The 72089-nt window shown below is 40.5% G+C and overlaps 3 protein-coding genes across 3 annotated transcripts; 2 read left to right on the top strand and 1 right to left on the bottom strand.

Annotated features, from left to right (window-relative positions):
• Nucleotides 1–17324: 17324 nt before the first annotated feature.
• LOC308374006 (calpain-1 catalytic subunit-like) lies at nucleotides 17325–23153 on the top strand (the record flags this gene model as incomplete). The annotated part of the gene is made up of 18 exons (XM_080849695.1): nucleotides 17325–17561; nucleotides 17711–17780; nucleotides 17987–18105; nucleotides 18303–18436; nucleotides 18531–18705; nucleotides 18945–19019; nucleotides 19186–19271; nucleotides 20181–20255; nucleotides 20375–20535; nucleotides 20631–20797; nucleotides 20901–20912; nucleotides 21399–21604; nucleotides 21788–21821; nucleotides 21952–22020; nucleotides 22120–22177; nucleotides 22441–22496; nucleotides 22876–22954; nucleotides 23029–23153. The coding sequence occupies 18 exons, from the start codon at nucleotides 17325–17327 to the stop codon at nucleotides 23151–23153; spliced, it is 1938 nt and encodes a 645-aa protein (XP_080705821.1).
• Nucleotides 23154–25499: 2346 nt separating this feature from the next.
• On the top strand, nucleotides 25500–33357 carry LOC308374005 (calpain-1 catalytic subunit-like; the record flags this gene model as incomplete). Its single annotated transcript, XM_080849694.1, has 20 exons — nucleotides 25500–25736; nucleotides 26020–26089; nucleotides 26256–26374; nucleotides 26503–26636; nucleotides 26717–26891; nucleotides 26998–27072; nucleotides 27216–27301; nucleotides 27589–27663; nucleotides 27751–27911; nucleotides 27998–28164; nucleotides 28273–28284; nucleotides 28707–28915; nucleotides 29040–29073; nucleotides 31080–31148; nucleotides 31240–31297; nucleotides 32080–32135; nucleotides 32296–32364; nucleotides 32456–32534; nucleotides 32617–32733; nucleotides 33215–33357. The coding sequence occupies 20 exons, from the start codon at nucleotides 25500–25502 to the stop codon at nucleotides 33355–33357; spliced, it is 2145 nt and encodes a 714-aa protein (XP_080705820.1).
• Nucleotides 33358–59505: 26148 nt separating this feature from the next.
• Nucleotides 59506–62842, bottom strand: tmem151bb (transmembrane protein 151Bb; the record flags this gene model as incomplete). Its single annotated transcript, XM_080849784.1, has 2 exons — nucleotides 59506–60918; nucleotides 62756–62842. The coding sequence occupies 2 exons, from the start codon at nucleotides 62840–62842 to the stop codon at nucleotides 59506–59508; spliced, it is 1500 nt and encodes a 499-aa protein (XP_080705910.1).
• Between the last annotated feature and the right edge of the window lie 9247 nt (nucleotides 62843–72089).

The raw sequence follows: 72089 nt of genomic DNA, 5'->3' as shown, positions 1-72089 counted from the left end.
ACTGCAGACAGATGTGGCTGATGCTGGTGGTTACGTGCTGTGTGAATCATGTTTGATGAGGGGGAAGAGAAAAATGAAGCTCATCTCCCTCCATCTCCAGAACTGTATCTAAATCTACAAACCTAATTCCATCATCCAATTCATCTACTACTGACTCCTCAGTTGATTCAAATTCACGGAAACTGAATTCAATGAAAACTATATTCAATTTCTACTCTATTTTACACGTAGTAAGTTTCAATAACGTCTCATCTTTTCTCCTTTAACTTCCATATGTAATGGTATGAAGACATGAAACGTAGGCTACTACAGCCTTTCTCAAACTTTTTTGTCCTGGGGCCCAGTCATGTCAGACGTTAGGGTTACTAGGCCCAATGCCGCCGCCGCCGCCTCCCCCCCCCCCCATATCATACATTATGTAACTTTTTTACACCAAGGGTTAGGGTTAGCGATTTTACCTTACAAAAACAGCTTTAAAAAATGTGCCGCTACACTTGGCGTTTAATATGGAGAATGAGCTTGGCGCCACTGCCGAACCAAGGTCTATAGGCAAAATACTGAACTATGCAGGTTTCTGGAAGCAGCCCTGGACTACTCTTTGCCTGCCTAGCAAGTACTTGCTTGATGTTTGACTGTGATAGGAAAGTTTTTTTTTATGTATTTTTTTTTATTTTTTATTTTTTTAATCATTAGATTTCTTTATAATTTTATTTTGGCTGAACATGAACCACTTTTTTATCATGAGATGTCTTTATTATTTTATTTTGGTTGAACATGAACCACTGTGAACAATAACAATAGCCTACCCCAATAACCTATTAACAATTTGGGTTGCAGAAAATAACGCGATGGCAAAGATTAATGACGCCAACCTAATGCGACGGGTGCGCCTGCTTTCTCGCAACTAACCGATCAAAACGAGGAAGACACGATGACAAGGCCACTCTAAGCGTGTTTTCTGAGACAAGCCTGTTTCTGTATTATGTCTTTGTTGCTGTGAGGTGAGAAAAGGCTGTCTCGCACAGATAGGTAGAATGGAAAGGCATCATTGTTTTCACTGCCATCTCACTAAGATGGGGATATTCCTCAAAGCATGACAGCCAGAATTCCGTTAGTGAAAGTCGCCCGAATCGCGAGTGTAGGCCTGCATCGCACGAGAGCTCCAAAAGTTTATCCTGCGTCACAGGTGGCAGATCACTCATCTCTGGATTGGCAAACGGATCTCGTACCCAGTTCATTCCTGAGAGATGGGATTTTGAGGGGAAGTACAATTCGAAATGACGCAGTGTTTCGCTAAGGTGTTGAACTATAACATCAGACACTGGTCCCAGATGCACACCCTCATCAGCAAGAGAAGACACACACTGGAACATATCGTACACACCCCTACCAACTCTGCCGGCCCAGACAGAGAGCTTCTTTTTAAAGGCCATAATTTTGTCGTTTGCCTGAAAAATGTCACACGCTCTCCCCTGGATCGACAGGTTTAGTTGATTGAAATGGTCCAGTATGTCAGACAGATAAGCGAGCTTTATAGCCCAGGCCTGATCTTGCAGATGTGCGGCAAGACTGGACTGTTTACGAGTCAAGAACGCCTCGATTTCGTGTCTCAACTCATAGACTCTGCTCACCACCTTACCCCGTGACAGCCAACGAATGTCGGAGTGTAAGAGCAGGTGAACATGCTCAGCACCCATCTCGTCACACAAGGCAGCAAATAAACGAGAGTTCGTTGGGTTGGCCTTTATGAAGTTCACTATACGGACTACTTGGTTGAGAACTTCATGCAGTTCGGTGGACAAACGTTTGGAGGCAAGTACCTCTCGATGGATTACGCAGTGTGTTGCCTGAACTGACGGAGATATGGCTTTTACCCTAGCTACAACCCCGTTGTGCCTACCGGTCATCGCTGCTGCCCCATCCGTGCAGACCCCAACACAACGCTCCCACAGCAACCCATGCCCTGTTATGTACTCGTCCAGCACACGAAATATTTCCCCAGCAGTTGTGGTTAGAGGCAGCTCTTTGCAACACAACAAATCCTCGTAGAAATGACCCTCGAAAGCATATCTGATGTACACCAGAAGCATAGCTGCATTGGAAATGTCTGTGCTCTCGTCTAATTGAATGGCAAACCAGTTTGACGTTTTTGACCGATCTAAGATTTGCGTTTCAATGTCGGCTGCCATGTCCGCAATTCTACGACAGACTGTGTCATTAGACAGAGGGATTTCCCTCACCTTTGCAGCAGCAACTGGACCGAACACCTCAGAGCAAGCACTCACTAGCGAGGGCATAACAAGTTTCTCCCCCATCGTGAATGGAGCCTGGCATTTTGATATGTGGTGAGAAATTAAGTATGACGCTTTAGCGAGTTTTTCGTTTTCTGTAAAATTGTTTTTAAGTACTGTTGTTTGCTTAGCCAATTCATCCCTTTTCCTTTTAAAGAAATCCTCTGATTTATCTTTTAGATGCGCATGTTTAGTCTCTAAATGCCGGCGCAATTTTGAAGGCTTCATAGCCTCGTTGCTTAGCACAGTTTGGCAAATCACACAGACTGGCTTTGGGGGGAAGCTATCATTGGAAATAAAACCTAATTTAATGTATGTGGAGTCGTAATTTCGGGTAAATGGGCGATGTTTTTTTGCCTCTGGTTCATTGTTTACCTGATCGGTAGATGATGGTTTCCTAAAAAAGGAATCTAGCTTCACTTGCTTGGACATTGCCATGACTAGCAGCTCAAGTAGGTAAGACTGAGTGTGAGTGAGTTCTGAAATGACTGAGAACGTTTTCGCTGGCGGGAAAACTTAACATTCTAGAATCTTGAATACAACGTTACTATTTTCGAAGCTAGAAACTCAGTCAATGGGGGAGGGGGTCTGACGAGTGACAGAACAACCGAGCATAATTTGACTGGCGCAGCGGCAGGGCTTTGCGGACCACTAGCTTTCTCGTCGCGGACCGGCACCGGTCCGCGGCCCATAGTTTGAGAAACGCTGGGCTACTACATGTAAAACAGACTAGAAATTCAATGTTTATTTAAAGCCTAAAAATGGTACTGGGTGCCTTTAACATTGTAACATCGCTAATAAAATGGTAGGCCTCCGCAAAAGCCAAAACCTTTCCAAACCACTGTCTTGCCGTCTCGTGCAGTCCTCCTTACTTCAACTTCAGTTTGTTGAAGGGTGAAAACATATCAGCCACATAACACAAATTGAGAAACCAATCATCAGTTAAAAAGTCGCCAAGAGCAGACATTTTCCTGCTAAACAACACATAACCTACATTTCATATCTAAGTTCATAGCAATCATCAAAACTCTGTGTTTTCCCAAACAAAAAATGTTGTTGTCTAAAGCGAAATACGCTTGAAACCAAAGTGATTGTACTTTGACAGCTATTTATTAAAGTAAAGCAGAATTATTATTTTGGACTTGCAAAACTCCTTACCACATTATGTTACTGTAAAAGCCGCTAAAATAAGTTAGAATTAAATCCCGTAAAAATCTATTTTCGCCAATGTGTCATTCATTCCATTACATTTAAACTGATAAAACACACCCACCCTACACCAAAACAAATAAATAAAAGCAAACAACACTTCAAAACAATTAACCATTTATTATCATCACAAAAACCCTTATTAACTAAACTAGCCTACTCAATCACTATAACACACATAACAACAACAAAAAAATTCCTTCACTCCTCCTCCTCCCCAGCAGACGACTCGTGCTCATCGGAAGTCGCCTCCACCTGCAAATTCGGTGCTTCCTGCTGCTGCTCCGGGCTGCCAGCAACAAGCACATCTAAATCACAACAAAGACCCCACAAATTAAAAACATTTCCATATGAATCAAACCATTTCACAATTCAACAAAACATATAATTACCAGGTAAGCCCATGTCCTCCTCATACGCGGCCAAACTCTCCTGTAATGCAGATATCAGCCTTCCCTTCCCTGCCACCTCACTTGATAAATATGTCGTTTTGGCTTCAAGCTGCCTGATTTTCATTCGAGCCACTTCAAGGCACCTCTCAGCTTCAACAATTTTCGTCAGGCACAGTCCTCCCACCGTTACAATTTCCTGACCAATCTCCGTCCTAGGTACGTTGTTATCGTTACACCTATACTGTAAACAAATTATAATACTTAATATAATTATTAATTAAACTACAGTAGGCCTACAAATAAAATCATTTAATTAATTGAGAATGCATAAAAACACACGCCACAGACAAATCCATCTACACATAATTAACCAGATCTACACAATAATAGAACACAATTAATAACCCTGTGAATCTTGAAAACATCTAACAAATACGCAACAGCATCGTACACATACTGAAATTCTAAATACACGATAGATTCCTTACACTCAACAGTTGCAAACGCTGCCTCAGACTCTCATTTTCAACACCATCAACTATTGGCATTGTCGACGGAGAAGCCATGTTTCCTAAACTGCTGTTCACTTTCGTCAAAAAAAAAAACAATGACCCACAACTCAAACAGTACGCCTATTACTGCAATGGACTGATAATTTCCCCTAAATCACGTGCAGAGCCATGTACACAAGCATAACCTTAGCGCATGGCCAAGTCATGACTGCTCGTGCATCCAATCAGAGTGGTACCCCAGTGGCGGGAATAACACACAACTGGACTGGAAATGCAGTTGGTGTTACAAATAAGTTTAAAGATAAGCATTGATATTGTGTCCATTCAAATACCTACACACACACACAAACACACCCTAAAAATATAATAATTCTTATTCGACTATTGTTGTTTTTATTGTCCCCTCCATTAAAATACACCTATAGCCTAGGCCTACTGCAAGTTTATACTTAATGTCTAAAAAAAACGCTAAATATCTTTGTAGCCTATATATCGTCTTGTTTTAAACTGTGTTATAGCCTACTTAATTTCACTAACCATACCATCCTTTATTTAAACTTAACAACTTTTGAACCTGATGGGAAATAGACACTTGTGAACACTATACTTCAATGCTTTTGAAACTTTTTAGAGTAATTATTTATGTACCTTCCGCCAAAGATTATACACCCTTGGCAATCATAACTCCATGAAACCTCAAACAAATACATCCAATCAATTTAAGTACTTCCGCAGTGGCATTTCTCCATTATAGGCAGGTATGACAGAATCCCACTAAATGTTACATTACATTCAGAGTAAAACAAATAACATTGTACGAAACTGTCCGGATAAAAAAGAAGGAATTACAGTTGGCCACAACTTGTCCATGGACCTTGAACCTCTAAGCGCAAAACGATTCCAGTGCACAGTATCACTAAACAAGTTACATTAATATTTGTAAACTTTGTATTGGTTGGCTTTACGTCTTATAACACAGGCATAAACGTGTACTCAGCAACACACTCTCTATACTCAAGAATAGATTATTTTTTTATGCAATAAGAAGACAGACATAAAGTCAAAGTATGTCAAATAGGCGTGACTGATGTATCATATCACAGCACCATATATTTAACTGTTTTCCTAAAGGGCAGAAAGAGAAATACACTGTGGAGGCTAAATGTAGGTCTGTTAAACAATGAATCAGTAACAGACCAAATCAAAACACCAGGTATACAAAACTACCTGGAAGAAAATGATAATGGTGAAACAGCTCCAATCTTTTTGTGGGATGCCTTAAAGGCTGTCATCCGTGGCAAACTGATAGCAATTACCAGTGGCCTCAAAAAGACAAATATCGCATGATATCAGTCTCTTCAAACTGAACTTAAGAGGGCAGAACATATACATAAAGAAAGTCCAGACGATAACACAAAACAACAATTAAAAGAGATACGTCATAAAATAAATGAACTGCTGCAGCAAGAAGTTAAATTAAAACAAGATACCTCAAACAAACATACTATGAAGTAGGCCCACAAGCTTCAAAACTGTTGGCACAGAAACTGCGTAAACAGCAAGCAGAAAGAGCTGTCTATAAAATACAAAAACACACAAAGAACATGAGAAATCCAATCACACCTAAACACACTGGTTCCAAATGCTGAGAACACCTTGGTAATGTCAATTCCCGTGCCCTGTTGCTAGTCCCTGTAAAACATACAAAATGCATGGCACATTAAAAATGAACAGCCAAAGCAGTACCATCAAAAATAGGAAGCCTTACAAGTAAAACATAACATGCTACAATCTACCTGCCATCACCATATTTAACACCAAACATGCTACACAAGGCACACAACATCCCAAACCACACAATACCACAAACACCAATCACGCCCACACACATCAGCTATTCTCTTTGTTGCCAACTGTTTCTAACAGCAGAAATAAAAAACACTTATCAAGCCTGTCAAACACAAGTATGTACAGCTGCACTTACACATGACAAAAACCAAATCTTAAAAAAACAATGCATTACAGTTAGCTGTATTTGAAGCATCAAACCTTCATTTGTTTACACAAGGACAATGAATGCCATGCTCACCACCTCTTTGTTGACAACCAACCTTTAACCAATGATCCTCTGACAAAATATCTAATAACTGACAACAACCATCAACTCATTCCTGAAAACATCTGAATAACAAGAAAAGTCATGAAAAAGTGTTGAGATTGAGCGCACACACACCACAATGCACATCGCACACCTCATCAAACTCCCCCTACAACTCCTGACATCATTGTCCAAACCTGAAATAAGTTCATAGGGTGCACAATGGACCCAACCTGAACACACACATATGCCCACAATGTCACTCGCTTATAGCGCCACCTGTTGGTGTTTGGAAACATTGCACATTGTCCAATCCTCACCAAACTGCACAAGGTGGACGCCGGACCCAGCCTGACACTTACGTATGCCCATAATGCCACTCGCCTAAAGCGCCACCTGTTGGTGGATGGAAACATTGCACATTGTCCGATCCTGACCCAACTTCATAGGGTGGACGCTGGACCCGTTCTGAACTCGGATATATGCGCAAAATGTCACTCGCCTATAGCGCCACCTGTTGGTGGTTGGAAACGTCGCTTTCTTTATGCTTTGCGCTGTGTTGTTGTGATGTGTCGATGTACGTGGCATTCTCACGACTCGCTCTACGCTTGACGGACGGCTGTGCACGTCTGCCATCGACCGGCGCCTTCCCCGACGCGCGCGCGCTCGGGCCTGCTCATCGCTGCTTGCAGCTTGAATTCTTTGTTGTTTTTACTTAATTTTTCTAAGGCAATCGGTTTCCTTAATTCGTTTAAGTAAACAGCACTTTTTAGTGAAGTCACATTAACTTGGGTTGTATGAGTAGCTAACACTTAGAAATTAAAAGTTACAATTACGTATATTTCTATGTAGGATAAACTCAAATCAATTGAGTTAATACAACTCATTTTTAAGTAAACATTACTAGTAGACATTAAGTAAACCTAACTTGGAAATTCAAGTTAAATTAACTTAACTTGTTCAAGGCAACCGGTTTCCTTGATTCCTTTAAGTAAGGTCAACTTATCAAATTTTACAGTGTGCTTAATATTGTTCATTATTGTCAAATGCCTGTTATTGGTTTTCTTCATTAACAGGGTAATAAAACAGTGATAAATAATATGTTGTGAAATTTTTCCATGATTTTAAGAGCTATTGGTCTGATTTGAAGTAACTTAAAGCTTTAGAAGTACTCCAGGTTTGAGTGATGACAGACTTCTTTGGAAGTTACTATATGACTTGAAATCAGTGTTGTCAGTCTAAATTTTACTCTTATTTTAAGATTTTGTGGTCTTATGTAGAAGCCTGAATTGTTTCTTATTTCAAGTACTAATGCCTCAGAAGATCACTAGATTTGAGTGACATTAGGCTTATTTTGAGGTAACTGCATGGTCTGAAATAGGTAGAATTAGTCTTATTTCAGGACATTCTGTGCTTGAATTGTCTCTTATTTCAAGTACTAATGCCTCAGAAGTTCACGAGATTTGAGTGACATCAGGCTTATTTTGAGGTAACTACATGTCTTAAAATTAGTGGAATTAGTCTTATTTCAGGACATTCTGTGCTTGAATTGTCTCTTATTTCAAGTACTAATGCCTCAGAAGTTCACTAGATTTGAGTGAAATCAGGCTTATTTTGAGGTAACTACATGTCTTGAAATGAGTGGAATTAGTCTTATTTCAGGACATTCTGTGCTTTTGGAGTAATGGTCTTATTTTAAGAAATCTTAACAAGCCAAATTTGCTCAACGCACTGGCAGCCAAATTTGCTTGTTTTAAGCAAAATCCTGCTTAAATATGTAATTATTTGTCTTAAATCTAGAGGGGCATTTTTTGCAGTGTAGTGTCTATGTGTGCACGCCACTGGGTTGAGGGGTTGTCAAGTGCAGGTGACAGGGACATTGAACAAGATCTGGAGGATGAGTAAATTAATTCTCTCTCTCTCTCTCTCTCTCTCACACACACACACACACACACATGCTTGCTCTCTCTCTCTCACACACACACACACACAAATACATGCATGCTCTCTTGCTCTCTCTCTCTCTCTCACACACACACACACAATCTTAAGGGGCACATGTCACACTCAAGGGGCACACTCAACATGCACACACAACACTCAGACACTCTCACACAAAAAATAAAGCAGGCTTGTTACCATAGTCAAGCCTCGTTAATGTAAACGTTCTGTTTTTAAGTGTACCTTATCATACCTCAGTTTGAATAACTTAAAACAGGTTTGTCATCTAAAATAATTGTCATGTTAATGTTTTGTTAATACATTGTTGTCTCGTACCTCAACTTCATTTTCATGATGAACTTACTTATATCCATCTAAGCTCTTTGCACTGCTGTATTATTATTATTTTTCTCGTTATTTATTACAGTGCATGAAATGCCCTGTATTGTTATTCCTAGGCTTCTTCTTCTTCTTCTTCTTCTTCTTATTCTTATTCTTGTTACCTTTTTCTGCGATTAATTCAGCCCGAACCGCTTAACGTAGAAACTTCATTCAAACTTTGTTGCGTAGGTCTTGTAAAGGACACTTATGCTATGTATTTTTCACTTTTCTAAACTTTATACTTTTTAAGATATTAAATAAAAACGAATCGAAATTTTCCCATTGACTTACATTGGGCCATTATGACATCATAATAGGGTATTTAAACTGGCTTGCACCTGTGCTTCACTAACAGCTGTGCCAAATCAAAGGAACCTCTTCTCTGCCCCTCTCAATTTAACTGTAACTAGGAACATTAAGACACCTTCCATTCTCTACTTTTTTTCTCTCCATCTCTCCATCTTTCTCTCTATCCCTCTCAGTCTACTTTCTCTCACACTCAATCTCTCTTCTTCACTCCATTCTTATCTCCTTTTTTCAATATTTTCACTCTCTTTTTCTCTTGTTCACTCTTCTTTCCTTCTTCCACTCTTCTTTCACTTTTCTTTCCTTTCTTTACTCTCCTTTCTTCTTTCCTTCTTTCACTCTTCTTTCCTTTCTTCTTTACTTCTTCAACTATTATTTCCTTCTTTCACTCTTCTTTCCTTTCTTCACTCTTCTTTCTTTTCTTCTTCCACTCTTCTTTCCTTTCTTTTCTTCTTTCCTTCATCCTCTCTTCTCTCCTTTCTTCACTCTTCTTTCCTTTCTTCTTTCCTTCTTCCACTCTTCTTTCCTTTCTTCTTTCCTTCTTTCACCCTTCTTTCTTTTCTTCTTCCTTTCCTAACTTTTGCATTTCATGCACTGGTATTTCCTTCAGGAAATGCATTTTCTAGTTGGATTTAGTACTTTTTATCATTTGCTTGGAAAGCATAAAGTCTGCAGATGTGAAGAAAATAAACCTATTGGTGTTGTTTAAACAGTGTGGATTTCTAATTTCTTAAATGTTGACATGACCGGCTTCTTCCTTCATTTATGAAGATGAGTGATGGTATTTCTTTGGGTATTGCTTATCCCTTTAACTTAACCCATTATAAACTTGTTGTTACTAGAGTGGCAATGACCAAGTCGTAGTTCATTACTAAATGCCCTGTGTTGTCTCATAGTGGTGCAGTACTACGTTGGTAACCTTTCAGTGACTATAACAGCGGGTCACCGGCAGGGGCTATAAATATTGCGCAATTGTCTGATGATCATGGGTCCATTAAATTAGATATGAATGTGCCAACCACAACACCAGCACTATTATAACCACCCCATATACAGTGTGGCATAATACTTTTCAATGTTTCCAGTTGTATCTTTGGTGGTTTTGTAACACTTACCCATGTCTGTATGGAAAAAAATGGATTTCGGGGGTTTTGCACACAAAGCACTAATGGATTTAGCTGGTTTTGACGCCAAAGAAAGAAAATATTTGTTAAAAACAGTAATTTGGCTGAAGTAACATTTGTGAAATTTACACAGTGTTTTCCCTAATAATATCCTTGTGATTTCAAATAAATGTAGGTTTCTATACTTAAATACAAAGGCCTGATAAAAAATGGCCTTTTTCTCAAAAAGTGGTCAAGTGGAGTTAGGGGGTTTTGCATCTGAACTCTTCAAATATTGGTGGGGACTTTTTTGTCTTTCCCAAACTTTGGTCGTGACTAGTCCCTATCGACCCTATGCAAACCTACGCCCTTGCTTTATTTATCCAGAGGGAAATTGAATACATCTTTTACAGAGTAACAATTCGGGACGGTTGGCAACCCTACTTGCACCTAAGTTATAACATATTTGAGTGTGCTAACATTAGCAATACCGTCAGCATGTTCGAGGTGTATGCATAGGCTAACCATTAAATTAGCAGCACATTTCCCGTATTTAACAATGATTAAACATGGACTTGCCTGCAAGTGATGCACGGTCATCATCTCGGGGTGTCTTTCTCTCTTTTTTTCTGTTGTCTTTTTGAGGCCATTTTTTGACCTAGCCTACTGTCAAACTTCGTCAGGCCACTGAGATAGGACAGGGCACCCACAGCGAGCTTTGGAAGTTGAGTTTGTTTTTTGGGGCAATTATGAGCAATTCAATATTTTTCTTGTTTTGCCTGCATTGGATGTACATGCCTAAAAGGTGGCTAATATTTCTGTACTAAAATAAAATTATTTTAACTATGATGATTTTTTCAGTTGCCTATTTTTTGGTGCCCCCCCAGGACTTGGTCCCCTACGCTCAGCGCGTAGTGCGCATTATGGGAGTGGCAGCACTGGGCGTGAAGTTAGGGACGTAATGCATTGACATTTGCAAAGCACAGGCTACCATAGACTCGATAGGTACAGTGCACCTACATTCTATCAGCGTGAATCTCCTTTAGACATTTTTTTCTTATTTAAGATATTTTTTTTACTATATTCAAGAGTAATCTGAAAATGTGTTAAAATATCATAGCGAATTTATAAAAATTAAAAAATCAATGGTGAACTGCGAATCGCGGTGCATCGTTACATGCCTAGAATACTCTGCCATTTGCTTCACCGAGACCTGGCTGGATGAGGGCATCCCTGATGCAGCGGTCACACCCCCCAGCTTTACATCACACCGGGCTGACAGGTCAGCTAATCTATCTCTCAAGTCTAAAGGTGGTGGCGTATGCTTTCTAATCAATGATCGTTGGTTCATCAATTCCCCCACTGTAACACAGTTCTGCTCCCCTGTTCTTGAGTTAGGCTACTAAATGTCACATGTAGACCTTTACTTACCAAGGGAGTTTGCATCTGTCGTCCTAATTGGTGTATAGGGGAGACCAGGGTTGGTTGTCAGAACTTGTCACAATTTTTACTCATGCATGAATTGCTCATCTTCAAAAAATCTTTCAGCAGTAATTCCTACATAAAATGAAAGCATGGGGTCTTGGCTTTAAATGTGTATACGTTTTACTTTTAGAGTGTATTGTAGCAGGAAGTAATTAACCATCAAAGACACTCTGACATGATGTAACGGGGTTGGTTGTCACAGGGTATGGGGTTAGTTGTCCCTATAGAGGTTCAATAGGATTTCAATGATAAATTGTGCACGCGACCAGCACCCGAGCCTGCACGTAATTGCCTAGTGAGAGACTGTCATGGTTGTCTGTGAGCTGCCCCTCAAACTTACTGTGCATGTCCCTGGTTGTCATCAATGCCCTTTATGTTTAAACAATGGGATTAAAGTAGGTGATCAGTTACTAAAATTGTCTACTGTGTTGAGTGCTAAAAACCTCTTTATTATGATTTCATTATGTAAGTAGCTTAACCGCAAACAAATACAAATAGACCAACAGTCTTAAAAAGTTCTACATGTCCAATATTTTTAACAATCTACTAAACTATACTGAAGCCTACTGAAAACAATCTATTTCCTATAGGAAACCCTGTGCTTCACTCAGAGTCACAAGAATCACAGTTTTGACAGATGTATGCCCCTGGAATGCCAGGAGTACAATCTTTGTGGGCCAACATTTGGCAGCGGACACATCTGAGCCATACTTCCCTGGATTTGCTGTTGCTGTATGGCTCAATGCAGACCACACAGAAACATTCCTCCTCATCAGACTCTTGTTCTACCCTAGGCTTCTTGGCTACCTTCTTTTTAAGTGGAGCTTTTTTTGGGGGCAGCTGAGGAGCAGCTTTGGTCGCACAGAAAATGTTCTTCCTCGCATTACTAGCTTTTTTTTCATTTTCAATTTGGGCTTTCACAGGAGTGTCAGTTAATATAGAACTTGTGCGTTTTCTCCTGTGCTGGACCATTTTCCTCTGGCCCGCTTTTGGAAAAGGACGGATATCCTCTGGGCTTTGCAGCATCCACGCGTGACAGGCAGAGCTGACGTACTTTTTAAAAGGCCCATACACTGACCTGTCAAGGGGCTGCAGCTTGTGAGAGCAGTGTGGGTGGAAGGACAGGAGGACCACACCATTTCCTTTAGCATAGTCAAGGCCATCCACCGAGAGATGTGACCCATGGTTGTCCAAGAGCAGCAAAGAGGGCTTCTCTGGAGAACATTTCATGTGGCTAACAAAATGCCTCAGAAAATCAACAAAATGCTCCTCCTTCATCCATCCAGATGTGTTGGCTGCACCTTTACTTCCAACAGGCCCATTTTTAAGGAAGTAATCTCTGTAATACACTCTGGGGAAAACAAAGTAGGGGGGGATGCTGTTCCCAGTGGCAGAAACAGCAGCGGCGATGGTGACGAGTGTTCCCCTTTCTGCGGACGTGAGGCTGCCCACTTGTTTGTGGCCCTTCCGAGCCACCACTCTGTTTGGCCTATGCACAGTAGTTACACCAGTCTCATCCATGTTCCATATATCATTTGGCCCAAATTTGTATCTCTGCATGACACTCTCCAAGTTGTTGAAGAACTTTGCCACATTCTCCCGGTTGAAGCTTGAGGCCCGTGCCAAGCTTGTGGCCTCAAGTGATCGGATAGATAGAGAAGTATGACGCTTGATAAAGGCACTGAACCAGTCAGCACTGGCCTGACTAGTGTCACTCTAGGACTGTGGGATTTTAATTGTCTGTGACACTGAAAACTGGTAGGCCAGACTGCGCACTTCCTTGGGAGAGAGACCATAATAGATCTCAGAGGCCTTTAATATGTAATCTCTCAGCTGCTGTTCTTGGTGACTGTTGAAAATCAGGCGATTTTTTTATATAGCCAACTGGCACTTAGGGAGTGGTAGCTCCACCATAGATGTCATTACTTGACATTGTCTGACAGTAACGTGTCAATGTCCTGTAGTTAATGTTGAATTCTTTAGCTGTTCTACGTCTGCTTTTCCCTTCTAGTTTCACCTGCCTCACAGCCAAAAGCATAATGCTCGCTGGTGTGCTGCCCCTGTCTGTCTTTCACTTGAAGATCCTGACCATTCTACCAACAAAGACACAAAAGATATCCCTCTCTGCACATCCTCAGTTGAAAAAAAATCTAATAAAAAAAATTCTAATACTTGCAGGGTTGCGGGGTTGGTTGTCACCAGGAATACTGATAACTGAATACTGACCAGTGAATGGACCTTCCAGACACAGGTGTCGTTATACTACAATCACTTGAGACACATTCACTGCACACTGATCCCCATTTCACTAATTGTGAGACTTCTAGCACCAATTGGCTGGACCTCTGTTAAATTAGGTCAGTCTGTATAAAGGGGGTGAATACTTATGCAATCACTTATTTTTATTACATATTATTATTTAATTTACATAACTGTGTAGAAATCTGTTTTCACTTTGACATTAAAGAGGGCTTTCTTTGTGTTTTTTTTTGTCCAAAAAGCCAACTTATATTGACCCTGACTGATTTATAAAAGCAATAAAAGGGTAAAACATCCAAGGGGGTGAATACTTATGCAAGGTACTGTATGTGTAACATTACTTGTTATAACATCTTTTGGCCAGCAGATAGCAATATAGAAGCCTATTTAAAAAGAAATAGGTTTTTAAAACCAGAATACAGAACCTAATGACTATCTGAGTCACACCCAGATCAAAATGGTATTGCTGATTGTTGTTTTGTCATCAGAAAGTTATCACATGGGGTCATTTTTATCCAGAGGTTTTAAGAACCTATTTATTTTGTAAAAATTTACCATCATGTCCCTTTGCAAACATTCGCAGTTGGTCACAAGTTGTAACAGGACACAAAACAATGGACACAATCCAGAATGGAAAATTGGAAATCTTGCAAATCAAATCCTACTTAATAATAATAGTTAGTAGTATGTGCAGGTGAAGGGAGTAGTGTTTATCTTGACAGAGATCACTCTCAAAATACAAGTGAACTTTCAACCCAAGACCCTGTTTCCTGTCCAAAAGAAAGGACAAATTACTAAAGCAAAAACTCCTTTTGTGTTAATCACCTTAAATGCCCTTGGTAGTCACTGGTGTGTTGAAGGAGCTATCCTACTGCTTACATAGCTGGATAGCCTGTCATGACTTGAATGAGACCTCAAATGAGACTCAGATGTCCCAGTGGCATTTAAGGTAGTAGCATCCTTAAATGTACTATTGTGTATGCAATAAAAAGGTAGACTGACCATTTTATTTGGAGATGAATAGGAATTGAAAAAGGATGTGTAGATGCTGTGGACGGCCGTCTCCTGTCCTTGCATTTTGCTCTAAAGAGGAGATCTCACATCTCTACATAAAGCTCAGTGCATTGTTTTAGAACATGACAAATGTGGTATCATGAATGTGCTCCCACCAAAACTGTCTTTGAAGCTGAAGAATTCAGAAATATATACTTTTCTGAATTGCTTTTCACATTCCTTATGTTCATATTTTCAGGGTCATATTTTATATTTTACTAATCAGTCTTGACTGCAGACAAAAATATTGATGCAGCTGTTTTTATCTTAAATTCCAAATATTCCGAATATGTTGCCACTCTGCACTAAAGTCTTGTAGAGTAATGTTTGGAATAAAACACATATGAAATAAGGGTGAAAGTAAAGGTCTGGTATTAAGCAGATGCTTAATTGCGGGGTGATGGGAAGATGCTTAATTGCAACTGGGAAGATGCTTAATTGCAATAACAAAATATTGTTAACATTACTGTGCTGGTGAGTTATTATAGCCAGGGTTGGGAAGTAGCACCTATATGTAGAATTTGCATAAAATCACCCTGGGAGGTTCCTGCAAGTTATGACACGGTTGACATTTGAGGTGGAATGCATGTCAGGATGTTCCATGAGCCAGTAACAACTACAGAGACATGTAGCATTACTGCTGCATAGTTATACTGAAAGAACATTATTTTGAAGTGGGTTGTGTATTTGCAAGCACATGATTTATTGAATTATTCCTTTGGAATGCATAAGCTGCCAAAAACTCAAGCAATGCAAAGCAACTCAGAGAATGACACTATGGTATATTTTAAATATTTCCTCGGATCTAGCTGTAAGATTTGTTGTGAGTTTTGAAAAAAGAACTTAAGAATGTTTTTTTATTATTATAACTGGTAAAAGTCTGCAGTAGAATGACGGAGATGAAGAAGAACAACGAGTTTGCCTCTCCCTGTTTCTAACAATTGGGTTTTTGTTCAGGGTGTGGTCTTTGTACCCTGGCAAATTATCGGTTGAGCAAGAATAATTAGTGTGCACTAATATCAAAAGCTCAATTACGTGTTATGGCTACCCCAGTGCTAGTATTACCACAGGAATGAATATTTATATTTATATTTACATTATGTTTGTGTTGTTGTTTTTAACAGACATATGCTTATTTTTTTTATATATGTGTAAATCTATCCATTACACATTTCAAAGGTTTCATAGTCCAGAGGCTGTCAGCCAGAATCTGTGTAGTGTAAAGGAGCTATAATCACAGCTCACTCACCCACTAAAGTTGGCTGTTGTAACTGCTCAATCTCTTTCTGTTTAAGAAGACAAAGGTTAAGTTGATAGGCCTGGTATGAGATGGCCTTTGTTTTGGTGGTTTAAACTCTGATGACTGATGCATTTGACATTAACACTTGAAACCTAAACTAAACATCAGGATTAAGACATCAAACTCATGGATTATGTAATATGTTTCAGTATCACAGTGTAACCTTTTAAATGTTATTGAAGACAAATTCAGTCGTTTTTCAATAATAATAACACCAGGCTAAAGCACAAAGTGTGACCAATGCAACATTTCAAAGCTTAACCTATTGGTTGCTCAAATGGACTGAATAAACTTATCTGGGGTAATGAATGCAAGGGCAAAATTAATGAAGTGCTTTGCAACAAATCATGGGTTTTGGGGTAGTTCTGCAAGATATAAGTGACATGCTTTTGTCCAAGGTGTCTTAGAAAACAGATTAATAAGAGTAAAAACATCTATGAGAAAACTAGGTAAAAAGCATAATGTGTTTAAAAACTATTTAAAGTATCATATGAAAGTAAAACCATACATATAGATCCTTGGCTGTGGTAAAAAGGTGGTATTCCACAACAAGTTCTTAAAAGTGCTTTGGGGCAATTTAGTGGGCGTGAGCATGTTCACACAGAGGCCACACAATGAACATGTGCAACATGAACCACCCTGCCTGAACATGCACCAGACCGAAGCAATATTTAAGGATCAATCACTGTCCTCTGGCAGTCTCCCGTCTGGCACCTCTCTTCCTCAGTCGACACCAACTCCTTTGGGACAGGTAACTTAAACGTACTTGTCATAGAGAAAATATTTGAACTGCGTGTTACTTGTGCATCAGCTTCTCGTCTGTTCATATGCTTGTAACAGGTCTTTATAAGTAGATAATACAAGGCAAGGAATTAATTATCACCTGCAAAGTTATTGCAGATATGGCTTTCATTCTTCTAGCTATCATTCTTGCCTGTTCTACTGCTTTGACTTAATCGTTTGTTTTTTGTTAGTTTCACTTAAGGGTGCCAGAATGCCTCCTCCTGGTGTGTGTCTGAATATTATGAATGAACGGAATAAGAAAAATGGCAAAGGATCTCCCACCAACCCTGACAAGTTCCTGGATCAGGACTTCGAACAGCTGCAGAAATTCTGCACCATTAATCGCACGAGGTACATCGATGACATGTTTCCACCAGATCGTAGGTCCATTGGCAACGGAGTACTGGAGCCTGATGAGCTGGCCAGAGTTGTGTGGCGAAGACCAGGGGTATGTCAATTCCTTGTAAATGGTCGGTGCTGGGACTGCTGAGGTTACCAAATAAGCTTGTAAATGAATGCAGACCAGCAATGAATATATAGGCCTCCTTATAATAAGGAAGTTTGACATGACATGATATGAATACATTTCTTTTGTAGAAACTGGTGGAAAACCCTTGTTTCATTTTGGACGGTTTATCAAGGTTTGACTTTGGACAAGGAGCTATTGGTAAGATTATGCTTGAAAAACACTTACAAATTACAGTCAACCTACTTTTTACGTGTTATGTGTAATGTGTTATTTATGTTTTATTTATGCTTACTGTCAAATAATTTTGGTTCTTTAATAATGTGGATTATTAGACAAATAAAGACATAGTAAAGCAAACATATTATAGTTACCTCTACTTACTCTTATTACTTATTTTGTTTCAGGAAACTGTTGGTTCCTGGCTTCTATTGGAGCACTGACCTTTCAGAAGCACATTAGGGAACAGATCATCCCTGTGGATCAGTCTTTTCGGGAGGGCTATGTAGGCTTATTTCACTTCAGGGTAAGGAAGGAAAAACACATCATTTCCATTCAAATGGCCATTTTCGTAAAGCATTCACAACAGTAAATTCCTGATAGCAATCATAAAAGGGATTGACTTCAACAAAAGACATTTATGTTGTTACATTCATTTATTAAAGAGCCTCATCACACGTTTTTAGTTTGACAGCATTTTAAGTCGTTGTTCTCTTCTTTCAGTTCTGGCGATTTGGGAAGTGGGTAGATGTAGTGATCGACGACAAGCTTCCAACAATTGATGGGAGGCTGATATTTGTGCGCTCGAAAACCCCCAATGAGTTTTGGGCTGCACTGATGGAGAAGGCCTATGCCAAGTATGTGGTCTAGCTGCCTTTATGATGCTCCTTGGTGTTTTTAACAGGTCAGTTAAAGCCATTTGTCCTCTGCCCTGCCCCCCTTCCCCCATAGGGTATGTGGCTCCTATGCTGACATGAATGCTGGCACTGTGTCTGAGGCCCTGAAGGACTTCACAGGGGGGATCCACATGACATTCAAACTGGATGAAGCCCCCCCTGACCTGTGGGACATCATGTTCAGGGCTGCCCAGTCCAAATCCCTCATGGGCTGTGGCACTCCTCAAGGAGTGAGTAGTTTTCCTGAATCTGTCCTATCATTCTCCACAAAGTGAGTTGAGTTGAGTTGTGGTGTATGATCTCACTGTTCATGTCTATTATGGAAATCCTTAGATTAAAAAAAGCAGCCCTTTCTAAGAAAACTTCTTTTAAAGAACAGCATAGATTTCAACAAAGGTTTGTCAATTGCTAAATTCACACAACAACTGTTGCCTCTCGGTTGTAATGCTTTTTTGTGTGTCACTTTAAGGCAACATCTGCCAATACTGTGTTACCAAACGGGATTGTGCAGGGCCATGCCTACACCATCACAGGAGTAACTAAGGTAATATTCTAATGGAATGGGAGTGGTTGGTTGCTTATATTATCATGTGGTGGTGTGTCATAACCCATGTGACCTACTAGTATGTGCGATTTTATAGCAACAGAAGCAAAGTCAGACCAGCGCAAAGAGACAATTTAATAGTGTGATACTGTGTTGCTCCCAACAGGTCATGACCAACAATCAGTCTGTGAGACTGGTGAGATTGTTCAACCCTTGGGGGCAGGGAGAGTGGAATGGTAATTGGAGTGATAAGTAAGTTCCGCTTAAATCAGAAGTTGTAGGATTTTGATTATAAAAATTGCATCAATATTTATACATGAATGGACAAGATGTGCTAATTACAGTGGAGATCATTCAACATTTTAAATAAGCACCAACAGTGCCACGAAAACCCCTTTGACATGATGGACACGTATAAGGACTTTTTTCTGCTTTAGATATCTTATTGATATTACCTGATGAATAGTTAGCATAAACCAGATGAGCTTATTGATTTGAACTGTAACTCAATACAGGGGAAATGAAGTGTAGTGCAACTGATGATGAGTGAGTAGACATCACTACTACTGCTCAAACCTGCATTCTACAACACTGCAGGCTGAGGAGATGAAACACACAGCATTTTAGCCCTGCAGCAAGTCTTTTGCCAGAACATGTACAAGCCTGCAACAGTGACCTTAGTGTGGAGTTTGCTTAAGAAAACCCTAGCCTTTGTTTACATTGTGAGGAGTCAATATGGTGTTTAGGGTTTGTCAATCAAGCTGGTTTGCCTGCTATAATTACTTTTTTCTATTCGGTGTCTTTGGCAAACTTTCCTGTTCTTGTATAACAAGAGCTGTATCATGCCCAGGGGGGGAGCTTTAGAGCATTGTGATGAAACTTTGCAGAAGGGTGAAATGTGAGAATCAAGTCCTGCATTATGTAACATAACGTGACTCAACTTGATAATATCTCATTCCCACAGCTTTTGCCAACTATAATTTGACGTTTCAATTCAATGATAACAAAAGCAAAAATCCTGCATCTCAATTTCACAGCATTATTTAATACATGGGTGTGTACTGTATGTAGTGTTTTTATGAAAGGTCAACGTTTCTTCTGATCTCTGAGTTTTTCGATCAGCAGAAAGTGCGTACTGAGATGTGTTTATTTTGATTGTAGATCAAACAGTTGGCAGTCTGTGAGCCCAGAGGACAGAACAAATTGCCTCTCGATTGGTGATGATGGCGAGTTCTGGTATGAAAATCAATCCAATAAATATAAAAGTACCTTGTAGTTTTTATTTATTTGAATCCAATGGTTATGTTACCATCCACAATCCTTAATTGAGTATGTCCATTATTCTTCACCTTAAGGATGGCAATGGAAGATTTCTGTAGCAGCTATTCTGATATGGATATCTGCTGTTTGTGCCCTGATTTCCTTGATGGGTCATCTGAGTGCCACTGGACCTCCAAATTCCACGACGGCCGATGGGTCGCTGGAACCACTGCTGGCGGCTGCATGAATTACAGAGGTGTGTTCAATAACACAACAGAGATGTAATACATTAATAACTTTTTACTAGATGGATGTTTCAACATCAGTGCATGTGTGTTTATTGCATGGCAGAGAGTTTCTGGACAAATCCTCAGTATCACATAAAGCTGGATGCCGTGGACGATGAGTGTGCTTCGGAGCAGGGACCAAACAACATGCTGGTGTCTCTCATGCAGAAGCCTGACAAGAGGAACAGGCGGCTGGTTTCCAACCTTCACATTGGCTTCTCAGTTTTCAGCGTGCGTTAAAGTCTCTCAAGATACATTTTATGTGTCTTAAGGCCCATGGTGTTTCCCTCTGAAGCTCATTTAATTGTTGTTTTTTTTCTTCATCTCTAAACAGGTGCCTCCTGAGGTATGTACTCAGCACTTTTGCGTTGTTAACATGAAGGTTGAACAGACTTGCCAAAGAGGCATGTGAACACTTGTGAAACTATCTGGTTTAGCGGTGTGCAGGTTTTATGAGTCTCATAAAGGGAGAATTCTGGTCTTGTAGTTAAAAAGCCAGTGTCATAAATATGACATGATTGTTTAAACGGTCCCCTTGGGCTGACTCACAGCTTTGGGCACTGTATGTGTGAAATAACTGATACGTTAGTAAGATAACCGTGACCTTGTTTTATTGACAGGATCAAAGTTCTAAATAGTAATATGATTGAATCACACACTTGTGGTGTAGTGGTATGCCTTAAAGGCTTATGTGTCAGCTGAAGAGACTTGCACTGGAGGTAATTTTAAACACAAGGGGAGCCAAATGGCTTTAGATAGTTCCTTCAAGTCTGTCATGCTGTGGTTTTCAAATTAATAAATATGAGATGAAGGAGGTGTCATTCTATTTAAGTACAAAGGGAAACGAGGGAAGTTACCTGCCGAGTTCTTCATGAGGAACCCAGTGGCTTCATCCAAAAACTACATGAATGCTCGAGAAGTCATGGAGTTCTTCAGACTGGTCCCGGGCGAGTACATCATTGTCCCCTCTACCTTCAAGCCCAATGAGACGGCCTCCTTCATCCTGGCCATACTCTCCAAGACAGACAGCCACCTTGAGTAAGAGCTCTTTTCTGAAACTGGTCATCAGTTTGCCTTCTGTGAATATGCTAAATAATAGCGACTGAGAGAAATCTGTAATACTGTTTCACTCAGGTGGACTTGTTCTGTCTATGTGTATACACAGTGTTGCTGACTGAATTTGAGGGCTTTTATTTATTTTGTAATATATTGATTTTTCAGGGAAAGTTCCTCTCATCATGTTGAGATTACTAAGGTGAGTATTCTTTTTTATTGTGTAAGGTTTGCTCTTTATTGATGAAACTCAAACTCTGTGTAAACATTGAACAATGAGAAGAGACTGATTTAGGTGCCTTCTAAAAGTAACTTCTGAAAAACACTTATAGCCCACTCCAGCTGAAAACGGCGGTGACACTGACTCCAAAGCAACCTTGTTCCGACAGTACTCTGATCAGGTATTATTCATTTATTTATTATGTGCCCTACAGCTTTTTTTAGTGTTCATTTTGAAACTGTTAGTAAAACTGATACACTGTTGTTTTTCATTGGTGAAGTACGAGGAGGTGGATGCTGAGCAACTCCAGAAACTTCTGAATGAGAACCTTCTCCAAGGCGAGATTCACACACACAACCACCCCCTTCCCACTTAAAATAACTCAAACCCACTAGGGTTTAGTCCCCTAAGACCATATTTACACATGGCATGTCCAATCATTGTTCCTGCATCATAAAAACAGGTTTCTGAATACACAATGTCTGTTTCTTTTTGTGTTTTCAAAACAATACGAGCAGTTATGTAAGCCTGCTGTGCTCTAAAGGTACTCTGTTTTGTGTGAGTTAGAATCCAATTCTTGCTTCTTTCTCTGCTCTTGCAGGCAAATCACCAGGCTTTGGCCTCGATACCTGCCGCAGTATGGTTGCCTTGATGGATGTATCCTGTCACTTCCATATTTTATTCTGAACCTTAGTCTTATAATAGCACAATATATTATATTCAACACAATAGAATGTATGTCTGTTAATTATGCTTCCTGCTGTACTGAACTTTGCATTCAAATGACAAGAGTGTCATGTGTACACATGAGTAACTGTGGACATTACATAGCTTCACATACTTTCTTAACACACAAACCCTTTAGCTCACGGTCACAGGCCGTCTGGATGCCCGTGAGTTCAATCGACTGTGGGAGCGAGTTGTCTCATACAAAGTAAGTGAGCTGGTCTTCTCACTGGAGTTTAAAAGTATTAAAAGTTTTGAGCCATGTTTTTTTAATGATAACAATGCCTTGCCAATAACTGTGTCTTGACAGGATCTTTTTAATCGTGCTGATATGACAAACAATGGTGTCCTCTCCCTGGGTGAACTGCAGAATGCTATGATTGCCACAGGTATGTTTAGAAACACTGCTCAGGATATCAGGGTCTGCTGAGTGAGTTGTCACAGTGTGTGTCTCTGTCTGCAGGTATACAGATGAGTGATGGCATGCTAAACCTCATGGCTCTCCGCTACGGTGGCTCAACAGGAAGCCTGACGCTGGAGACCTTTGTGTCACTCATCCTGCGAATGGACTGCATGTCCAGTAAGTAGCAGCCTGTCATCCGTCAACTTCCTCTGTGATGTGTGTGTGTGTGTGTGTGTGTGTGTGTGTGTGTGTGTGTGTGTTTGTGTGTGTGTCACTCATCCTGCGCTTGGAGTGCATGTCCAGTAAGTAGCAGCCTGTCATCTGTCAACTTCCTCCAAGTTATACTTCGAGGCAAACTCGTTTCATTGCATATGTACATTTGTATGGTGGTAGTTATATGATATAGAAATAGCTCACATGATAAGATGGCTATACATTCCATAGATGTACGTTCCCAAAGGCTGTACTGTCTTCACTGCATAACTGAATTCTGAACAAGTATTTCGGTTTAGTTTAATATGACTTCACTTCATTTAAGCAAGATGTTGAGAGTTTGATAAAAAAAACGCTGTACTATGAAGTGATTATGTCATTATGCCATGAATATTGGTCAAAAACGAGCTGATATTTAGTCTAATGAAATGTACTCCCTGCTGTATTTCTGTAGTGTACTCCTACACTGTGTTTCCTATTCAGGCAGTACAGTTTGTGCAGATTATGATGAATGTAACACCCGTTTTTTTTAACTAAATGCTCATATCTTATCTTGTGCTCATCAGAGATATTCAAAAAAATGTCCGATGGGGTCGGCATGTACCTTCAAGAGAGTGAGGTAATGGAAAGTCTTGAAAATGACAAACAAAAAAGATGTATATGAGTGATATGATATTATGTCAACTAAAACTGGAATATCAACTAAACAGTCACATAATCTGTTATGCTCTCAACCTTGATGAGACACAGACAGACAGACAGACAGACACGCACACACACACACACACACACACACACTGTATATGTACGTTTTTCATAACATTTTGATGGGACCATTTCTATAGTTACTGCAGTCATCTAATGATGTTCTTTTAATTTCAGTGGCTGTATCTCACTATGTATTCCTGATTGAACTTCAGTTGGGAAGCCAATGACATGGACAACTGGTGGGATAAAGCATTTTGAATAGCAATGCATATAAATTGAAATTAACTTTTTTATTTTGTGCTAAAATGCTACTGGTCTGTCTAAATATACAACATGTATTAACACACTCTCTGGGTTAGTATGTGTTTATATCTGTGTGTGCTTTTAGTTAGTATGGCCAACTGTATAGGATCAGTGCATAGACTGGGTTAGACTGAGGCAAAGTCTAGATGCAGCACTGAGGCAAAGTCAAGATGCATTACATCAACACATACATGTTTTTGCTCTTTTCTGCATTCTTTTCAACAATCTTTTTATAGTTACTTTGAACACGTATCTCCATTTGTTATGTTACTCTTTGACATTAACATTTATTTTTATTGTGTAGAAATCATGTATTCTTTGAACATTCTTTCTTTCTTTCTCTGGCACAAGTCTTAAGTGTAACTGTAGTTTGGCCTTAATTGTATTTCCTTTAAAGGAGTGGGCATTACCATAGGTCATGCATAGGATTTCTGAAAATACTTTACAGAGGCATATTGTGGAGAGTGAAAGTTCACGATTTTATCATGATTAATATTAATAATTAAAAAATACTTGATCGTTTTTGAATTATTTGTTGTATCACTTTGCCTCAGATAGTTCTTGTTATAGTATTGTCATGTTGTATTTCTTCTGTGAACAGCTTTCTGGTATACTCTTGTAGGACTTCTAGCGGTCACTAGTTGTCCTACTTTGTATGGCTTTGAGCACGCAAAATGATGAATGACTTCAACTGCTGTACACCTGTGTAAAAAAAAACACATTTAGTTACCCTTTGGACTCATAAAGTATGTTTTGTGTAATGTTGATTATGGAGTCACTTGTTTATGGAAATGTTCCCACGCTTGCATGGAATTTGATATAAATCGACTAAATGAATAAATACATTTACTCAATCCAACACACTCCTAAGTGGCTTTATTTGCATTCATATTTGCACACTGTTGCACTGCTGCTCCCTATTGGACAAAGACCAGGTGTGTTTGAGGAAACAGAAAGTGCTTCTGTGAAGGCTTGACCCTTGCACCTTGGCCCACCCACTAAAGCGTCAGGGAATATGTTTACACATAACATTACACATCAGTGTGTACTTAAAGCACTTACCGCTGGGACTGCCATCAGAGTTTATGACAAGAAGGTCTGCATGTCTCGCATCTTAAGGATTTGCAGTTTACTTCCACAACTGTGTGACAGGTAACAAGTAGATCTTTTTAAAGATTATACACTGCATTATACACTGCAAAATCACAGTCTTAAATAAACTTAACTTAGCTTTACAATTGCAGTTTCATGACTGTGCATTTTTGCTCTTCATATCTACTCAGAGAAACACTTCCTCATCTGCCAGAATGCCTCCTCCTGGTGTGTGTCTGAGTATTAGGAATGAACGCAATAGGCGAAGTGGCAGGGGATCTGCCACGAACCCCGACAAGTTCCTGGACCAGGACTTCGATCAATTGCATCAAGGCTTCTTCAGGGATGGTTTTAGGTTCATAGATAAGATGTTTCCTCCCGAATGGAGGTCCATTGGTAATGGAATTCTCCATCCAAATGACTTGGAAAGAATTAAGTGGCGAAGACCAGGGGTATGTTAACCAGATTTCAGACTGTGATAACCATTGGTTTGCCGCACTGATTGTAGATGGTCCTTAGAGGAAATAACGGATAGCTGATAGATATTCAGGTACTCGTTGAGCAGTAAGAAATGTAAAAAAAAAAATGCACACAAAGGTCTAATTATGATGTCTAATTCAGAACACAAGCAATGGTAGTCTTTGTGACGACATAACTTCAAATTTGACTCACTCGTGTTTTTTATCTCGCAAGATCCTTGTGTTGAGATAACAGCCGCAGTGTGTTGTTTCACAGACAATGGTGAAAGATCCATATTTTATTGCTGATGGGGTCTCACGGTTTGACATAAGGCAAGGTAGTCTTGGTAAGTTAATGCATATAATAGATACAAGATTGTTAATTGACCATCCCCCAGGTATCCATAATAATGAAATATATTATAAAGGTATACAAAATGCTATAGAAATACTGTCAACCTTACTACCTTCATGCAGAAGAAATGCTTCCCTCTCCCCTGCTAATGTTTGCAGGAAACTGTTGGTTTCTTGCGTCTATTGGAGCACTGACATTTAAAGAGGACATCAAGAAACAAATTATACCAGAAGGACAATCTTTCAAAAAAGACTATGCTGGAATCTTTCACTTTAGGGTAAGAAGGATTCAAATACATTTATTTGAATATCATAGTGCATACTTTAAAACAAAATCAATACTTGATGACAAATGGACTTTTATCAGAATGTCAGATACTTAACTAAACTGCAACTTCTTTTTCAGTTCTGGAGATTTGGGAAGTGGGTAGATGTGGTGATTGACGACAAGCTTCCAACAATTGATGGGAGGCTGATATTTGTGTACTCAAAAAACCCCAATGAGTTTTGGGCTGCACTGATGGAGAAGGCCTATGCCAAGTATGTGGTCTAGCTGCCTTTATGATGCTCCTTGGTGTTTTTAACAGGTCAGTTAAAGCCATTTGTCCTCTGCCCTGTAGAGTATGTGGCTCCTATGCTGACATGAATGCTGGCACTGTGTCTGAGGCCATGATGGACTTCACAGGGGGGATCCACATGACATTCAAACTGGATGAAGCCCCCCCAGACCTGTGGGACATCATGTACAGGGCTGCCATGTCCGAGTCCCTCCTGGCATGTGGCACTCCACCAGGGGTCAGTACTGAATAAGATTTTATATTTAAGATTTTTTATATTATCATACATTTTATGTCAACAGTCTAAAAGTAAATGCTTTGCATGTGTCATTTTCATGTTTTAGCAATCAGCAGCCAACACTGTTCTGCCTAATGGGATTGTTCAAGGCCATGCCTACACAATTACAAGATTAATGCAGGTGATAATGCATGTGTGCGTGTGTGTGTGTGTGCTTGCGTGCGTGCTTGCATCGTTTATGTGTGTGACTACAGTTGTGCATTTCACTGTGAATGTGTAGAACATGAAGCAATCTTGTCCCATCCTTTTGTTTCCTGGTCAAAGGTCATGAGCAATGGTGGCCTTGTTAGACTAGTGAGGTTGTTAAATCCTTGGGGGCATGGAGAATGGAAGGGAGACTGGAGTGATAAGTAAGTCATCTTGTCCAAAGAGAAGAAACCATGCTTACACTGTCAAATTAAAGAGCAGTGCTGATTATGTGCTTTTATGATTGCCTGTTGTTCATATGCATTGGCCATCATTTTGGCAGAACTTTACTATTCATTCACATCTGCAGTCATTGTGCAGAATCATGGTTCATTATTTAGTTCCATTACACCACTCTAGTTCCACTCAATTTCCAGGCTGAATATAGAAGTCAATGCATTACAAAGGGCATGTGATTTACTGTCTTTTACTGTCTTTGTTTTATCTGCAGATCATCCAAATGGCAAACTGTCAGTCTAGAGGACCGAACAAATTGCCTCTCCATTGCTGATGATGGGGAATTTTGGTATTAAGATCAAGTTCCTCCATGTACTCTGCGTGTTACACTGCGTGTTACACTGTTATGCAAGGTGCTTTTCACTTTCCTCTTCAGGATGTCCATGGAGGATTTCTGCAAGAACTATTCTGACATGGATATCTGCTCTTTAAGCCATGACTTCCTTGATGGATCCACAGATTGTCACTGGCCATACCAGTTCCATGAAGGAAGATGGGTCACTGGTGCTACTGCTGGTGGTTGCAGTAATTATAAAGGTTCAATTTATTCCTAACAAACATTGAGAAACGAGAGTACAGCAATTATACATTCTAAGTTGGAAGTGTTTCTAATTGTCTCTCAGAGAGTTTTTGGACAAACCCTCAGTATCACATCGAGGTGGAAACCATAAAGGGTGAATGTGCTAAGGACAAGGGGCTAAAGAACCTTCTGGTGTCCCTAATGCAGAAGTCTGACAAGAGGAACAGGCGCTTGGCCTCCAACTTCTACATTGGCTTCTCAGTTTTCAGTGTGCGTTGATGTTTCTCATCGTCACAACTCTTCTACATGACTTTCATTTCACAACGTCCATGTGGTCCTCTTTGCTTTTTCTAATTGTTCGTTTTGGTGTTTTAACAGGTGCCACCTGAGGTAGGTGTTCTACCTCACTTTAGGTACAAGTTTGGTTGTAGTTCAGTAAACCCATTCAGTGCCATTGTTCTCGAGTGGAGTAGAGTTCACGAGTGCCAAGGGCCACTGTAGTCGACAGAAAAGCATCAAATGGAGCAGTAATGAATGATGTACTTTTATCCAAGAAAGCAATGACTATTTATACCTCGATTGAAAAAAATCCTAACACTACTGAAATGGCAATGTTACTCTGTCAAGTGGTTTCAATCTTTAATGCTTGTCATATCAACAATCTTGAGGTTAAGAAGAAGTTGTAGTCTGCCCACCTAAAGCAGAATTCTCATTATTCATCATACTGCCTTCGTACACTGACACAAAGTCATGTATGACCACTCTGACTCTGATCAATATATTTCTCTCTGATCAATACCATTTTGCATCAGTACAAAGAAAGAGAGGGGAAATTCCCTGCAGAGTTCTTCATGAGGGAACCTGTGGCTTCAACCAAAAAGTACCTCAATGCTCGAGAAGTCATGGAGTTCTTCAGTCTGGCCCCGGGCGAGTACATCATTGTCCCCTCTACCTTCAAGCCCAATGAGACGGCCTCCTTCATCCTGGCCATACTCTCCAAGACAGACAGCCACCTCCTTGAGTATGAGCTCTGCTGCACAGAGGCATCTGTGAGGCTGTTTCACTTAATCTGATTTTTGTCAACTGTCGCACTTGTGTTTGATCTACTTTGAAATGTCTTCTTTTTTTTTTTTTTTTACTTGCAGTGAAAATTCCATTGACAGTTTGAAGATCACAAAGGTAAACTAATCTATACTAATCTTTGGGGTAACACTTTACTTTGGGGAACAAAGACATAACTAATTGGTGTCTGTATTAGTGCCCAATAAGGTCTGCATCAAGCACCATTAATCATTTATTAGGCCAGTGTTCACCAATTTCTTCCTGTTATTTAATTTTTGGTACTTCCTTAATAACCAACTAGTTGGCCTTAACCTTGGTTAAGGTTACTGATATAAAACCAGGATCAAAAAAGAAGGTTCATAGCCTTTTAATATACTCTCTGAATATGCCACTTATAGTGGCAGAATATGTATTCCTACCTGCAAACTTTACCTCACCAACAAACTCATTTTACCAGCAAGTCCATCTTATAGTAGACATCTGACAGCCTGATGGAGGTTGTAACGCACCCTCAAAGGGAGGTTGAGGCTCGGACGAAAGATCAGAGTGCCTGCAAGGGAAACCACAACACTGTTCTTAATAATAAAAGATTTATTTGGAATTAACAAGAGGTATAAAACATTAAAATGCACGTCTTAAAAGTAGTGCCAGCACTCAAGTTCAAAGGTCTGTCTGGGGTGTCCAGATAGGTCCATATTGTTTCAGCGCCGTGCACTTCAGTCCCGTTCACTCAGGACACGGCCAGGCAAGCCACTCTTGCTAGTTCTCTGGTTCTCAGGTCACCCACGGCACAGCCTGGACAGGGTCAATGGCCTGCAGTCACCAGCCACCATCTCATCTCTCTGGACCAACCTTAATTCACGGACACAGCGTCAGATAGTTCTCTTATTTAAATCAAACACAGAAAGTATAGAGGGCTCACACCAAGAATATCGTGATCCTACCACCAACCTAATTCACGGACACAGTGTCAGACAGTTCTGCCGTCAGCTTGTGGACACGGGTATAAATAGAAACATTGTGATGGGAAACACCTAGGGAGGGGAGTGGCATAATACTACGCACCTGTGATTAATTTGTGATCATGCTATACACGTGCGGTAGAAAAGGTTTGTGTTAAGTGCTCATTTAAAGTGTGCCAATCACCACTGCACTCATGTGAAACACTACACTACACACCACTCAAAACACCCTCAGGCCCAGAACACCATGTTACAGCTTCATCCTTTGGAAAAGGTTTCTTTCTTGTGGTTTCTTGGTTACTTTGGAGACATGTGGTAGGGTACTTTGGGTGCATGTCATGTTCTGGGGGATCGTCTAGCAATTTATTTTACTAAATAAAATGTCAGACTCACACAAGGATTTCATCCGTTTATGTTGTCATTAGAAAACTATCAGCCTTCACTTTAGAACAAGGAGCCTGTTTTAAAGGAATATTGAGATATTTATAATTTATTAAGGATGAATGTGTCTGTAGTCGTAGAGGACCATTTTCATCATTTCAGTCTGATTATACCGAAAGTACTCCTTCTCTTGAGAAAAGGTAGCTTATGTTGAATCGGTGATGATATACTATGTAGGTTTCACTGATTAAAGTGCACTCATTGCTCTTGAGCAAGTATCCACTTTAAAACAGGGGCCCTGCCTCCCAGTCACCCCTAGCAGCCTGGGTGAGTACCATTACTGCCTCCCAGCCACCCCTAGCAGCCTGGGTTATTGCATTGAGCAAGGAAACTTTGTCAGTAGGAAAACTTATTCTCCAATTAATCTGTCCCTAGAAGTAACATATTCAGACAGTGTATTATAAGGCTACAAACTGTCTTTTTTAATTTGTATTGTACATCAGTAAGCTTAGGTTCAGATCAATAAATTAGTTATTAAGGATTTACCAAGAATAAATGACATATTCAGTGAGAATAAGAACTTGGTGAATACAGGCCTAAAAATGTATCAATAATGGAGACCTTAATTGGCATTTATACAGACACATATTAGTTAGGTGTCAATGGTTAACATATATTCCCTTAACTTAAGTGTAATCATCATTGGATAAACAAGTTGGATAACGGATACTGCTCACTGTTCTCTGCCAACCTGTTCCATGTGCTTCATGTGTACTTTAGCCCATCACTACTGAAAACATGAATGACAATGACTCCAGAGTTACCATATTTCAGAAGTACACTGACCAGGTAATTTATCTGAAATCATAAATACATGCAAACTTTAATGAATGTAGCAATATATTCAATATTAAATGTTTTTATTTACTGTCATCAAAAGTATGAAGAGTTGGATGCGGAGCAGCTACAGAGGCTTCTGAATGAGAACCTTCTCCAAGGTCTGTATGATACTTTTAATATCTCACTTCACTTCACACACACACACACACACACACACACACACACACACACACACACACACACACACACACACACACACACACACACACACACACACAACTCACACGCACACACACAGACAGACAGACACACACACACACACACACACACACACACAAACTCACACGCACATGCACACGCACACACACACACACACACACACACACACACACACACACACACACACAAACTCACACACACACACACACACACACACACACACACGCACACACACACACACACACAAACTCACACGCACACACACAGACAAACACACACACACACACACACACACACACACACACACAAACTCACACGCACACGCACATGCACACACACACACACACACAAACTCACACGCACACACCCACACACCCACACACACACACACACACACACACACACACACACACAAACTCACACGCACACACACAGACAGACAGACACACACACACACACAAACACACAAATACAAACACACACACAAACACACACCGGACACAGACACAGACAAAGACACAGACACAGGCACAGGCACAGGCATAAACACACACACACACACACACACACAAACACTTCAAATTAAAGGCCATTTCTGTCTGTGCTATTTATACAGTGCAACAGGTGAGTTATGGCAGTGATATTGCTTGTATTACCTCTAGTGTTGGTTTTATTTTGTCGACGATATGTTCTCTGTCTTTCTCTTTCTCTGCTCTTGCAGGAAAGTCACCGGGCTTTGGCCTAGATACCTGTCGCAGTATGGTAACCTTGATGGATGTATCCTTTGGCCTGCATTACCTTTCCAAGACAAATGCTATGAATGACTTATAATAGAGCAATAATGATATGTACATGCTCAATAGTTTACTTAACCACGTAATGAGGTAATGATATGATATCAAATATTTTTTTAAATATTTTCTTAATGCACATAAAGCTCTCTGTCACGGGCCATCTCAATCACAATGAATTTCTTCGACTTTGGGACCGAGTTGTCAGATGCAGGGTAAATTATCCTCTCTGCTTTCTGTAGTCCCAAAATAGCAAGCCTTTGAGGCATACACTGTATTTTATAGGAAACTTTTTTTTATTGATAGGAAATCTTTTACCGCACTGACACCTCTAGGACTGGCGAGCTGTCCCTTAGTGAACTAAGGAACGCTGTTATTGCCGCAGGTATGAAAATAAGTCTTTATAGACCTCACTTGACTAGGTATGGTGCTCACTGAGTTGTCATAGTGTGTGTCTCTGTCTGCAGGTATACAGATGAGTGATGACATGCTAAACCTCATGGCTCTCCGGTACGGTGTCTCAAGAGGAAGTCTGACGCTGGACAGCTTTGTGTCACTCATCCTGCGCTTGGAGTGCATGTCCAGTAAGTAGCAGCCTGTCATCCGTCAACTTCCTCTGTGATGTGTGTGTGTGTGTGTGTGTGTGTGTGTGTGTGTGTGTGTGTGTGTCACTCATCCTGCGCTTGGAGAGCATGTCCAGTAAGTAGCAGCCTGTCATCCGTCTGCTTCCTCACTGCGCTCCTTTTCCACACACAGACTGCTGTGTTTCAGGCAAAATACATTAGGGGTGGAGCCTTGAGTACATGGCTCAAGCAAACACTCATCGTTATGATCCAAGACTTGAAACACAAGATTGCATGATACGGCTGCCACTGCCATGTCTGCTTGACCATCAAGAAAAACTACTTCTCATTATACTAGTCTGTTGCTTGGATTTTCAGTTAAGCCATCCAAAAATCAAACTGACCCTGTTAGAATGTGATGATGTATCTGTCGTATTAGACGTATCGCCTGTTTTGTGGAAGCATTCCTTGTGTTGAAACTTACTTCTAATCTGTCCATTAGAGATCTTCAGAAATCTTTCAGATGGGAATGGAATCTATCTCCAGGAGAAGGAGGTAACTAATGTTGTAAATCAGACATTGCTATTATGTCTTTATTTACTTTGTCACAATAAACTTAGAAGGCAGAAATATTTATCAAAGTAATTAACAATGATACAAAATTATGTTTTTCTGTTGCAGTGGATGTATCTCAGCATGTATTCCTGAATTAAAAGTTTTTAAATGATGAAGCCAACAATGCAGCTCTGTAATTATTATGAGAAGATTGTATTACATCATTAGAAATATTTTGTAAAACAAATACCCAATGCTGTGTGTGTTTTGGTTGCTATAAAATACATTGATTTCAGCCTTCTGCCTGTGTTTTGTATTACTAAAGCACTGTAAGTCCTACACAATGGCTACTGACAGGTGAAGATTCATCCTAGTTACCTCAGGACTTCGGAGCTGCATAAAAGTATATTTATTAGACAAACAATTGCAATCAATAATTATTTAAATGTGTCATTAATTAATTAAAATGGGAATTAAATACATAAATGTTTTATTAAATGTGTCATTAATTAATTAAATAGCAATTCATTTTGTGTAAAAAAACATATTTAATTATTTCACTATTTAATTAATTATGTCATGGTCCTGTGTTGCAGCGCATCAATAATTTATTTTATCTGTCAAACTCACCCATCAAAGTCAGTGGGCGGGGCTAACGCTGATCAAGTCTGATCCATTGCTTTAGTCTGAAGTGCCTGGAGAGCCATACCGGAATTCACCTGATACTTAGCGACTGTAGCTACAAGACTTATACCTTTAACCAAACCTGATTTTGAATACAGCGGTAGCTAATAACTCACTTGATAAATACATCGGTTGGTAGATTAAGATCGTGTTTTACGTGAGTGAATGTAACGCTTAGCCAACTATTACCTCTGATTATTACAGCACGTTTGCTTTCAATACTTTCTCCAATATAATTTTATTCAAATACATTTCCTTTGATAATTAAACTGTCTCTGTTATACAGTAGGCTACTGTGCAAAAGTTGTAGGCAGGTGGGAAAAAATGCTGTAACCTAAGAATACTTTCAAAATGGAAGTGTTAACAGTTCATTCCCATCAATTAGCATACAGTGAATGGACAGAAGATAAATCTAAATCAAATCAATATTTGGAGTGACCACCCTTTGCCTTCAAAACAGCATAAATTATTCTAGGTAAACTTGCAGTTTTTAAAAGGAACTCCGCTGGCAGGTTGTCCCAAGCATCTTGGAGAACTAACCACAGATGTTCTGTCGATGCAGGCTTCCTCAAATCTTTCTGTTTCATCATGTAATTCCAGGCAGTCTATGATTTACCGCATTTTTTCACACCTGCCTAAAACTTTTGCACAGTACTGTATGTCACCACCTCGGTTTCAATGCAACTTGGCTGAAATTACATTGAACAAATACACATAGAAACATTGCAGAACAATGACAGTGTACAGGGTTGCTTTATCTTTTATTTCAATGTAAGACATTGGGGTGATTGCAGGAAGATAGGTGCCAGTCTCCAGGTGGAGGGTCTCTGTATGCTGAGGTCAGTCAATATGAAACAACAATAATCCTTGGCACTACCGTCATCCTCTGAACTACTCTACTACCACCCCATACCCTTTCTGAACATTCATATAGCTATCAAATGAAATACAACAGGTCATTCTTCATGAATGAGCATGCAAACATCAATGAATATAAATTAATATCTTAGTATTCAATAGAAGTGAGATCAGTATCATCATTTGGAGGTAGAGCATGCATGGTGTGTCATAGTTTTGGGAGACGTCAATATTAAAACAGTGGACCAGACATAATATTCTAATGAAAATCAGGATTACAGTAAGGTGACCAGACGTCCCCGGTTTCCGGGGACAGTCCCCGTTTTTGGTGGCCTGTCCCCGGCTGGAGCTGTCCCCGGAAATGTCCCCGGTTTTCACAGATAGACCCGGGATAGAAATTAAAAATTAAAAAAGAAAACAATGACCAAAACGTTTAGTTGCGTAGCCTACATACCACAGGCTCAAGCAAGCCAGCCAGCAGCCAGGGCGGCAAGCTCTCGCTCGGAGCTCAAAGATCTAGAATGACCGTCTTTTTAGTATTTTGCGCGGTAGAATCTTTGCCATTGGCTTTTTTTTATTATTTAGAAAGAGATCGCGTTCACTCATTCATTCAGCCAGCTAGCTCTGACAATACGAGTACAACAAGATAGGATAGCATTGGGATAGGTTAGTGTCATTGTTTATCATCTATGTCATATATTATTTAACTCATGATCTACATATTTAACCCATGATCTACAATAATCATATTATTTAACCTATGATCTACAATTTGCAACAATGTGTGTGTTAAGCAGCAGCTATCTGTTGGTCAGATGTCAGTCACATCTGTAGACTTGCTAACTAACTTTGTTAACTTTTTAACATTAGCAGTGATACTAGCTACAGTACTATGATATTACAGTTTCACTAATCTGGGTTACTAGAGGTAGTTGGCAACTTGACATTAAATGAAACCACTTGAAAGCTGAGGAGTGCGGACTTACATTAATCACAAACCGTATGAGGTATGCTATCTCTGTCTGGGTGGCTCCGGGAACGTTGGTTTAAAAGCCGCGCAACCACTCTTCCCTGCCATCAATTTTGTTGTAGGCTTTAGATACAGCCTGGTTGAACACGAACGTTTTCGTTTTATATTGTATCAACATACGTTTTCAAATAGCCCTGGGCCAGGCTGTCAGATGTCTATTTTATCACTATAACATTATACTCAAAATCGGAAGAATATTTTTTTCTTTGTCAAGTTTAGTCAAACTGCTGATGTTATGGCAGTGGGTTGCGTTCAAGATGAGGAAGCAAAAACAGTCTCATCAGTTCAATTTTAAGCAGGAGGTTAAAAAATGTGCTAAAATATGAGTCATGTGCTTAGGCTACATAGATTTTCATGTAGCCTAGAATAAGGGTAGGACTACATTACCTAAAAACTAAAACAAAAAACGTATGTTCTTGTGGTGGTCTCTTAAAAGACACTAATGAAATGTGTTTTTCCCCACATTAACTTCACATATTCTGCCAAAACAAAGATGTCAACTGGAAGTGTGCCACAGAACTTGTTATTATTTAGATTATTCAGATCTCCCCCCTCCACCTTGACATTGCTTGGATTTTTTTTACTGAAATTGTATTTTGAATCTTTTTGTTTGTTTGTTTCTTAAATCACTTTTGGTATAGTAATACCTAAAAAAACAATTCCAAAGATCATGGTGTGTATGGGCCTAATCTGTATTTTCATTGTTCCAGCTGATTACACAGAATATAGGAATACACTGCATTTAGTTTCCTCAATGGCCTTAACATGTTCTATGCTGGCAAAACATACACCTGACACCCATATGTGCAGACCAGTCACTTATCAGCCAAGCACAGAGGTTAGGCCTACTGCAAGGAAGCTTGAGTCAACGAGGTTCTTATCACAAAAAATTGGTTCTAATTATCTGGCAAAAGGTTGTTACCTTTACTACTCTTCATTTCAGCCACTTTGTGATTAGTTTTAAGATAAATACTCGTTGTTTGACACTTCCCCTTGCAATTTACAAGAACAAGGGTAAGAAACTGCTTTATGAAAAAGGGCCCAGCCAGTGTACCCGTTTTTCCGTTTACAAAGACAAAAACTTTACATGTTTTGGAGGTGTTAACGTATCTGAACTGAAATTGTCCCCGGATTTTGTCTCAGAAATCTGGTCACCTTAGATTACAGGGACATTTACCTCAGCAGCCTAGTCTCTGCCACTCCCACTCCTCAGTGTGGGCGATGTCGAGGACACCGTAAAGCAGTGTACCATTTATATCGCAGCAGTAACCTCACTATTGCTGAAACATTAAGCATGGTAGTTCCTGACCAGTTGTCCAGCTCAAAAAAATAAATAAAAAAAAGAGTACCCCAGTTCCAAGGATCCCTTCTTTAACATGTCAGTTTAGGTAGGAACATGTTTGTAGTGGATATGTAAACAAATGTGTAGTAAATATGTTAACAATCGCATGCCTGTTCTAAGGGATATTTCAAGGGAGCCATAGTGAGGGGGAAGAGCGGCGTAAAGTGGGGGGCATGGCATGTCATGATCTGCTTTGTATTGGCTGCTCCGGTGCTTAGTTTGCCAGGTGTGGGTCCATGGATCACATTTACTAGTGTACTACATGGTGCAGAGCTGTGTTACAACGGCAGTGCCTTACAGAACATCCTTTTTTTCAAATAAGGCATGACATCTGAACCCCTGCTCTGGTAGTGCTAGGCAGTTCATCCCACCAACGTGGAACTACAAATGGACGTTGGATGATGGATGTATGGATGTTGCTATGGTTCCCAGTTTTGCCTCTGTAGGTAAACCTGAAGGAAAAAAGAAACACACATTAATTAATTTAGCAGACATTTACAAAATGCCAATCTGCACCATACCAAAAACGCAATGTCACTGAAACTGATGAAGTATATGGTTGACACTAGGGTTGTCACGATGCCAAAATTATGACTTCGAAACTATACCTGCCAAAATATCACCAAACCCGAAACTTACGATACGATACCACAATACAATACCACAAATACGATACGATAGGCTACTGGTATATTTATCTATGATAGTAATAAAAAAACATCTGTAAGGTTCCCTTTTTTACCAGCTTGTTCCAGCTTTTTGAACACTTAACAAATGGCATTCGAATCATATTAGCCTACAGCAAGATATTATTGAAAACTACATGGTGACATCATTGCATTGATTATACAGGGCTATGTAGACCTATTGTCCGTATCTGACTATATGACTACACTACATAGTTATTTCCATAAGTATGAATAACATAATTTGACAGATGTAAAATTAATTCACATTCATGTTTTGTCTTAATTCATGGAATAATTATTTTTCCTTCACTAAAAATAGTAGTTGCCTAGTAACGGGGACGCTGGCGAGTCAAACGCCGCTCCGTCTGGGTTGTTTTTATTCAGTATTTTTAATATTTTTTACGAATGCCTTTGATATTTTGTTAGATTTTTAGTTTAGTAGTTTAGCTAAGTGCAACAGTTATATATATAGTCAGTTTTCCCTATTAGTTATTTTTTAGTTTACTTGTTTTACGTGTTTTGCGTTTCGGCTGGAGTCGCTGCGCTGACCTGCGCTTCTGAAATTGGTGGACGCATGAGAAGTTTGACCGAAATAGACCATTGCCAACAGCAACATTGACTGGATTAGCCTGGGGATGAGGCAGCAATACACACCCAGTGAACTTTACAGTTTATGGGGAAACTTTGAGCCTCCTGCAGAGCTCCTATTCCAACGTGACATTCTCCGACGCCGGAAATATATCCACCGCGGATCCCGTCTTAACAAGATTACCAACAAGGCGATTCCCTCTCTCTGGTCTGCTAACCGCTGTGAAGTGAACCCTGATCGACGAGTTGATCACCGTGTACTAGCCTCCTTGCCCTTGGAAGACTTCGATGGAGCAGCGGAGAAGGCCACATCATCACCATGGGTCGCGACACTCGATGCTTCGGCGCAGCACATCCACCCTGAGCTGCCTGTGATGCCGTACTCTGGCTGTCCACGGACTGATTTGATCAACTCGCCGTCTACGGCGGCTGAGATCTCGGTTATAGGACACCAACTCCCTACACTACCGATGCTTCGCTTTTATTGCAATGGACTGAATGCTGCTGTCGCTTCAGCTACTCCAGATCACCGGAAAACAAACTTTCCCATTCCTGTTCTGACAACGAATAGGAAGAATCGATTACATCGAGCCTATGGGGTAAATAAGTCAAATAATGTATCTGTACCTAGACAACCTCAGAACGTTGCAGCTAGTTCCACTCCCTCAAGAAAGAGGGACATTAATAAGCCGATATCAGATAGACCACCTAAATCACACGTAGTGGCACTGAAACCCCAGAAACTCCCTTTAGTTAATTCTGGCACACCATTCATGGCAAAGTTTGCACTCTTTAATGTTAGATCTCTTTCAGGAAAGTCTTTCCTAATTAATGATCTTATTTGTTCCAACAAATTGGATTTTTTATTTCTGACAGAAACTTGGCTTGATCAAACAAACTGTGACACTGTGCTCATTGAATCTGCCCCCCCTGATTTCGAGTTTTTGAATGCTACCAGAACAAACAAAAAAGGAGGAGGAATAGCCTTCCTGTTTAAAGCTTTGTTTCAGTATAAACATATGTCATTCGGTGAATTTAAGTCATTTGAGTATCTATGTGCTCTCTTAAAAACCACCCCTCAGACTCTCTTACTGACTATCTATAGACCTCCCAGACAGTCTATTAGTGTTTTTCTTGAGGAATTCAGCGAACTCTTATCAGTCATTTGCATTGAATTTGATTATATCATTTTAACAGGTGATTTTAACCTGCATATGTGACCTGATCCAGCAAAATGAGTCACAGTGACCAAGAACTCAAAATTGAGATATTGGTATCTTTGGAAAGATGGGAAAATAAGCTTTTAAATGATGTATTGGTCAAAGTCCTATCTTAAACGGTTGTGAAGTTACATTAATTTGAATGATGGTGTGGCAGCACCTTTTTCCAACTGAAAACCTGAGATAATCGCATTTTAGTTTTCCGTCCGTTTTTTGATGACCTCTTCAGTAATCCTTGGCATCCAGAGCTGCACCCAGTGTTTTTACAACATGATTTTACTTAAGGCATTTAGATACTTAGAAAAGGCTATTAAATTGGACTGAAACATCAATTATTTCAAAACATTTATTACATATTATTCAATATTTATCAAATAATTCAATAATAATTTAAGGCGCGTTTTACAGAGATTCAATTCATTTAAATTCAATACAATTCAATTCAGCTGATTTGACACACTCATGTCCAAAACAACAAAAGACAGAACAGATATATATTAAAAAGGACTATAAAAACATAAGTAGATCAAATGTCACATACAAACATACATACATTTTAGGTACAATAGTGTGCCCTCAGTCTGGATGTGTAACAGGAACATTGATGAATACCTCCAAAGATTGTACAGACATACAATATTTTCGCTTTAAAGCCTTTGAGACAGTGGCAAAATGCCAGTGTGTGTGTGTATGTGTATGTGGCAGAGAGAAATTGACTATTATATACATGTATCTACATAGAGAGAGAGAGAGGGAGACTGAGAGAGAGTCAAAACAGACGTACTACATTTTCGCTTTAAAGCCTTTGAGAGAGTGGCAAAATGTCAGTGAGTGAGTGTTCAGTGTGTGTGTGTGTGTGTGTGTGTGTGTGTGTGTGTGTGTGTGTGTGTGTGTGGCAGAGAGACATTGACTATATACATGTATCTACATAGAGAGAGAGAGGGAGAGAGAGGAAGACTGAGAGAGAGTCAGTGAGTTAGTGAGAGAGTGTGTGTGGCATAAACACAGAGACACATAGTTGGAATCATATTTCTTGTTGCAATCACGTTTCTTAGCTTCTTTCTCAGTGGAACAGCTCACCTTCCCAGCTGGTTTTGGGCATGTAATGTCCCTTGTATTGTCGGTGCAAAACTCACGAATGTGTTGGTAAAGATAGTCCTGACGTTTCAAATCCAAACCAGGAGGATTGACAGCAGGGGGCCTCTGCATTGGTGGTGCATCCTCTTTGAGCAGGCATATTCCACGTTCCTCAGAATTGGCAAATTCCTTGTAGAACACCCACCCAGGATAGTCTTTGGTCATTCTGAAAATACAGAAGATTGAGAAAAAAAAATGAGTAAATCATCCATCCTTACAAACACACACACACTTTAACAATTACCTACATCAACGGCTTATTTACATAATTTCAGCACACAAATGCTCAGTAATAAGCAAGGATGTAGTGGTAGCTAAACGCAAGTAAACACAGTTTATCCACATCTTAATAGAGTTTATGTGCCAAATGCAACTATTAACATTGCCAAATCCCACTGCATTATCCTGATTTAAGATTGAACCCACCTGGCCTGGAAGCCATCAGACTATGATAACGATTAAGTTTAAAAGTATACAGGCTTTACAGGATTAATATCACAGCAATAACCTTCCATCATCAAACATGTCTGCATGTCTTTTTAAACATCTGATTCTGCATAGCCTACTACATTTACCCCCCTCTTATTGTACCACTACGACATTTAACTCGTGGGGTCAAGCCGTGTTCCTTGTAGTGTTTAAGTAGAGCTGTCAGTTTATTCTGGCTGATTCTGAAATTAAACGGGAACATCACGTAAACTACTGTCAGTAAAATCAAGAACATACTTCTGATCAGTCGCATAAGTGTAATGGTTGTAAAGCCTACTTACCAATGTATGAACTTGAATGTTTCACGGCAAATTCTTCTTCCATCCAAGTAATATTCCGACCTTTGATGTTGACGCTCTCGTTGGATTTTCTTCGTCGAACAAGTGCGTTTATCATTCTGGAAGTGACAGCTGATCTTCCCCAGAAGAATTAGGTCTTTCTCGTATTCAGAAAGAGACGCCATGGATCAATACATCCAAAGTAGTCTTTCACCAGCTTTATCCAGTCTTCCTGGCCAGTAGCAGAGCGCAAATTAGAGGCTCCAACGGAGTTTAACGCATTAGCTATTTCACATTCTTTAGATAACGACATTACCAATCACACGGTATGGTACACTTTACCAAACACACGTAATGCACACTACACTTTAAAAATGACAAGGTTGAATACAAAGTATTAAGTGAAACGCGAACTTTTTGAGGAGATATTTTGGAGAAAATGTTGCTAGCATTAGACTTCAGTATCACTGCTAATCTGACAGGATGGTAGGTGGACCAATCGCGTCGCACAAGGCTGTAAACAGGGCTTCCTATTGGCAATTGAGGAGGCTCTGTGAACATTTTGATAGGTTTAATAAGAAAGGACTTGACGTTTTCACACCATATTTGGATAACTGAGAGCATGACGTTTCAGGGGATATCAAAACATAGGAAAATCCTCGTGCGAAATCCTTGGTCGAGCCGGCTGGTAAAACAGCGTTATTCGAGACATTCTTTGTAAGATTAAGAGTTGCAAGTCAACCTAAACAGCCATTTAAGTGCATTTTCGCAATTACTGTGATGATGAAACTTTGGGAGATTAATTTTGAAGACCTTTTCTTTCATATAAGGTAAAAAAAAAAAAATCAATATTTTCAATGTTTCTTACTGTAAACGGCCATATCTCAAAATAGAACGTTGCGACTTCCGACTCATTTTGCCAGAGCGGGTCACATATAGACAACATAGACAATAAGTACACTGAAGACTTTATTGCCCTAACAGACACTTTTAGTCTTACTCAACATGTGCAGGGGCCAACTCACTCTCTGGGACACACTCTAGATCTTGTTATTACAAGGGGCCTTTCTGCATCTGTTTGTGTGAAAGATGTAGCATTGTCAGACCATTTCTGTGTATTCTTTGATGTATCTATGCCTTTTCCTATCCATACCAATCAGATGACGATTGAAAAGCGTATCATCAATGAGAACACAGCTACTCTATTTGAGTCAACACTATCATCTATTCGCACGTTTGAACCCTTGCCTGTCCCTGAGCAGCAGTCAAATCTAACAGATTGTTTAATGGACACCTTTATTTCACAAATGACACATGTCATGGACCATGTTGCCCCTGTGAAAATAAAAAAAATCACCAACAAAAGCAAAGCTCCATGGCTACTAAACCCCATAGTCAAATCCCTTAAAAGAGAATGCAGGAAAACTGAGAGGAAATGGCGGAAACAAAAACTCACAATCCACTATTGCATCTACAAAGAAACACTCCACAAGTATAATTCTGAAATATACAAGGCTAGGAAATCCTTCTTCTCAAACACCATCAGTAGAAATATTAACAACTCCAAGGTGCTGTTTTCAATTGTGGAAAAACTTACATCTCCTGTCTTTCAGTTTCCCAGTGAGTTTATCTCTACTGAAGCCTGCAATGACTTTGCAGCTTTCTTTAATAATAAGATTAACAATATAAGAGCTAGCATATCATGTACAAACCTTACAAAGCCTGGACCCATAGAAGGAATACCAAACAATGTAATGACAGAATTTTCTTTTATAGACAGTACAATCCTTCTAAAAACTGTACAAGCTCTGAATTCATCAACTTGCAGTTTGGATGTTCTGCCAACTCAGTTCTTTAAATCTGTCTTCCATCTCCTAATCACAGATGTACTGAAACTAGTGAATACATCTCTTCAATCTGGCATTTTCCCAAAGTCCCTAAAAACAGCCATTGTAAAACCCCTTATTAAAAAAAGGAATCTGGATACCTCTATATATAACAACTACAGGCCCATATCTAACTTGCCTTTCATTAGCAAAATAATTGAAAGGATAGTTTTTAACCAACTAACTGAGTTTTTAACTGACAATTCATGTCTAGACCCATTTCAGTCTGGTTTCCGAACCTATCACAGCACAGAAACCGCCCTTGTTAAGGTACTCAATGATATAAGGCTAAGTACTGACTGTGGGAAAACAACTGCTCTGGTATTATTAGACTTAAGTGCTGCATTTGACACCGTTGATCATGCAATACTGCTCCACAGGCTTGAGCACCTGGTTGGTCTGAGGGGCACAGTGATTGACTGGCTCAAATCCTACCTCAAAGACAGAAGTTTCTACGTCAGTATTGGCAATTACACGTCCTCATCCATCCCCTTAAACTGTGGTGTTCCCCAAGGATCGATCCTAGGCCCCCTGTTGTTCAATTTGTATATGCTCCCACTCGGGCAAATTATCAAACAACATCAGATTTCATACCATAGCTATGCTGACGACACTCAATTATACTTAGCAATTTCTCCCAATGACCTTAGCCCACTAGAATCACTTAATCTGTGCATAGATCAGGTCAATAACTGGATGTGTCTTAATTTTCTTCAACTTAATAGTGACAAAACAGAAGTTATTGTCTTTGGAAAAGTAAGCGACAGACACCAGGTCAGTGAATTTCTTAACACCAAAGGACTAAAACCAAAGGCCATTGTTAAAAATTTGGGTGTCATTCTAGATAGTGACCTGTCATTCAATCAACACATAAAATCCATCTCTAAATCAGCCTTTTACCATTTAAAAAACATTTCAAAACTAAGAGGTTTCATGTCACAGGCTGATCTTGAAAAACTTGTCCATGCATTCATTTCCAGCAGAATTGACTATTGTAATAGTCTTTTCACTGGACTCCCCAAAAAGCATATTAAAAAGCTCCAGCTAATACAAAATGCGGCTGCTAGAGTTCTTACCAAAACCAGGAGAACAGAACATATAACTCCAATACTGAAATCTCTTCACTGGCTTCCAGTTAGCCACAGAATTGATTTTAAAGTGATGCTACTTGTTTTTAAGTCCATGCATGGGTTTGGACCTTTATATTTTAAGGACATGCTCCAGCCGTATGTACCTCCCAGACCCCTCCGATCCCAGGATAGAATCTTGTTGGTGGCCCCTACTGTTAAAACTAAACAAGGTCAAGCAGCCTTCAGTTATTATGCAGTAAAACTTTGGAATCTACTACCAGACCACATCAAAACTGCCCCCACCTTAGACAGTTTCAAGACAAGACTAAAAACAAACCTATTCTCTTTAGCCTATATGTGAAATTCTCTATTTATTACGGTATGCTGCTTCTTAGTGCTGCTAATCATAATGTCTCTTACCTGCAATTTATTGATTTTAATGTTTTATTTATTTATTTATTTTCATAATTATTTTTATTTTATTTTTTATTTTTATTTAAGTTTCTTTTACTGTGTTTCAATTTAAATGTTATTACTGTTTGTTTATGTAAAGCACATTGAATTGCATAATGTACGAAATGTGCTCTATAAATAAATTTGCCTTGCCTTGCCTAAAAATAAAAGAATTAGCTCAAGATCCACCCTCAGGCTCCAACAGCATGTAGCCTATTGCATCAAGTGTGTATTATTTGGTACACTTTTGTGTGCATTCTGACCTCATGATCATATAGGCCCACATAAGTGAAATTGTAGGTTATTTAGCATGTATAGCGTTTTTAATGTTGACAATGAACTTGGTGATGTTTGACTGTGTTAGGGAAGTTGTTTGCAACCTAGCCAACACGGCTATCACAATAACATGGATGTCTTGCTAGCGGCTACTTGCTAGCAGCTGTTTATGACAAACTAGCAAGTCAACAACATTCCTTACACAGTCAAACGTCAAGCAACTGAAACACAAGACAAGGCACTAAGGCAGACGTCCTCTTTTACACGGACATTTCCTCTTTTCGAGACCTAAATGCGTCCGGGTAAAAGAGGAGAAAACAAATACATTCCCGTCCCCGTCAATCAACCGTAGCAAATGGCATTACGTTTAGTAGCAACCGTCGCTAATAACAGTAGGCTAGCCCCTACACTTTGTCTATGTAACAACAGTTCTAAGTTAACTGCAAAACATAAAATAGCAGAAGATAGCACTTACCTTTACAGGAGGTCGTAGGTGTTAAGTTGAGGTTGAACTTGCAGTAGAAATCGAAACCTTGCACGCTCTGGATTTTTAGCGTCTAAGGCCCAATTTACACACAGGTTTTCGCGATGTCGGCGCTGTACACCGACAGCTTTATTCAGCGTCTAAACGCAAATTTAACTGTCGGTGTGCCGATGTCGGCCGAATTTCAGCCGACAGCCCCGTACCATTCGCCCGACAGCCCATCGGGAGTCCCCGACATCTTCAAAGTGCGTGTAAACGCGACCCGACATCTGTAAGGCATATTACAGACAGTGTTGCTAGGCAACATCGCTATCAACAGAGGCAAACTGAGAAACTTCCTGCGGTGTGTGTAAATGCGCCCCGACATCTACGTGCAGATGTCGCGAAGATGTCAGCGACATCGCGAAAACCTGTGTGTAAATTGGGCCTAAGAAAAAGTTTTGTTTGACACCCAGTGTTTAGGAATGAGGCCTGCGTCAATCCAAATTTCTGGAATCGATAAGCCTTGACTTGATGTGCAGGGTAACCAATCAGGTATTAGGAATCCGCCCACTGACTTTGATGGGTGAGTGTGACAGATAAAATAAATTATTGATGCGCTGCAACACAGGACGATGACATAATTAATTCAATAGTGAAATAATTAAATACGTTTTTTTTTTACATAAAATGAATTGTTTTTAACACATTTAATATAACATTTATGTATTTAATTCCAATTTAAATTAATTAATGACACATTTAAATAATTATTGATGCTGTATTTATTTATTGAATTTTGGCACTTTTGGTCCTCCATAACCAGCATGTAGTTAAATAGCATTTTATTGCTTTGCCTGAATCTGGTTTATACATGAAGAATTTCTGACACTGTTCCGCCTCCTGGTGGCTCGGAGTAGAAGGGCGTAACATAAGGCAACATGTTGGGAATATGAGGGTGTAGTCACACAAAACCAGGACCCAATATGAGATAAAGAAGGATTTATTTACAGAAAATATAAATATGATAATGATTCTGTTTTAGTACGTCTTTATCAGAGTATATTCAGAAAATAAAAGTGACAAACTACATATGTAATTAAATCACTGCCCTTCTGTGTAAGAAATCTGTGTGTGCAAAAGACTGGCTATGAAATTGGATTCAGTAACAATAAGACAAAGATCGCAAGAGTCAAGGAGGTTACCGACAGCAAATGCAGGTTCAAAAAGTGATATCTTCAGCCAGTGGTAATCATTTCTAGATGTCCAGATTGTTGCACTTCACAATGTCACCACTCTCACTAAAGGAACACAATCTCATTGCTTCATGAAATCACAGTGAACATCAATAGACATCAAACATGTAGGCCCATAGTTGTAGGTGTGTACAGTTCATACTAGCAATCGGGGCTGGCGATCCCCTCGATCTCCTGGAGACAGGCCATAGAAGTGGAGAAAGGGACATGTGGAGTGGGGAGAATGCGTAGCAGGAATGAACCCTTAGAGGTCGCCATGGTCCCGTGGGGAATATTGTGGTCTTGTGGGGAATTGCCTTTTAAGCAATTAAAGAAATTAAAGCACTAGTTATAAATACGGCCAGGGCGTGAAGCAGAGCAGTGACCAGGGCCGGACCTTTGGTACCCTAGGCAAGCTCCCCCAACACAAAATTGTTTGCTGAAGTGGAAATCCCTGGCATCAAAAGGTTGCCTCCTTTTCTCTTACCTCCTCCCCCCCCGATTTTAATTATAAGATTATCTAGGGGTGCCAATAATTGTGGCACCCATGTTTTGGAGAATTCTTTCAATAATATTACTTCAATGAAAAGGTATGCATTTTGTGAATATTTTGAGTGAAAGACCAAGAGGATAAACAGCAAAGACACATTTTTTTCATAGCCTGTTTTGCCCCTATTCACTAAGGTTGCCAATAATTGTGGAGGGCACTGTATGGTTTTTACAAAATGTGCTAAGAGTGGAGGTGGCAACAACTGGTTTATCGTTAGAAATAAACTGATTATCCCAACTTTACAAATTCATGTTCTCCCCACAGATACGGGGCTTTGGCCCACCACATTAACCTACCTCTTTAGATTTTTGGAAATGTTTCCCTTATGTTAGATTTATTTTTTTAATGTTAAAATATTGGTTGGAGGTATAGAACCATATCAGCTCACCATTGAATTGAATTTTTTTAATACAATTCTTTTAATATTTCAACACATTTCCAGATTCCTTTTGAATATCGTGAAAAATATCGAAAGAAATTACATTGTCAAGTGCTACAGGTGGAATATGTGCACGGGGAGGGGGCGTGATGACGGCTGTTTGGGATCTACCCTGATAACTGCACATATTTAAGTGTTAAAGGAGGGGGAGGGGGCGTGGCGACGGCGGTTAGGGATCTACCCTGATAACTGCACATACAGTATTTAAGTGTTAAAGGAGGGGGAGGGGGCGTGGCGAAGGCGGTTAGGGATCTACCCTGATAACTGCACATATTTAAGTGTTAAAGGAGGGGGCGTGGCGGCAGCAGTTACAGACACGCACGCGTGTGCAGGCACATCAGTGGCCCGCAAGTTACTTTCTAGTCAGAATGGTGGTCTCTGGTACAAAACCAGTTGAAAACCCCTGATATAATATATAATTTTTTTGATGATTTTTACAGATTTTGTAGCCTTTAGGAAGGGCCACCCCAGAACGGGCAATGGTTGTTTACTACTTCGGCAACAACCAGTGTGACCAACTCACAACAACCAACTCATGCCCATCCCTAGCTACTAGCTATTTATCTATCTTATCAAGTACAATCAATGGATGTGGTCGCATTGGACAATCTCTCCTCTCTCTGTAGTTCTTTCTCCAGCTCTTCCTCTCTGTAATCTGTGTCTTGGACCACGGCCATAGCTGTCAAGTGTCATTTAATCTGTGAGACTCTCGGATTTTCACTCCGAGTAGCATAAAATAATAATTACATGCCCATTAGACTGCTGTGCAGTGCGAGTGAGAGGCTGCCTTGTTTTTGCAGTTCACTGTCTGTATAACAGTTTAAGGCTACTAGTCAACAATGTTTCAATATTCAGCATCACTGAACAACTGATATTCAGTTCACTGATGGTCAACAGTGAATAGGATGATACTTATAACACTCCCTTGAGGAGTCCCATTCTACTCATTTGGTCAACTTCTTGTCATTGTTCATTTCCCACCAATTTTGATCCTGGCCTGGCTGGTCCCAATTCTTATTACCTCCAGCAAGGAGGTTATGCGATCGGGTCCGTTCATTTATTTATTTATTTGTCCGTTTGTCTGTCTGTGGTCAAGATTTCTCAGAAACTACTGGGCGGATCTTTCTGAAATTTTCACAAGAAGTGGATCTTGCTCAGAAACTACTGGGCGGATCTTTCTGAAATTTTCACAAGAGGTGGATCTTGCTCCTGGGACATCCCCATTAAAATGTCAGGATGATCCGGATCTGGAGCAATCCGAGATTTCTGACCTCCAGCAAGGGTTGACGTTGATAGTGTTTAGACTAATACACGATCTTTCTCTCAATGTCCCAATACGATATTGATCCTAACATTGCTTCGCGTGACTAACTAAACGTATGTGATACGTTGTCACTGTAATCGAAAACTGTGCATTGGGATCGAGCAAGTGCTTGATAGGCCTACAACATTTACACTGAGTTTTGGGTGTATACAACGTCACTTTGTGAATACAACGTTGTTGAAACGCAGTACTGCAAATATGCATACGTCAGCACAATGTATGGGAAAAACCCGGTCCCGGAAGATTTTGTCTTCAGAATGGAAGACATTGTGTTCTAGTTTTTGCTACTTCAGGGGTCCCAGTATGCGAAACAAATAAATAAACTAGAATGCGTTTCGTGAACGAACTGCGAGAGTGTGCTTGCTCTGTTGCGGCCATGACCTTTGACGTTGCAGCCATAACATCACACAAAAGATCAGACATGGCAACCAAGCTCAACCATTATAATTTGGCTCCACTGACGTCTAGACATATGACGGTGTCTTTGTTGTTCTGTTTTTGTTTGCTTGTTTATTGTGAAAGGGTCTAGTGTGTTACATTTAGCTTGGAGAAGTCTTAAAATAGGCTCCAAGTGACATTTGTCTTATTGTGTATGTGTAATTTACCTCCAAAGGTCGTGTTAATCCATGAGTGCACCTGAATTGTGCGGTATTTGCTGAGTTTTAATCTGCTTGTTTTAATTGTGTGTGTTGCGGCTGCAATAAATCTTGTCTTTGCTTCAAATGTAAATATATGTATTGTCTCTCTATGGTGGAAATCAGATGTATGATGGAACTTGCATATTTACTATGCACAAACATTTCAGCTGTCATGGTGATAATAGTTCCAGAGTTTCGTTATACTGATTTACTGAGCTAAGTGTTGATACACTTCGTAAGAAATTATGATCTAGGTAAAAGGAAACATCTCTGCAACAATATGGGAATTAATGCGGTGTCTTGTTCATACGGAAAACAGGTATGTAAACGCGATCATATGGATAATTTGTAGGACGACGCACACCGAAGTAGAATTTAGTGCGATGCACTGTTCTAAATCTAGCTACAGACAGACGTGAATTACATTGAAAAATCACTGTGGTCTACACAGCTGTTTTTAATTGATGTAGCCTAGAGGTGTATTTGGCTCAATGATGGTTGGGATTGTTAAAATTGTCGATTTTGGGCCAGATAGATTGCCTACTTCTTGCAAAGGCAAACCTTTGTCTGGAATACAGGCAGCTCATGAGTATGGTTGTCTTTGGAACAGAATGTGTATAAAATTAAAAATTCTTTGGTGTCGGTTGGTTTTATTGTCTGAAACGTACTGGAATGTACCTTGCGAAAACTTGGGGTAGTGAACCGAAATCTCCAGTATGGCAGTTGAAATAATCGCACAGACATTTAATCTGTGTGCCAGTTGCATGTTAGCTCCCGCTAGCATGTATGCTAATAGCTTAGTTTAGGCTAGCTAGCTGCTTATATTGTTTTACTATGGGGCTAGGCTAGTTGCTTCGCATATTGTAGCAATGGTGTTCGCGAATGAGTTGTTGATCAAGCTGTCTTGTATACTTCCACTTGCTTTTTACATTTCCATGGCTGTGTGTGTTGTGTTAACCCTGTCTCTTACTGTCTTTGTAAGAGGAGGTTGAAACTCTCAGCCCAGCTAGTCATTTATTTATTTTGATGCCACCGCCATGTTACAGAAATAAAGTCTCTTGTCCTAGAGTGGGTGACGTCACAATGGCTCAAGATTCCCCCATGTTAGTCTATGAGAGAAAAAGGTGATGAAAAAGAGGAATAAAAAAGGAGTGGCAAGGAGAACCGCCACGAAAAGATATAGCAGGTTGCACCGGATCGGGCCGGACGTTTCGGTGTTCGAACGGCGTCTGTACCTCGAACGAGCGAGGCCTGATTCGATGCAAGAAAAACGGGCGGAATAAAGAAAATTTATGAAGAACAATAGTGTGCTTCCCTTCGGGCAAGCACACTAATTAACGGACCCTTGCTGGATGTCAGAAATCTCGGATTGCTCTTGTTCATAGTGCCGCTCTTATTTACACTCTGCTCTGACTGTGCATCCTTGTCTGATCGTCTCGTTTAATGTGTTCGTTCAGTTCATGTTCTCAGTTTGGCTTGACCACGGCTTTATTGAAGCGTCTGACGTTTTTTTTTGTTTCTTTTTGTGTTTTTGTTCCCTGCCCCTGTTCTGGATTCTGAGTTGGTCTGTGCTCTGTTCTGGATTCTGTGTTGGTCTGTGCTCTGTTCTGGATTCTGAGTTGGTCTGTGCTCTGTTCTGGATTCTGAGTTGGTCTGTGCTATGCTCTGGATTCTGTGTTGGTCTGTGCTATGCTCTGGATTCTGTGTTGGTCTGTGCTATGCTCTGTTCTGCCTGCCTGGTGTATGTCTTTGTTAATCATCCTGATCTGACGCCTCCTTACCCTGTAAGCAAAATGACGTCCCCTAGACGTCCTGTAATGGTCTCTCTGAACGTTCTAAAAACGTAAATGTGTATGGTTCCCGTGACAACTTTAGGACGTTTTGCACGACGTTCCAAGACCGTCCCGTGGACGTTGCGGTGACAACTGGGAAACGTTTTCTATAGGTCATGGGGACGTTATGCAGGACGTTGCAAGCACCTCCCGAGGGCATTGTGGTTACGTCTGGGGAACGTGTTTCTATAGGTCCTGGGGACGTTCTGCAGGAAGTTGCAAGAACGTCCTGAGGGCATTGTGGTGACATCTGGGAAACGTGTTTTAGACGTCCTGGGTACGTTATTCAAGGATGCACCGCGGACGTAGCAGGCACAACCGTTTTTGCTGAGCTAAATGAAGAAAATAAAATAATAATAGATCGCGGAGCCGTCATTTTGCTTACAGGAAGTTCAAGTTCATTTATTTTACACATTTCATATGATATGCATAGACACATACACAGACACACACGATTACGGGCATGGGAATTGAACCGTAAACCTTCCTATTACTAAACGAGATCGCTACCTACTGTCCTAACACTGTCTGATTACTACTACACACAGTGTGAGACAGCCAACAAACTTAGTCTTTTTTTCTGAGGGTTTGAGGAAAAGCATATTGTAGCAATCTCAGTCACTACGCATTGAGGGTTTTCCGTAATGATTACTTTTTAAATTAACATCCATGGCACATCACGGACGTGCGGGCAGGGAGGCAGAATAACTAGCCAAACTAAGAATGATGAAATAAAATAAATATGAATGCTTCTTTACTGATCTGTGCTATAAATGTAATGTCTGCATGATTCCAATACAATGCATACATAGGAAGGTGACCAAGTGTCTAGCTTTAACATATTGAGCTTTCCATAGGCCTTCAAAGATGCTGCAACAGAACGAAGAGCTCACCGGTCAAATTGTCTGATTGGAATTTCTTTAAAAATCCCGTCTCGCAAGCAGAATCTGGATTTGACAACAATTCTAATATTTAGGCCTATAAAGCAAACGTGCACTGCCCTTATTATGTTTTAAAGGAACAGCCTAATCTGCCGTTAGAAAGTTATTTAACAACACGCATATGCTGCATTTTAAATAAAGCGCAAACCCTCGGTTTCAAACGAGGAGCGAACTGAGTGAGAAGGATCCAACATGGCCAAGCAGACTAGCCTTTAAAGCTTTTTTTCAGAGGCCAACTGAACTGAACAACAGTGATGAGGGTAAACCTTCTGACGAGGATGAACCTGTCCTGTAATACCTGCAGTGTTGCGCGTTTCCTTTTATTATAGGCCTACTGCGCGCCGAAGAGCCGCGAGCGGTATTGCAGACAGAGATTTTGAAAAATTATAGCACTCGCAGCCAGGGACGTGCAGTCATAGGAGGCGTCATTTTGAAAAGTAAAAAAAAATATATATATTAAAAAAAAAATAATAATTTTAATTATAATAATCATATATATTTATGTATTATAAATATTCATATTTCTCTAGTTATCTGTGTTACGAGTGTCATTTCTGCATGATTCCGATCATTTCGAGCATTTTTATTATCAAAATCGCTGAATTTGAGCATTTCCGGTTCCCAGTGATCAGCCAATGAACATTGGACGTGCGGTCAAGGGAGGCAGATGCATTGCAGTCTATGAACCCCTAGGATTGCGAAATCACTCCAAACTGGGTGTTACGCATGCGTGCGCAAGCGTAGAACCTTTTGAGTTGAGCTGAAAAGCATTGAAAAATATTGCAAGGGAGGCACGCACTACCACGGAATCAAGAAGGGTGGCGAGCGAGAGGGCACTTGTTGGGTATATAATCTGACGTTGGATTTTCTTCTTCACTTCTCTACTTGAGTTTGACAGCGAAAATGGAATATTGCATTGCTAACCTGAGGCATGTTGAATTAACTAAGAACGTTTAAGTATTTTAAGTTAACACAGTAGTATTACACATTTGCATTGGAGTATTTCACGTTTCCCAACGGGACTACATATTCATGCGCAACACGAACCTAAAGAAGCTAAAGGCTGTTGATGCAGGAAAGTTGCCTTGAAGTTGTGAGCAGACTAGGTAGGTGCTAATCCTGAGCTAAACTAGCCACTGACTGCATTCACTCAAGAAGAGGACAACGGATTTCCACTGATCTATACTGATAATCGTGAGTGGATTAATTTTGTTTCACCTCTAACTGACGGTTATGAGCTCCAACGAAAGTGCACCAACTTTAAATTATACTGGCCAGTAGAACATTTTGGTATTGTGTGCTATGTATGCGGTGTTTAACTGTTTATATGTTAATATGTTGTGTAAATAAATATGGAATTGTTTTTTCGAAGCTGTCCGAGCTGGTTAACTGGTCATTTAAATTAGCATCCCACCACCGTAGTTATATTTTCTCCAGACAAAATGAAATGAGCCATATCATTGGTGGGAGGGCTACATACACTAGCTTGCAACTATTAATATCTTATTAATAACTCATCATAATACAATAAAAAAAACAATCGTTTGAAAATAATGGTATTAGACAATAAAACAACGTTTTTTCAGTTCTGATCAGATGACAATTTTAAAACCATAGACATATATACATGTATATATACATTATATATATAGTTTAAACTAGAGCTCAAAATTACGGAATCACTTCCGGTTTCTGTGCCTCACCAGCTCCGAACCTCACTGCACGTCCCTGCTCGCAGCATATTGAAAATTGGAGCTTTGAACTTAGTTCAAAATTTTGAATTATGAACAATGAACTGAGCAAGTTCATGTAGAAAGTGAACTTTCCAAACACTGAATACCTGACTCATTGAACAGAGCAATGACCATGTTGCGGCGCTCATTTTAACGCCACAGCAGGTTGCGCTTAAAGGCCACTTATTGACGCGCATCAGACATAAATGTTTTTGTTTCCCATTGTAAACTTAGGAAAATAAACATGTTGCATTCTAAACTACCTGATTATGTTATTATTTAAGCTATGCAGGCGGTCAGTTTTCTTCAATAGGCTAATTTAGAAGCAGAAATAGGTTAGATATTTGGCCGGCTTTTCATTAAGATGTCGGTCAAATATAAAAAAAAATTCTGGTTCAGAGAGGACCATCAGAGGACGTCAAGGGGACGTTTTGGAAGGACCAAATGCGAATGTCCCGCAGAGGACCACAGGTAAAGGTTACGGGGACGTTTTTAAAGGACTTCCTGGGGACTTATGCTGAGTGACCAAATAATAACGTTCCTTAATAGTCCGTTTTAAGGCTGATGCGAACGTCACGCAGAGGACCTGCAGGTAAAGGTTACGGGACGTTTTTAAAGGACGTCCTGGGGACATGTGCTGAGTGACCAAATTATAACGTTCCTTAATAGTCCGTTTTAAGGCTCATGCGAACGTCGCGCAGAGGACCTGCAGGTAAAGGTTACGGGGACGTTTTTAAATGACGTCCTGGGGACGTGTGCTGAGTGACCAAATTATAACGTTCCTTAATAGTCAGTTTTAAGGCTCATGCGAACGTCACGCAGAGGACCTGCAGGTAAAGGTTATGGGGACATTTTTAAATGACGTCCTGGGGACGTGTGCTGAGTGACCAAATTATAACGTTCCTTAATAGTCCGTTTTAAGGCTCATGCGAACGTCACGCAGAGGACCTGCAGGTAAAGGTTACGGGGACGTTTTTAAATGACGTCCTGGGTACGTGTGCTGAGTGACCAAATTATAACGTTCCTTAATAGTCCGTTTTAAGGCTGATGCGAACGTCACGCAGAGGACCTGCAGGTAAAGGTTACGGGGACGTTTTTAAATGACGTCCTGGGGAGGTGTGCTGACAGACCAAATTATAAGATTCTCTAAAAGTCCGATTTAAGACTCATGCGAACGTCACAGAAGGACCAAACGTAGACTTGCTACGAACGTCAAAAACGTTCTGGTAACGTCCTCTAGCGAACGTTGTGGCGGGGACCAATTGGGGACGATTGGGGACCTTGCGAATGTCCTGTTAACGTCCTGGGGACGTTCCCTGTTTGCGGGGTAGTGACTATCACATCGTCACACTGCCCTCACCTTCGGGAAGCGCACACTTGCACTTCATGCACACAGGCATTTCTCGCGCATCCCCCAACTGTACTTCTCCCATCTAGAGCGCCCCACACACAAGTACTTCACCCATCTATGGGGTCCGTCACACAGGGGTCAACCTACCCGGGGATCCCTCACACAGTTTTATGGGCACGCCTCCGATGACCTCACAATGAGCCAGCCAACTTCTGACACCATTTGCAGTGAAGGGAGAGCGTGGTCACCGCACCCGGACTCGAACCCAGATCTACGGGGTGCCATACATGCACTCTGGCCGCAACGCCAAAGAGCCAGGCATCGATGGCATGGCAGTCAGAGCACAGACTCATCTGTAGTGACGATCACATCGTCACACCTCCTAAATGTGTAAATCAATTCTGCTTTTTCTATGTCTGGAACAGCAATCTGCTCTCCATCGGACAGGACTGGATAACTCCACTCCCTTCTATCTCCTTCCATCTTGATCATCCCCCATATTTCCCTAGAAGTTGATTTTCCAGTTGAGTCATAATAACCCTCCAATATGCTGTTTGTTTGTCATAGTTCTCCTCACCACTGCTTGTAATGGTTTATACTCAATCATGTGCTGGTTATTGTGAGCTTTTCATAATATTCAAAAACCTTGATTCCTGTTTTTAATTCTTTACACTTCTTATCCCAACCTGGCACTGCTCTTTGACTTTGTGTTCCATTTACCGACACTTTGCGGTGTGGCTTAAATGTTAAGGTCAGGTGCTCCTCTAGATTAGGTCATCGCTCTTACTGTTAGTCATCGCATTTATCAGACTTTCTACACAGAGTTTGTCCATTCTGAAAGCATATGAATGATCAACCAGACGCGGCAACCAAGATGACAGAGCAAAATGTGCAATGTTCACCACATGGCTCACTGCTTACAGCACAAGGAAGAAGGCCTTCTGCCAAAGACAACCAGCAGCTGGTGTCATATTGCCTTGTGCACAATATATGGCTTGGTGCTCTGGCTCCTCCATGCCAGCCTGTGGTGCCGGGACTGGTAATCTGGGCCATGCACTGTCTGAGATCCATTCTGTTTCTGTTCATTATCAACCCAATGTGATACACTCTGGAATAGACCCCTAGTCCATGGGTCCTTGGACACAGGCTACTTAAGGCTCCAACTGTAGTTATTTCCTTCCTGTCATGTGTGGCCACTTAACCTGCTATACTGACCATAGTTTACAATTGCAGGTTAAACGTTTGAGTAAGTTAATGAAGTAAGTGTGCCACCACTGCTAAAAGCCAATCAGACACATGTGCTAAGGAGGAGATGGGGGAGTGAAGACATGATCACAGTAGTTAGAGTGAGCTGCAGCCATCAGCCAACTAGGTGACGTTTAACACAAATAAAATACAGGGTACTAATGTGATGAATGATTCAAAAGCAATTTGGTAATGGAGGGAGTGGCCCGTGCTGATAGACTTAACTCACTCTGTCATTTGTCATCCTGCTGATAAGGCAGGTATTTTTACACACAGTAAGTACACATCTACTTTATTTGCGAAACTTCCCTTATGCAGTTGCTATTAACCTTAAGACTATCAAACATTAAAGGACTTCATATTATCAGACTCACTCTCGCGCTCCTCCTTAGGACATAGATGCGCACATTCTGCCATCTACTGGTCAAGCACCACACTGGTACGACTGACATGTGTACCTCTGGACTGACATGTATACCTCTGGACTGACATGTATACCTCTGGACTGACATGTTTACCTCTGGACTGATATGTATATCTCTGGACTGATATGTATGCCTGGATTTCAAGTTAGATACGGCAAATGGCAGTATTCCATGATGGCATTGTGTTGTATCATACTGCTGTGCTGGAAACCTCATGCCTTAAATACACATGTGTGTAAGCGGTGGACATTGAATCACAGTGTTATTTAAGTAGCTAACATAGGTGTATTCTTTTAAATGTTAAATGATATAATCCGTTATGGAACAATATTAATAATTGCTTTTCCTTTTAATAAGTTCATATTACTCACAATACTGCACCTTAAAACAAGGAAAACTTCAAAAAACTATGACACCTCTTCCTCATTCCGTCTTCTGTATGTTTTGCCACATTTGTACTGTGTGTGCTACAGAAAGGCAACAGTGTGATGGTGGAAACCTTTTTTGCTGAGTTGTGATCTTCAGTGTATAGGCTGTATAAAAAGTGGTTTACATGATAAAAGCAGTATTTTCAACAACCTTCCGCACTAAGCAGGCAGATGATGACTGTTACTGTCTTTGGACTGCCCACAATCATAAGTGGACTTATTATCTCATTCACAGCTCCTCAAAATATTTCACAATTTGGTCAACAAAGTACAGATAGCGTTCAGTCTACATTCGGCTTGTGCACTTCACCACATCCCTTGACAATGCCTCTTGTCATTAAACATCCTATTGCTCTTCGGTTACCATAGCACTTGCAGCATAAGCCATTTACAAAAGATACAGCACTCTGACATTCCTTTTTAAAATGGTATATACACTTGTATCATAGGTGTTAGCAGAGGTTAATCGTTGCATAGCCAGAGTTGCAGAGATATAGAGGGTACATGGTGGTTCCATAAGATATGATACACAATACGTGTACAAGTGTATTACCAATTGACCACACATTGTAAAATACACACAATACATTTATGGTACATATTTCTTATCACTGGCATCCTCCATGCCATCGTAACCAAATACTGTTTTTAGTCATTTGGTGTCACAGTTATTAGGAAATAAATTTGTACATCCATTTCTTTCAAATGGTGATTTATCCAACCTCGCCTATTTTGCCTATATTCTTGTTGCAAGATTGCAAGTACTGTACAAATTTGATTACTGAGTTAAGCATTCCCAGTGTCTACATAGAATATGACAGACCACAATACATCTTGGAAAGCTGCTAACAGTGAAAGTCTTATAAAACACAGTCAGCAATCACTCATATTTGACATTCAAGTGCAAAATATTTGTGTGACTACCACTTGTCCATTAAAAACATTAACCCCAAGGTTAAAAACCTGGAGTATGCACCAATGAGGAACTAATTGTAGACATAATATTTTGAGTGCAGTCCATCAGTGTGAATGTTAAGACAAATAAACATGCCTCTGAACTATCCGGGGGACATGTCTTTTGATAGCTCAGCTATTACGTATTACTTCTGTGTGATGACAGTGACTGCTGTGCTCACATTATTGCTGTGAATGAGAATAAAAAGATGATGCTATAATTGCTGGGCTATGTACAAAACTGAAACACTTTCCCACACCAAAGTAGAGTGTGATATTTCAGCGGCGTATCCATTCCCATGCACTGTGGTCTTGGCAAAACATAGCATGGTGACCAACATAGAGATATTTGGGATGTTTGGATTCCTGAGTGACAGGAGATTGATATGGAAACTCCATGACGCTGAGGTGAAGTGTGTTTGTTCTGAGAACATGTATAGAGTTCTGCTTCAACTCCACCTCCACCTTCTCTAACCAGAACAGCCCCTCTTCCAGCCCCCTCAGAGTGATGTCTCCCAGCAGGAGCCATTTCCCCCTAAGAGTGATGTCTCCACGCAGGAGCCATTGCCCCCTCAGAGTGATGTCTCCACGCAGGAGCCATTGCCCCCTCAGAGTGATGTCTCCACGCAGCAGCCATTGCCCCCTCAGAGTGATGTCTCCACGCAGGAGCCATTGCCCCCTCAGAGTGATGTCTCCACGCAGGAGCCATTGCGGTGAAGGGAGTGATGGTTGGTGCAGCTCTCGCTGCAGTGCACAATCAGCACCGGGAAGTACAATGCGTCCTGGTAGGGCGGTGGGTCCTCCTCGTCGGTCGGCAGCCGTGAGCCGGCCAGGCAGCGGGTGTTCTCGCTGGGGCTCTCCTGGTCGTCCAGGCTGGCACTGCCGCTGCGCCACAGGCAGCTACGCCGCGAGCCGTAAAGGCGGCCCAGTGAGAAGCGGCTGCCGCTGAATGGGAGTCTGGAGCTGCCACCGTTGCAGATGCTGAGTGCGCTCCGCGAGAACACAGAAGAGCTGCTGATGGCGCGGTGGCAGCGCTCGCAGTTCTGCCGGCCAAAGCCGCCCGCTCGCTGTGCCAGGTCCATCAACCCAGCTTCGGAGTAGCTGGGCACCAGCTGTTGGTTAGAACGGATGTGCCACTCCAGTTCGGTGCTGTCAATGGTGTTGACTCGCGGAATGCCACGGCTGTATGGCTGGTCCTCACACGGCGTGACAGGCAGAAAGTCCGCGCCAAATAATTTCTCCACTCTATAGTGCGCACAGGCAGTGCGATACTCCGTCAGCACACGCAGCGGCCAGGACAGAGTCAAGAAAGCTGCTGTCCAGAAGACGTAGTTGGAGATGTACCAGGGGTGGTGGTCTGGATCTGAGAAAGTGATAACAAACTCTTTGAACTCCACATTCTTCAGGTGCATGCCCTCACGGGCTTCCATGTAGTCATCCAGCCCTTCATTGTCAGTGAAGAAACGAGCCCGCTGGGTCAGATAGGAGTTCTCCGACTCCACATTGGCGAAACTGAAGCATTTGGTGAACCGCAGCTTGGTCAAGGCAGTCTTCTCCAGGCCTACTAGCTGCTTGGAGATGTCCTTCACCCCGCAGTGACCAAAGTCAAACTCAGCCTCAGCCACGTGTGTGTTGACGCGCTCGTGGTACACCTGTGTGGAGGTATAGGCATCCCCATTGCGGTAACGTGTCACCTGACGGGTGCGACGCACATAGTGATAGCTGATGGCTTTCCACCAGATGCAGGGCTTGGCCTGCTGCATGCGCTGAACCCGCTCATACACACCCTCCACGTCCACCTTGTACTGCATGTCATTACGGGCATGGCAGTGCCAGCACTCCACCAGGTAGACCACATAGAGCATGAGCAAGAAGACCAGTGGGATGTAGATGTACCCATCTGAACAGGGGCTGTCATGGTACATCATGGACTTCCCTTTGAAGGCACTGTCGAAGGTGAGGCGGGTGACCTTGGTGACGTGGCACCACACCATAGCCCCTATGCAGCCGTACATGAGCATGGAGAGAAGCAGGCATTTCCAGAACATCTCCCGGCAGAGTGACTTGCTCAGCGACTGCTTCAGAGGCCTCTGCTGTAAGGGTGGAATAATGGGGTAGAGGGGACATAACAGATTAGATTGTGCCATGAAACAAGAAAGCCATCATAGTTGTATGATGTTGCAATGTTGGTAATGTGTTGTGTTTATTTATTGTTTGTTTATTTATTTGGATCCCCATTAGCTTCCATAGAATGGTCGCTAGTCTCCCTGGGGTCCGTCGTGAGTATACATGGATATAAAACACAGTGATACATAGAAAAATACATCAAATTGTAGCATTCACGTGTCACAAAATATACATCAATCAATACATCATAAATAGAATATAAACACGTTCTACACAAAATCACACAGATAAAAAGGATCTAACAAACACAATTACGCTTTTAATAGCTAATAAATTACTCAAGAATCTGTTCTAAGAATGACAAAAAGTGACGTCTTACTGAACTCTTAAAAGTTGTGCTATTCTCTATATTTCTTATAACAAAGGGCAGCTTGTTCCAACTCAAAGAAGCTCTGAAGAGAACAGTTTTAAACATATAATTTGTACGTGGAGCCGGTGTCACTAAAAGACCATTGGAAACCTGACGCGTCGTATATGATTTGCTAAAGCCTGTGCGTAGCAACCTTTCACAAAAGAAATTAGGGGTCTTTTTCCATATCGCATTATGCATGAATCTTATAGTGTGGTATGCACACTTAGCTTCTACAGTTAGCCATGATAGCTTTCTGTGCATTTCCATGACATTTGATCACTAAGCACTAATCTGGTTGCTCTGTTTTGTGCAACTCCAGTAGATGTTTTTTGGCAGCACTAGACCAGACAACTGGACAGTATTCCAAATGTGAAAGCGCAATAGACCTAACAACATCAGCCATGATGTTGGAAGAGACATAAGCAACACATTTTCTTGCACAGGCAATACCTTTACCCATTTTTATGACTATGTCATCGATATGATCTGACCAAGAAAGCAGATTATCTAATTTGACTCCTAACAACTTTGTTTTCGTGACCTGCTCTATAGGTATCTGATCAATTGTCAGAGTTAGTGGTGGAGCATTGTCAAGTGCATACCTATTTCCAAAGACAATGCTTTTGGTCTTAGAAATGATAGTGGTAGTGATGTATGGTCCTTGGGGTCTTTGTAGTGGTGTTTGAAATGTGGTAGTCTTTTGAAGTACGTCTAGAGAAGGTGCACCAGCCAAAGGTTGTGTTTATTTGTTAATCTAATTATCTGCCAACACCAGAGATTTTGTGTGATTTGGACAATAGGGAACTCCCCATAATCTCCCAATAAAAATTATATGCTTCTCATCTCAGTATAACGACATTAAAATGTAGTTTTAAAACTACTACTAATTACATATCTGATTCAAAACACATTTCAACTAATCGGTACACAATACAAAAGTTTAACTAATCTATGCACATATTTTAGTGCTTTATATACTTTGGAGGCAAACATTTTTTAGGCACACTACAATGGAAAGGGCAGTTCCGCTACCGAACCTATATGTTCACATATGGCATGTGCACGTGCAAAACACTGTAAGATATATAAGCCTAATAAATAATTGTGAGGTCAAAGCGAGGAAATCCAGTTCCCTACGCTGAATAATTTGGTTTGCCTTTTTACTTGCCATAATGCATGTTGTTGGCTACCCAAGCAATACACTGAAAATACACAGCAACGTCTGTCTGCCACCACTGCCTCTCTCTCTGAATCGTTTGTCAAAACACACACACACCCACCCCTCTGAATATAGGCTAATGGCTGCTCGCTTCTTTTACACAGCAGTGCATGCGTCCTTGATTCTGAAGAAGAATATGTGTTAATATTATGATGGTGGCCTTTTTTAATACCTCCTCTCTGGGGGTGTCCGTCTCCTCCTCGAAAACAGTAGTGGTACTGCTTTCACTGGCAGTCGCAGCCGATGCTGGAGGGGACATGGTCGTGTTGGTGGTATAATAAGGCGTGGATCACTTCACAGATAAAAGCCGCTTATCGCCCTCGTACCACTGGCCACCGTAACGGAGATTACAGAGCTATCCGGGCAATTAGTGAATTTAAGATTTCATCAGAATGCCACAGACGTTTCGCTTCACACCCGCAAAGAGAACAAGCAACCAATGACCATATCCATAGGGATGGGTGGAACTGTCCTCTTCTAGCCTGGTGCTAAATATCCTTGGGACGAACAGTCGCGATGGAGATGACAGGTGCAGATCAAACCAAGAATTTAAACTAATTGCATTATAAGAACAAATGATCAGTACGGACTATGTATCGACAAGGGTGTCGTTGAGGATAGGTATGCAAATATTAGACTTAGATCGTCGATGTAAAATCTAATTGAGACGCCATGTCCCTATGAGAAAAACAATTACAGAGTTCTTGACGCCATTAAGGTAACCTTATGCTACGTAGGCTACCGACTACGTAGACAAATTAATCGCAACTCCTAGTCATCAGAAAATTAGAAATAACTTTCAGTTAATCAAACGGCATTCTTAGACCCAAGAGCCAAGTGTACTTCCTTTGACGGCCGCCTAATCGGGGTGGAGAACATGACCTTGGTTGTGCATTTTGTAGTAGCCAACAAGCTGTCCTCCGACGGCAGATGTCGTCAATTTAACAAATTCAGCATAAGAATATTGGCTACTATAGCCTACCATGACTGTGCAATCTTTTAACAATTTTAAACGCAAGAAAATAATTCAGGAAAATGTCAATTTAATTTTAATTTGCTCTGTAGTTGGAAACAATATCCAGAATAAAGGGTTTTCATCAGGTAGATGAATTAGAAACAGCATGCATCTTAAATGAAAATGTCTGCAGTGTGCTAGTATGGTACCAAATCCTTGATATCTGACCTCAAAGTGAATTAGATTAAGAGATGCTATACAAACATCACATGGGCATTGTGAGCCCAGGTACCTGCAGTGACCCTGAGACGTGTTCCTCAGTCACAAGCACGCTAATTGATGCTATTGTAAATTGTGAGTGTGCAGCGCTCCATTTCATATACTTTTGGCAAAGAGAAACCATTAAGAAAACCAATAAACTCATAGACACATAAAAATATATACACACACACACACACACATTAGTTTGTTACTTTACCAGCATTAGTTTAGTTTCATGGTCTATACTGGCTTAACTGGCCAACTTCACTGGCTCTGCTAATCTATGGTGTCTGGGTTGTTTTACAAATTAATACTAAACACTCCATAACATGAGATGGAACATTAAATGTACTTTAAACATATTTGTACCTGTTTCATTCTGTTTCATGGCTTTCATGTGGCATGGTCTACATTTCACCGGTCTGGTAGAAGTAAACAAATAGATATAATGGATTTGTGTTACTGCTTTTTTTCAGCAGATCAGGGGAAACCGTCCAGAAGGATGTAATCTCCAAGAAATGTAGGCTATTGGTCCGCTACAAAAAGCCACAGTACAGCTTGTCCTGAACTAGCCTAATAGCCACAAATGGTGCTGTTGCTCCTTACTAGGGTTATTTAAGGGCTCCGCAAATGTAAAGGAGCAGTCAGAAATCTAAACAAGGCGTTGGAGACTGAATACATCTCTACTAGAGAGAAACACTTCTTGAACTTGTTAGGAGTTACCTGTGAAATCCAGGACAATCGGTACATTGTCATCCTTATTGACTGTTATTATGCTGAATAAATGAAGGCAAAAAAACATCTTGGATCTATTTCCAATAGATTTCTTCAGTAGGTCAGAGAGGCAGGGCCGTCATTTAGGGGTGAAAGGTGATGACAATTCTAGGGGTCCACAGCCCAGGGGGGGCCACAAAAACCCCAGTAGCCTATTATGTAAGCTTCCCTTTCTATGTCTAAATTATTATGCATAGGCATATCTTATATGCATGCTAATGCATCAGAGTTAAAACAAAGCCAAAAAATCAAGCAAAATTGAAAAAAAATATTTCTATGGTTGGCTCCTGTTTTGAGACGTTAATTCTCTCGTACTGCAGCAGCAGCCAGCTGGTTATTAATAGAGAACAATCCGATTCCCCCCCCCGAAGATAGTGAAAGTGTTAAACTAGCTGCACAGGCGCCCTGTGGTTCACGAGAAATAGCACAGCTCGCCTGGTCCAACGCCACGAAGTTGGAGAGACTAATGTTAGGAGCTAGCGATTAGCCAACTTTCAACATTACTGCGTAAACTGAATGACACTAACATTTAACGTTACGTGTGGTCAGCAGTGTAAAATAATCGCCTGTCGAAGCTGACATTACAAAATGTAACCACTAAATATCATCGAAAGAAAAGATCAGTAAGGTTATAATTCGCCAAACGTTAGAATACGCTGTCAATTAAATCCCAGTAGCAGTAGGACACAGTTTTCCATTCTTACATGAGTGTTTGTGTTTACTAAATCTAAACTGCTATGGTAGCCTATTGACATGAGTCTTAAGCAGGGGCTAGTCTTACATCTTGACGTCCTCATACAATAATAAAGTGAAGCTGAGCTTTGGCATTGATAAGCCAATTTAGATTTTTTTTTTGTATGTTAATGCCAAGACTAGGTAGGCTAGTTCTTCGTTAGTTGTTACATAAAACATAACCACAAATGTGTACAAAAGCAGTATGAAATAAAACCTTTATATGCTGTTACTTCAGAATCAGCTGTAGCCTCTTCTGACCCCCACCCCCAGCACTCCAAAGATGCTGATGGTGGTGAGTGAGTGAGTGAGGTAGACACTTGTTGGCTATTTTGACTCATTAGTGAACTGCTGTACCATTGGCAATTACTTACACATTAGTCTCAGCTTTTTTGATTCTGTAATGAATGGCAAAATGTAGATTTATTTATAAATCTACTTAAGTCACTGTCCTTGCGGTCTACAGAGCCAGGCCACTCTACCCAAAAAATAGCAGAAACCAAAGTTACTAAAGGCAGTGAAGGGGATAGTGAATAATAATAACATGACATAATAATACCCAGTGACTCTTTGTTGAGTGGTTCATTGAAAAAAAATAACAAATTGGGTGCATTGCGTCATGCACTGTCAAGAACATAGAGGAACAGAAACATTTAGAAAAAATTAGAATACATATAGTCTAAGAAAAAAAGTTGTGTAAAATTGATCTTTGGCGATGAAAAGTCGGGGGGCGGGGGCCCACTCCAATATTCTTTCAGGGGGCCCAGAATTCCTAGCAACGGCCCTGCAGAGAGGCATGAAGCTAGCCGTTTACCTCTACAATGCAGTCCTGAGTTTCAATCATACTTGGTCGCCACTCCCGATTCTCCCATGGACGGTTACTCTTGTACCCAAATGTTTTCCCTTTTGAGTGCAGGTTCATTGATGGCCACTAGATGACAGCATTGGCTGTTAGGTACTATTTCAATAGCATTCCCAGTTCTTTTTTGGTTAGAGAAGATGCTTGTCTTGTCCTTACAGTAGATCTTGATAAGAAAACCTAGAAGATTCTTTGTAGAGTCCTTCTATTTCCAATACAAAACCATTTATTACTATGTGTGTAGAGGTTATCTTTACATTTATCAATGGACTGATGATTTATTGAAGAGTTCATATTGCCCCATGTGACAGACCCATGTGACATTTTAAGTCTCTCCTCATGGTATTGCTATTTGAAAATGCATGGCTTGCTTTATGAATGAAAGCATATTGCATTCAGAATACACCTTAAATATATTTAAGCATGAACCAAGGATTTACTTTCGGAAGTGAATGCAGACTTGGCTTGGATTTTATTTTTCATTGTATCCAAAATATCATATTTACGGTGTATTCTTAATGCAATATGCTTTCATTCATGCAAGCCTTATTTCACACTTACACGCATGAGTTTCACAGGTGAACCAAAGGCATCCTTAAAACCAAGAATTCGGTAAACACATAAATCTAACTATTTACTTTCAACCTCTCATCATAAGCGTGCCAATTAGGGATCTAAAAAATGAATCCTCAATATGCCGCCCACACTACTTAGCTCTGTAGTTTGTTGAGCTGCACATGGGTCGATGAGAACTACTGAATGTGCATGTTGTTGCTATTCATTATCACTGCTCTGTATGAAACACTCAGAAAACGAGGGACGGGGATTGTAAAGGCACTCTGGATGTTTCAAAAGATAGTCTTGCCTCTTACTCTTCTGCATCTTACTTCTGCCAAGTAGGAGTAGAGTCATAACTCCTCCTGGCAAAACGTGGAAATATCTGGGGGAGATGAGAAATAGAGGGGAATCTGGAGGCAGACTATGTAGCATCTACAGATGGTTCAAGGTCATGGATGAGTCCACTTCACGGATGGTGGAAACAAAGTGTTCTGGCCTCTGTTTTGCTCTTGCTCTTTCTTCTGAGTGGATTAGAAAGAGCAGCTCTCCAATGTCACTGTCTGTTCGCAGGCAGTGAAAGCTGTTTTGCTGCTTAGTGACAGCTTAAAGGCTGTTACTCTTTCCACTTGTGTCTCCTCATGTCAAACAACTGAGAATGTACAGTAAACAAAGGCAGGAGTTTGGATTCAATTCACCATCTCGCTCCAAGACACATCAATGGATCTGGTGGACTTCCATTAGGCGAGTTCCACAGTCAGAGATTTTAATTCTTTAAATATTTATGCAAATGTCCACAAGCTTTGGTTTCATTTGTGACTCAAGTCTTCAAGATGATCTCAAAGGGGAGTAAATGTTATAGAGACTTATATGCATGAAATTTACACAGAAGATTACCCCAGAGAAGCCACCTTTTAAATTTCCAGGGTAGTAATCTATGAAAGTCAATTACCATGTAGAAGTGAACCATTAAATGCCTTCCCAAAGAACAATCACGGTTACATGATCTTAAATTGTCTTCTCCACAAAGGAAAAAGAATGGAATGTATTATATTGAATGTAGAAGACATTAGCAATTAAATACTTTTTGCATGTATTGACACATCTGTATGCCCCCCAAATAAGCAACAACTGATTTGTAGTTTTACACAGCTCTGGATATGTTCTCTATTAAGGTTCATCTTTTAGGCCCGATTAGCTTGCTCTAACTCCATCACCACATTTCTGTGATAAATGGAGAGACAGATGAAATATATTAACACATCACTCAAGACTAGTGATGATCTCCTCATCCTGAAACGGATACGCATGTGTATTGTATGACTGATGTACTTGTCCTTCTCCATGACCAAAATGTTTATCTATTTCCTATGAGTTTCATTTGCTGTCAGCAGACCAATTGCTTTTCGCCCCCTTCTTTCATTAGAAAGCCAAACTCACTCAATCTCTCTTACATTATTCAAATAGAATTCATACATTAACATACAAATTAAATAATGTTTTGAGTCCTGCACAAGTGATGAGTTGGTGCCAAGAACCCAATTTGAGTTTATCTCTGAAATACCACTAACGACTGTGAGATATTGATCTACAGTCAGGAGGAGAACACGGCACCCTGTCACTCTGCCTTCACATGCCTAAACTGAAAGTAAGAGACAGATATCAGGCCTCAGCCTCAGAGTAAAGGGCTGGGCTCTGATGGACTCCTTCCAGTGCTTTCAGATCCCTGTGTTGAAGCGCTCATAATGCTACTCTTTGTGCCACGATGAAATGCATATTTATGAAACTGCAAATCACTATTTAGGTAACACACCCATCCTTTCCTTGCAGCATCAGTGACACTGTGAGCCTCTTGAATTATTCAGTGGCTTTAATCTTGGGTATTATGGCTTGTTTGCAGCCTTTTAAAAAACCTTTCTGACATGCAGCTTGATCCGTGATTCTTACAGTGGTGTGCACAAATAATCCTAATTGATTCCCAGCAGCGGGTTTCCTGGGCTTGCAGGTAGGTCAACACCTTCTCTGCTCATGCTTACAATCTGACTGATGAGAATTTATATAGTTTCAACTTTTGCCTTCCCAAACCTTTGTTTCCATTGTAATCAACATTCACAGACCTAAAAGTGAAATCCTCTGTCCTTCAGTATGACCCCAAAACTGTGGATTGGCTTGTTTGTCAGTAGGTGCTGTTAATTTATAAAGATAAGATTGAATTGTATATTTTCCTTATTGTTAAGATATTAGATTAGATAGCTTGATCATACCTCTGCATCATTGAAAATGAGTGCTACCCTCAATGTCTTCCTGATAATATGAAGGTTGAATGAGTAAATGAATAAAAACATTTTCAATGCAGATGGAAATAGCCATCAGGACAATTTAACAGCGCTTTCCAAAATGGAGTCATTTACCTTTGGTAGTGTAAACACTACTTACGTATGTCATGCTCAGGCACAAGGGATACATCTCAGGAAGCTATTTCACAGCAGTTGCCGCAGAGTGGGCAAACATAAATGTTAATAAGGTTTTAGAGTCTACAACTCAGTATTTAAATCACCTGCTTATGTTTACATACTAACCTCTGGGGGAATTAGTTCTTGGCATGTTGTCAAAGAGAGCTTCACTTGTAAATTATGGAGAACAGTTTAGAAAAACCTGCATGCTTTAGTAGATTTTCTGGTAAAAAAAAAAAATGATTGCTGAATTTAATGAATGCATGACATGGCATTGGATCCCTTGGCTGAAAACTTGAGATGACAAGACAACAGCTGGAAAAGTATACCTGTACGACAAAGCAACTCTTGCCTTCATGGTATCCAAGTATGTAAGACAAGAGCTAGAAGCAATGAGAGCCAGATATGAGTCTTGAAATTGATTACCTATCAAGAACCTTACAACAGGTCAGCAGTCTGCAGGTGCTCTGAGCTCTTTGTAGTTGCAAGAAGATGGCTCAGTGCCAGGGAGTAGTACTGTGCAAACGTATGCCTGAGGCTGGGCTAAACTGCTCGGAGAGTGAAGCAGAGGCAAACAGCTTGTCTTTGTAGATGAATGGAGGGTCACTATGAAAGGGAGACAGTGAACAGTTAAAGCTGATGGGGAGTCTTCTATTTGACCGTGTCCTGTGGGAGGTTCTGTGGAAGACTGAGATTGTTCCAAGTGCTGCATGCGCTACCTTGCAGCCACCAGACAACATGTCCAACCCTGGATGCAGGCAGTCCCCTAAGCTCCAAATGTTGGGCCAAACACCTGTCACCTCCACCACCAGCAGCCCTGCTCTGCCAGCTAGCATGTTTCAGCTCAACCAGCACAAATACTATTTATCTGTCTTTCTCGGGCACACACACACACACACACACACACACACACACACACACACACACACACACACACACACACACACACACACACACATACCCACACACACATGGAGGTTTACCAACACACGCACACATACTCAAATACACACAAACAATAATGCTTGGATCTCAGGCAGTGAGAATATTAAGGATTCTCTTCACGATAGGTTGTCATAAGCAGTTGCACATTCATCCCTCTCTGAGTCTCTTACCCTGAGAAAACAACAGCAGCAAAAATCCTCTGACTTGTTTGAGGAATAAGTCTTTGGTTGACAATATAGATTCTCTCCAAAAGGTCTGTTTATGAATACAACCTGCACTTGTGTGTGTGTGTGTGTGTGTGTGTGTGTGTGTGTGTGTGTGTGTGTGTGTGTGTTTGCGTGCAGGCTGTGTGTTCTGCTTCTGTGTGGTTGCTAACCTCACTAAAAGTAATCTGGGATACAAGCTGTTTCATAAAATCCTGATCTAAAATTAAATTCTTTCTTAATCCCTGGAATGACCCAGAGCTTAAATCATGCATGAATAAGGGCATTATGAAAATGAAGAAATTATGATAATCAGAGATGGGCCAGGTTTGTGAGCAATGTGAATTTGGGAGGTAGAGAAAACCATCTCAAATAGTTTTACTTTTTTGATTTGTACTTTTTCCAGTATCTTGCTCCATGAACCTGATGTTCAGGCTTTACAAACTCAACCATGTGTAACAATTATGATAGGATTTCAAGCTGCTGATCATGGGCTGCCAAATAAGACACACTTACTGAAACATTCAATACTATTATGTACTGTATACAATAACATGCAGTCTAATCTATCAATAGGTGATATTGTATAAAACCCAGGTTCCAAATGATTGGGGGAAAACGGAGTGTCAATTACTTTTAATCAACAGATGAGTGAGTCAAACCCTGAAGCCAAACTGGTGGGATGATGCAGTGAGGTGAAATCTGAAATGCACAGTATATAGCTTTTACTGACACATGCTTTAAGAACTTTAAACATGTATGTATTCCATTTACATACTATGCATGCCTCTGTTGTCTCTGTCTCTAAAGTGTTTGGCATTTCTAGGCCTTGAAAGTGGTGCGCTATTGTACAAACACTCAAAATGACACATAGAAACAAGACTCCTCCTGTTTAACTTACATACATATACCTACACCAAGAGCAAAAAACAATTATCTGTGGCCGAAGTAGTTAAAGCACTTAAGGCTGTAGAGGGAAATGGAATATAAGGGACATTCTTACTGAGGACAGTGAATGGACGCTGTTAAAAGAGCTTAACACTATGACTAGACATCTTCTTCTATCCTACTCTCTATGTAGCTTTATTGAAAAAAAGATTTAGAATAGTGATGCTGGGAAAAGAATAAACTAAATCCTCTCCTGCTCAAGCAAAGGAGGAAACTACTAAACGAAAAAAGACCGGTTCTGTAAAGTTATTTTTCAGACTTTCAGAAAGACTTACCAATGAGGTCAAAATGGGGTTTGATACTCTGAACAATGAATCATGTGATGCCATGGAGGGATTGGCACTCAGAGGCCTGTGATTAGAGCTGGTGGTCCTGAGGAAAGTGATTACTCTCCCCGGCCCCACACAACCAGAGCACACAGAAATGCACGGCTGACAGGAAGTGCAACATGTGGAATCCTGGGAAAAAAGAATATGTTGGCATAATGAAGAGGAAGTCAACGGCGATGATTATGCCATGACTGGTGATTATGCCATCTTCAAATGTATTTTATGGTCTACTTGAAAGTCAGCATGATGCAAGAAATACATTTACGTCAACGCTCATCCTACGCCTCCAGGTACATATGATTTACTGACTTCAAATGACTTGCAAGTAGTTTTAATCAGAGAGCCTGTCCTATTTATTGACTGTACTCGCGAAAATCCCAGCTCTCCTCAGGTCTGTCACACTGTGACTGACAAAGCCAATGGCAGGAAAAGAGCCTACATATGTGAGCAGTTTTATTTTTCATCACAGTCTTTCATACAGTTCATATCACT

This window comes from Sprattus sprattus, assembly GCF_963457725.1.
Source record: "Sprattus sprattus genome assembly, chromosome: 13".
Classification (NCBI taxonomy): Eukaryota; Metazoa; Chordata; class Actinopteri; order Clupeiformes; family Clupeidae; genus Sprattus; species Sprattus sprattus.
This window is presented reverse-complemented; position numbering and strand designations above follow the sequence as displayed.